Source organism: Solanum verrucosum, unplaced genomic scaffold (assembly GCF_900185275.1).
Source record: "Solanum verrucosum unplaced genomic scaffold, falcon-dt-bn FXZP01000264.1, whole genome shotgun sequence".
Taxonomy (NCBI): Eukaryota; Viridiplantae; Streptophyta; class Magnoliopsida; order Solanales; family Solanaceae; genus Solanum; species Solanum verrucosum.
Window position 1 is genome coordinate 179,491 of NW_026020180.1, and position 72,089 is coordinate 251,579.

Sequence of the window (72,089 nt, forward strand, 5' to 3'; positions counted from 1 at the left end):
GACTTTGTAGATAAAAAATACCAATTTGAGTGATTTTATTGATACAAAATAAATATAAGTGACTTTCATAGAGCATTTGGTCCATTTGGGGTGATGCTCCCAACAAGTTTTTCTCCATACCCAAGGTTCGAAGCTGAGACTTCTGGTTAAGGTTGAAGCAGTCACATCACTGCACCACAATCCATGTTGATATATTAAAATATACTAGTTAGATGTTACTGTTGTCGATTTATTGTACCAATGGTTATTTCTATAAAAAAAAAATATGTGTACTTGGAAGTTTGTAATAACATGTAATCTCAATCATTTATTTATAAAATGAACATAAAGATCATGACTTATTAATATTGTGTCTTATGATAATATGATACCTAATTTATGAACTTTGATTTGCTCATTTAATATGATGGTGAGAATCTGAGGAAATTAGTCTATCAAACTAGTATTCCGTTTGTTTCATGACTAACTCGAATTGTATAAAGTAAACTAGAAACCGCACATGAAAAAAAATTTAAAAATAAAAATAAGATTTACATATTTAAAAATTATACTAAAAATATAATAAATTATAATAATTAACAATTCAAAATATTTAATACCTATTTATAATAATGATATCAAAGAAAATATTTTTTGACTTCCAATAATAATCGTCACATGAAATAAAAGAGAGAAAATACTTTGTATAATATTATCATCCAGAGAACATGCACACTGACACTCGCATTAAGCATATGAATTTTGGGAATGGACCCCTCATTACGCTTTGGATAAAAAATTATCTCTGAAATTATCTCATTTTAAATAGTTCAACGGCAAAATATATTCATTTTTTTCTTGTTTGGAAAAACTTTCAGAAGGAAAAAGCTTTTTCAGTTCATTTGGATAGTTAGAGCCTATAGGGTATTTTTGAGCCAAAAATATAATGACGAGAACCTTTTAACTAAAAAAATATAATGGAGGCAGAATTTGACCGATTTTAATTAGTTCTTAGTTATTTTGGCCCTTTTCCCTTTTTCATTTTCCCAAAAGGTACACAACACAATATATATAGTGTTTGTTTAATCTCACGTTGACTAGCTATAAACACACCTACACAATACACAATACACAATACACACACTATTATCAACAACAATAGAAAAACCACACACACAAACTATGATCTTTGGTGGAGTTGAGGTTGACTATTTTAAACTAACAAAAATGCACATAAATCACAATATAATCTTTGCTTCAACTCATGCTGACTAAGTTGAAGCACACACAAATACACAAAAACACATATTTAAGCACACACAACCACATAGACACACACACAAGAAATTACTATCAAAATTTGTGTAGGAGAATTGGTTTCTTAGGCCTATAAGAATCCTCTTTACCTTGTTGACTAGAGACACACAATTCACTTAACAAACAAAGCAACAACAACAAGAAGAGAGCAAGAGAAAGATGGCTGATAATGAAAGCAAAGGGAAGGGAAAAACAGAGAAAATCGGAGAAAGCAAAAATGGCGTATTTCCATTCACTCCTAAGAAAGGAAGTGTAATTCCTAAAGAGAAAAAACATGTTTCCACCATGATGGGAGAGAAAATTGGTCACTCTATTGTCTCCTTTGTCAAGAATAGCAAAAACAAGATCAACCATCATGAATAATACTTAACAATACAAACCAGAAATCGTTCCAACAAAATATTTTATGGATAATATTTTCCGTCATACCAAACACAACAATAATCTTATTCTTTCCAAACCTCACACTTGTAATATGTGTCTCATTTTTATTCTGTACTGCCATTTGTTGTACCAAAGTGTCTAGGAGGTCCGCGGGTATACCACAATGTTCAGTATTGCATTTGCATATGCTTTTGTGTGAAATTCACCCTATAACTGAATAAGTTGTTCTGTTCTCACAGAATTTCAATAAGATTGGCTTTACACTTTAGATCTTCATCGGGAATTCGGGATAGATAAAACATATAAGCAAGGAGAATATATAAGAGGAGAAATGATGTTGACAACGAATTTAATAAAACTAGTTGCATATTGACATCAAATGCAGTTTGTATATAAAAGAAGTTTTGAAAGAAAACCAACATTTATCGTCATCAACATCATAAACTAGAGCAATTTGATATCATGATGGTTTAGTTTTATTTGTAAAAATTGCTTAGGAGTATTATGTTTATAACCATGCTGGATTCTTCAATGGTGTCACAACTGCCTTCACTTGCAAGTAATTCCTGAGACCATATTCTCCCTTTTCTCTTCCCTGACCACTCATCTTATAGCCACCAAAAGGAATTGTAGCATCAAACGTATCAAAGCAATTAATCCATACCGTCCCAACTCTCAAGGCTCGTGCCAAGGTGTTTGCAGTGTCAATATTCTGCGAAAATACTCCAGCAGCTAGACCATACCGAGAACTATTAGCTCTCCGTACCACTTCATCAAGATCCCTGTAATGAACAAATGCATACCATAAATAGAAGTCGATAATAAAGTTCCACGTACTGTTGACATATATATTTGATCGTTCTCACATACTTAAATTTTAAGATGGACTGTACTGGACCAAAAATCTCATCCTGTGCAATCAGCATATCATCCTGCAATTATACAATTTGTTAGTTATGACAATTTATGGACGTTGATGCTATAAATCATGTCTATTAAAGTGAAAATGTATATACCTTAACATTAGAGAAGACGGTGGGTTTAATATAGTAGCCCTTTTTACCAAATTGCTCACCGCCAGTTTCAAGAGTAGCTCCACTATCAACACCAGATCTAATGTACTTCATGATCTTATCGAACTGTTTTGAATCAATCTGTTGTGGCAGGAAAACTCTTAGGTATAGTATAATTACATTAAGAAAAGACTTAAAAGGAAGGAAATATGAATTTGTTTTTCGTCGTAGAGGTTTAATACATTGGTTTCCAGCATTTTAGATAAGAAAGTGGATTTGTTAGGAGATTATGAATACCTGAGGACCCTGCTCAGTGCCTGATTTAAACGGATCCCCAACTACTCGTTTCAAGGCGCGTGCCTTTGCCTTCTCCAGAAACTCATCATAGACTTTCTCGTGAACATAGGTCCGAGAGCCAGCACAACAACATTGGCCCTTTAAAATTTATGTCATAGGTGTTAGTATCTAACATGAACCTCACCAACACCCAATGAAGAAGTATAGATAGGAAATAGTACCTGATTAAAGAAGAGAGCAAAGTGAGCTTGTTCAACGGCTGTATCAATATCAGCATCCTCACAAACGATAAAAGGGGATTTCCCTCCAAGTTCCAATGTCACAGGCTTAAGATTGCTCTCAGCAGCCAATTCAAGTATGGTTTTCCCGGTCTCTGTTGATCCAGTAAAAGCAAGCTGTTGGCGGAACATAAGTGAATCAGTGTCCAATCCAGTGCAGTACACTGGTATCAACTTACATATGTACAACTATACATAGATATAAATAGATAGTCAAGTCAGCTGTTGCCTTAACTATTCCTTGGACTTGAATAAGCTACATATGTGCAGACAGGTCTTCCATCCTAATACTTTGAGTTTGGATAAATTGCATACAATAGCACGGCTGGCTAAAGATTCAAGTGCTTCCAACTCTATAATCCCATAATACAGTCCAGAATTGGCTAAGAATGAGAGTAACGCTAACATCAACTACTACCAGAGTTTTCATACTGAACGGGATCAACTATTGAAGATGCACTAGATTTCCTGCATAATATGTGTGAAACTTGCCTTCTTTATTGATGTATGAAAACTCATCTTTTCAAGTGACAAGATTTCTCCACTGTTGTTTTTGAAATAACACTAATAATATCAATTTGAGGGATATTAGCTCATTCGGCACAACTAGTATTTGGCAAGAAATGGCTGCAAATGTCAATACTTGAATTAAATGCATGAATATGAAATAGGTCGAGGAGTAGTTGTGGTGTTTCTAGCAATCCTTCAAACCAAAGAAATTGACACAATATGGAGAAGTAAAAGCTAAAGAGACACAAACTTCAGATCTTCACACAGAACAGACTAAAAAACTGAATAAAAGTAGATAGAGTTACCTTATCCACATCCATATGACTACACAGAGAAGCACCAGCAGTGGCACCAAAACCAGAAATGATATTCAGAACACCTTCAGGCAGGCCAGCCTGTTAGTAATAACCGAGTATTAGAGATATACCGTATCACTGGAAACATGTAGCAAGTGGCAACAACAATGTATTAAAAAGAAAATAAGTTGTGGCATATTAACAAGTAGATGCTTCAGTTTGTGATTATTATTAACACCATAAACTCGTGACACTTTAGTGACTTAGTATAAGAAGTAATGGATTATTTTCATAAAATTTGAGAAGTAGAAACTGATGATTTCACTTAAGACATGATGCCTATAAGATGAGACTTTGTGTACTTGCAGTGTGGAACTACTCTTGTGGGAAATAAAAGAGGAAACCTGGATGGTACCTCCTGCAATAGATTAGCTACATACAATGCAGATAATGGGGTCTGCTCAGCCGTCTTTAGCACGATTGTGTTACCACAAGCTAAAGCAGGGCCAATCTTCCAAGAAAACATGAGGAGAGGAAAATTCCATGGGATAATCTGACCAGCAACCCCAATCGGTTCATGCAACGTTTGAACATGATATGGTCCATCGGCAGGAATGGTCATACCATGAATTTTATCTGCCCAGCCTGCAGAATCAAAAGGAGAACATCAGGTGCATAAAATATTTTCAGTAGCCAACCGACATGAAAGAAATGGTGAAATACAATTATGCTCTCCATATGGTTTTCTAACATACCAGCATAATAACGGAGTAGACGTACAACCATTGGTACTTCAATCTTAGCAGCTTGTGCATAAGGCTTCCCAGTGTCCCAAGTCTCGAGCGTTGCAATTTGATCATTATGTTTTTCAATCAGATCAGCAAGGCGCAGCAATATCTTTGACCTTTCCTGCAGTTATGAACCATTAACGATTAGATGTAATCTCGCATGCACAATCATTAACATAGCAAAAGAATATACTAAGAGATACAAAGTAGATACATAAGCAGTCATCCTAGGCCACGGTCCTTCATCAAAAGCCTTACGAGCAGCAGCTACTGCCCGATTAATATCTTCTGCATCACCTTCAGCAATATGTGCAATTACCTCCCCTGTCCTGGGGTCGAGAGTTGGGAAAGTTTTTCCTAAAAGCTTAAGGAATTAGCTCCATTGTACAACAAAAGGGCCAAATAAAAATATGAAAAAAGAGAACTGAGCTCCATTATGGTGATTAACAAATTTACCTGATGCAGAATCAACAAATTGCCCGTTGATAAAAAGTTTAGTATGATCCACATTGACAGTAGGCTTGATGGGCTCCTCGAGAGCAGCCGCTGTACTGTATTTATAAGCAGCTATTCTGCCAAGATGGGATCTTTTTCCTACACAAAATAGTTTTTCTCATTATAGTTCTCTACATGTCATCTCAGAATCTGTAGGGACCAGAAAAGAGCGGTAAAAATCTCCCAAGTCAAGGAGAAGGAATGATAATGACACATCGCAAAATTTCGTGAGAATTAAAGAAAATTGAAAAAGGACTATTAATCCTCTTCCCCTATAGAACTTTGTTACTGGTTCAACCAGAGATTAGGAAATGTACAAATTACATACTACATTTTCTGCAGTTATTACAATTCACAGAAACAACCAATTCAACAAGTAATGCTTCACAAAAAAAGGAAAAAAAAAACATTGATCCATATTCAGCCTTTGAATAGTTAACAAGTACAAGGTTGTTGATAAAGACTTCAACTCTATACAATATATTCAACCATTTCAATATGATTTCTACCTTAAAAGATTCAGAATGGTCAAAGTGAAACAGGACTAAAACTCTTGAACATTCATCCATATTCAACTTTTGAATAGTTCATAAGCACAAGGTTGTTGAAAAGACTTTAAACTCTATACAATATATTCAACCATTTCAATAAGTTTTCTGCATTAAAGATTCAGAATGGTCAAACTGCAAAAAAGACCATAACTCCTCAACAACCAACATTAAAGAAAAATCATGATAATTTAGCATTATGGAGCTGTACAACAAGACTCATGCCACTAAAACACATGTGTTTTTTTTATGATTGTGGTGTTTGGACCAGCTTTCGCGCAACTTAACTAATTCCACAGAATTCCTGACACCTCCCACCAGCAACAAGTACTAGAAAGAAAAACACAAGTGAAGCTTGGTCAAGTTGTTGAACACCTCCACCAAGGTTCGAATCACGCTAGAGTGAAGGGTAAGTGTGAACTTAACTAATTCCACATAATTCCTGACACCTCCCACCAGCAACAAGTACTAGAAAGAAAAACACAAGTGAAGCTTGGTCAAGTTGTTGAACACCTCCACCAAGGTTCGAATCACGCTAGAGTGAAGGGTAAGTGTGAACACTATTAATACTCCATCCTCCTAGGGATAGGGTGGGGAAAAAAAGTTTAATTTTACTAAACATGTTTGAGTTTCTTGTATCTGATTGTCCAAAGATTAGATCTTTAAGCATCCTAAATTCAAAACCACTAAAAACATATAAAGGGTCTCCAACATTATTACTAAAACACACAAAGATTGTAACTTTTCATCTAAATCTTGAAATTCTATTAACAAGATCATGAAATTCATTAATTTAACCCCATAATTATTTCAACAAAATAATCAAATCCACTTAACAGAAAGACATAAAAGTAAAAGAATAAAAAAAATAAACATTATTACCCTTAGAAAGCAGATGAACAGAACGAGAGAGAAATACACGAGCCGCCATTATTGGAGATGAAAATTACAGCACTGTTTCCAAGAAAGAATAAAAATAGCAACTTTATATAAACAATGAAAAGTTTATGAAACAAATAGTTTGGTGTATCACGTATACTGTGGCAAGTCTTATCACTTGTAACAAATTATTCAATAATAGTACTGCCATTTAATATTATAAATTATTATGTATAGTGAATTATTGTTAAAAAAAATTATGTAATTTCTAAATACTATATTTTATTACTAAAAAAAATAAAAATTTATAATAAACATTAATTAATTTGATCCTTGTTATAAAATTGGAAAAGAAGGGATGCATGCAATTAGAAGTAGGGACAAATCGGTCAAAGAATGCTTTTAATTTGCAGGCGCAGCGCAATCTTTTCCCCACACAATCATTGCCCTGATATCATCAATGATTGCTTCGATATTAATCAGAGTTCTCGAATTCAAATTTTAGATATGAAGAAAGTTTGTTGGGAGCATCATCTTTGAATGAATCCTGGTTTCAAAAAAGGAGATAATTTCAAAAACTATACATACTTTCCGTCAAATATTAATTGTACCGCCTAATTATAAATAATTCTACTAAATTACTTATCAATTTACTAAAATAAGATAAAATTAATTAAATATTTTTCATTTTATCCCTATAGTTATTATTTTCTTGGAAGCCAAAACAAATTTATAGATTTCAAAAAGTTTAAAGTGGATAAAGGATGAATTAGTAAAATAATTTATCTTTAATTTATGATTACTTAAAGGCGTGTAAAGAGTAAAATGAACAACAAATATAGAACGGAAAGATTATATTATAGCAGATCCCTTATTTATTACTCCTAAAAATTTTGGATTTTGGGTCTCGTAATATTTGTCTAAGCACATTCAATTTTGTATTAATAAAATTTATTTATTTATTCTTTTGTATATTTAAATTGTTTCTAGAATTATATAATTATATTATCATCAAAATACATAGTAATAGTAATCTTACACAATAATTAAATAGTTTAGTACTTGATAATCCGTTAAAGTTATAAAAAAAAAATCATCAATTAGAGGGATCCAGGGGCGGCTGGCAAGGCTTGTAAAAAAGTCCTTAGCCTTAGGCCCCCAATTTTAGGGGGCCCCATTTTTTAGTTAATTAGGTAGGATTAAATTAAAAAGAAAAATTAGAACTAAGACAATAAATGCAAAGGCCCCATTTTTTAGTTAATTAGGAAAGATTAAATTTTTTTAAAAAAAAATTGTTAGAGTTAATAAGTCAATAGTGTAAACGGCTAAATGAGGTGATAGTCATAGATATGACCATGACTTTTTAACTTTCTCATAAAAAGTTGAAAAGTTGTGTACTTTTTTTTAACTTACAAGTTATCTTCTTTTTTTTACCTTATTTTGTTTTCTAATTTTATTTTTATATATTCTATCCTCCTCCCTTCTATTTCTTCTCACTTTCTCTTTTCTAATCTTACATCTCTCTCTTATTCAAAACTAAAAAAATTTACTTGTTCTATTGATAATTTATATTTTAAATTTGGAGAAAACTATATTGCAGCAGCCCGATTCATTTTCGGAAATCAAGTCTTCATAGCTTTTGAATTTGGTAATATCATTCTAATTTCTAATATTATTTTTGTTTTGTGTCTTATGTTTATTATATTTTTTATTTGATATTGTAAATAGTGTTTAAAATATTTGTTAGATTTTAATATGTCAACTAGAAAATATGAATCCGGTCATTCAAAACTTAAAAGAAAAAGAAAAGTCGACAACTTGATAAAATCTCAAAAAGGTGCTCTTGATAAATTTTTGGAAAACAATGATAAAATTAAATCAAAAAAGGTAGGGGAATGCTCTTTAGAAGAACAAGTTACAAACTTAGTTGAAGTTGAGTTAGATAATGATATAAACCAAAAAGAAGAAGAAGGAGAGGAAATTATTAGTGAAAAGTCGGATGTAGATTCCCAAGAAAATCAAGAACTTATAAATGAATTAAATAATTATACTCCTAAAAATATCTATGATCCTAGTCAATGGAATATTGTTGATACAAAGTTAAGAGACTTATTAGTAGAAAATGGACCAATTAGAATTACCGACACATGTTTTCCAAAGGATAAATTTTTAAGGCACTTTTCTACTACATATTATTTTCAAAAGTTGGCAAATGGAGAAAGACATGAAAGAAGATGGTTAGTTTATTCCAAAGATTTGAATAAGGTATTTTGTTTTTGTTGTAAGTTATTTAATACGACCTTTAATGCAAAGAATAATAAGTTAGCTAATGAAGGTAGTAGAGATTGGAAAAATCTTACTACTAAGCTTAGAACCCATGAAACAACTAGCCAACATATTATTAATATGAGTTCATGGATTGATTTAGAATTTAGATTGCGTAATAATAAAACAATCGATAAAAACATTCAAGACCAAATTAATAGAGATAGAGAACATTGGAAAAATGTATTGTCAAGAATTATTTCCGTCATAAAAACTCTTGGAAGAAATAATTTGGCATTTAGGGGGAAAATGAAAAAATCTATCAAGAAAATAACGAAAATTTCTTGAGTCTTATTGAAATGATTGCAGAATTTGATCCAATTATGCAAGAACATATTCGACGAATCAAACATGATGAAATTCATAATCATTATCTTGGACATAATATACAAAATGAATTAATAAATTTATTGGCAAGTGAAATTAAGAACAAGATTATTGAAAAAGTTATAAAAACAAAGTATTTCTCTATCATACTTGATTGCACGCCAGATACAAGTCATCAAGACCAAATGTCTTTTATAATACGGAGTGTAGATATTTCGACAACTCCAATAAATGTAACCGAATATTTCTTAGAATTCTTAAAAGTGGATGATACAAGTGGAAAAGGTCTTTTTGAAGTTATTTTAGATGAAATAAAATGTATTGGACTTGATATTGATAATTTAAGAGGACAAGGATATGATAATGGGTCTAATATGAAGGGAAAACACCAAGGAGTGCAAAAAAGACTTCTTGATATAAATCCTAGATCATTTTATACACCATGTGGTTGTCATAATCTAAATTTGGTACTTTGTGATATGGTTAATTCTTGTACGAAAGCTATATCATTCTTTGGAGTGGTACAACGTATATATTCACTATTTTCTTCGTCTACTAAGCGGTGGAAAATTTTAAAAGATAGTGTACCTAGTTTAACTCTTAAATCATTGTCACAAACATGGTGGGAAAGTCGTATTGAAAGTGTTAAAGCAATAAGATTTCAAACTCCACAAATAAGAGATGCTTTATTTAAATTAGAAGAAGTTAGTGATGATCCAAAAATTAAAAGTGAAGCTAATTGTTTAGCAATTTTTGAGCTTGAAAATTTTGAATTTTTATTGGGTATGACTATTTGGTATGATGTACTATTTGCTGTAAATTCAATTAGCAAAAGTTTACAATCAAAAGATATGCATATTGATGTCGCTATAGATCAATTAAGAGGTTTAGTTTCTTTTTTTAAAACATATAGAGAAGAAGGATTTACAAGTGCTATGATTTCGGCTAAGGAAATTGCATTAGAGATGAATATTGAACCTGTATTTCGTAAAAAACGTGTAATTTATAGAAAAAAAAACAATTTGATGAGAATGTTGATAATGAAATCACAAGATCTCTTGAAGAATCATTTAGAGTTGATTACTTCTTATACATAGTAGACCAAGCCATCTTTTCACTTCAAAATAGATTTGAACAATTTGAAGTATATGAAAATATTTTTGGTTTTCTATTTAGTGGGAAAAAATTGAGATCATTAGATGATGAGAATTTAAAAAAATATTGTCTTAATCTTGAATGTTCCTTAAAACATAATACTCACTCCGATATTGACGGTTTAGACTTATTTTTTGAATTAAAAGTGTTAAGGGAAATCATAAAAGTAGAAGACAATACTCTAATTGAGATACTCAATCAAATAAAAAGACTTGATTCTTTTCCAAATGCTTACATTGCTTATAGAATAATGTTAACAATTCCCGTAACAGTCGCCTCAGCCGAAAGAAGTTTTTCAAAATTAAAAATAATAAAATCTTATTTAAGATCGACAATGTCTCAAGAAAGGTTAAGTGGTTTGGTTATATTATCGATTGAAAAGGAATTATTAGAAGAGATTGACTACACAAAAATTATTAACAACTTTGCATCTCAAAAAGCTAGAAAAATAGATTTAAAATAAAAACATTTATAATTTTTTTTAAGGCCTCTAGTTTGATTTTGGCCTTAGGCCACCAATGTGTTTGAGCCGCCCCTGGAGGGATCCAAAGTGCATATATCAATTAATTGAAGATTAAATAGATTTAATAAAAAATTTACAATGATCAAAAACAAAATTTATCAATTATTAAAGGACAAAATGCAAATTGCCTAAGGTAAATATTCTTTCAAATAAAGAAAAAAATAAGCAACTCATATTAAGATTATTAGTTTATTACTAAAATAAATATCCTAAAAGGGACTTAAAAATTAAACTTTAAATAAACATATAGATATGTCGCACTATGATCCTTAATTAAACGAGATTACAGTTTTAAGAACGTGATCTTTATGGACTAGTTAAGGTAACAAACAATATAATTATCATATCTTTATGGATAAGGTTGAAGTTAAATACTGTTTTAGTTGGAATATTAAAACATACGTGACATAATTTGAATATCTTACAATATACAAATAATTAATAGTCTGAAACGGATTCAAAATTTTGAATCTAATGTTTTAAAAGTTACAACAGTTTTAGGTTAATATATAATATTAATTAAATACATAAATAAATATTCAAATATATTTAGTAAATATTTTGATAAATACATATAATTTAAGTAAAAGTTATTGATTCTCGTAATCCAACAATTAGAATTACCCTAAATAGCAAGTATTATTACATTTTGTATTTATTATTAAGTAGATGAACCAAATTCTAACAAATATTAATTTTTTCAACAATAAGAGATTATGTATACTATTGTACAAGATACAAATAATTAATAATCAAAAATGGATTTAAAATTTAATGTTTTAACAACAGTTTTAAGTTAATATACAATAATAATTGTATGCACAAATAAATATTTAAATATATTTAGTGAATATTTTGATAAATACATATAATTTAAGTAAAAGTTGTTGATTCTCGTGAACTTGCCCCGACAAGCTAAATTACCCCTAAATAGCAAGGTACAATTACATTTTGTATTTATGATTATAAGTAGATGAACCAAATTCTAACGAATATGATTATTTTTTTTAACAATAAGAGATTCTATAATTGCAGTATCTTTTGATGTTTTTGACAACAATTTTTTTAATATTAGTTCATAAATATATCATTTTGTATATGTTCCATTGTCTATCGAGTTTTTGGAATGTGATTTACCTTGGTGCATCAGTTTGACTACATGCCTAATTTTAAGATTTTCCATTTTATTAAGGAAAAAATAAAATAACGAAAAAGGAAAATATTGAGTAACAAATTATAAATTTTGCATAATTGAGACTCTACAAACTCAATAAAGTCTTTATCACTGTCATTAGTCATTCTATAAAACTATAAAGAGTATTTGTTAATGCCATTAGCATTCATTTATAACAGTGGATTAATATTATTTAGATTAAATGAGTCAAAGTTCATTTTAGCCAAAATAAATTAGGACGAATTATGATCCGACCTAGTTAGCAGTTCAATCCACTTTAACTTCTTCAATTTCAATCCTACCTATTTATTTAACGTTTCTACTTAAAAGTAACATGGATCGAAAAGTTGTACCTACTATACTTTTATCTTTTTTCTTATTTATGGTTTCTTTTCTATTTTGGTAATTTAAGTTGAAAACTTTATTGGGTTATCCAAAATGGGAATAGAAAACTTCACAATTTGGACAAATATTCCATTGAGAAAATGAGTTTCAAACGGCATTCCATGGTCAGTTTTTGTTGCCCCTTTAGGCTTTAGCTTGTGTGGATTGTGATGTTTAACCAATGATTTAGGTAAAACTGTTCATAAGCACTTTTATAAAATAGCTTTTCAGAAAATTATTTTTGAGAAAAAACAATTTGTGTTTGACTAATTCATTTGAAAAATGTTTTTTTCATAAGCAAATTGTGTTTGACTAATCTTTATTAAAAACTGCTTTTGAGAGTCAAATTACGAAAAAGAACAAGTATCAATGTACTTTTAATATTAAAATTATTTTATAGAGAGGAATTATTTTAAATATCTATTAAAAAATAATTGAATTTAACTTTTATTAAATTAAAATGTTGATAGTCAAATTTTCAATCAATATTATACCTTTTTTGGAGGAATGAAATCTTTAATTGCTAGTTTTTTCTTTTTTCTAATTTTGCAAAATTATTGTTTTTACCTTTTTTCTAATTCTACAAATAATACGTATAATATTAAATAAAATAATAATACTTAAAACATAAACATAAAATAAAATATAAATTTATCATAAAAAAATAAAATTCTTAAATGAAACCTAACAGACTTATGAGATATGCTAATTAATTAATAAGAGATATATTGATAAATATGTATATATGAAAGAGATATTTTAGTCTTGAAAAATATTATTTTCTGCTTCTGCTTCTGCTTTTTTTAAGAAGTAGAAATTTTTAGCTTCTTCCCATAATAAAAAAAACTACTTCTATTTTCATTTAAAAACAGTTTTACTGGTTTGCCAAACACCTAATTTTTCAGTAAAAATAATGTTTTTTTTCTCTCAAAATAAATACTTTTGGACTCCCAACAGTATTCCCAAACAGACTCTTAATCTTAATTATTTAGATCTTTAGTCATATTAAGTTCGTGCATTTTCAAAATAAAAAATATATCAACCACTTAATAAGTTTGAATAGATGTGAATGATTAAAATTTGTAACAAGATATTAATATCATTAAGATTTCTATTTAATTATATATTTATTAAATCTATACTAAATATTCATTATACACTTCATATATATAGTATATACAAATTGTGTTTGCACTATAATTTATTTAATTACCAAATAGAATTAATAAAATATTTTTTTATTATGCTTTTATATAACATATCAAGATAAAATGTTTTTTTAAATATTACTTATGGGTAGATTTGGTTAATATATCGTGAAAATAAACTCGTCAATACAATTAAAATTAAGTTGTTAGCCGTAATTAATTTAAACTATAGCTATGTTAGCTAATTAACTAATATATGTTTGTTTATCCGCGTAATTATCCTTGGATGGATTAAATAACTCAATAGTTATATTGATGGGTTAAATTTTGCGGATCAATATAGGTTGAATTAGCAAATAAGCAGTTTAATAACCTATTCAAATTTAAATAACTATATTTTTATACACTAAATTCTATCATGTATATTTCTCATCAATATAACTATTGAGTTATTTAATCCATCCATGGATAATTACGCGGATAAATAAACATATACTAGTTAATTAGCTAACATAGCTATAGTTTGAATTAATTACGGCTAACAACTTAATTTTAGTTGTAATGACGTCATTTATACATATACAATTACAAATTTATATATATATATATATATGACAGATATAGAAATACAATTAGCTTTTCTCTCCACTATTTGCCCTCTCTCCTCCCTCTCTCAATCTCGCTCGCCAGATATACAAATACATATGTATACCAATTACATATATACAATTATCTGACAGATATACATATACAGTTCACCTCTCTCCACTCTCACTCGCCTCTCTCCTCCCTCTCCCAAGCTCGCTCGCCAAATATACAAATACATATGTATACCAGTTACATAAATACAATTATTTGATAGATATACATATATAATTCGTCTCTCTCCACTCTCTGCCTTCTCTCGCTCGCCTCTCTCCTCCCTCTCCCAAGCTCGCTCGCCAAATATACAAATACATATGTATACCAGTTACATATATACAATTATTTGATAGATATACATATACAATTCTATAGATATACATATATAATTCGTCTCTCTCCACTCTCTGCCTTCTCTCGTTCACCTCTCTCCTCTCTCTCCCAATCTTGCTCGCTTCTCTCCTCTCTCTAACATGTAGCTACAAATCGTAATTAACAAACTATAGCTATGAAGAATAATTAAGTTATTTTTTAGTGGTTATATGCGGAAAAACCCCCTTTTGTCTAATGGGAACTCTTGGATAGTTCACATCAAATTGTTATTGGGCCGTTGATAAACATTTCAATTGTGGATCTTAAATCAAGTTTCAAGTCATTTGTACCTTTGTTTCGTGTTTGTCTTTTAAGTTATGTTCATACGTGACTTTAAAGTTAGAACATAATATAACTTTACATATTGAAGTTCAAATTGTAAGTCGAAAACAACTTAACAAAAATAATATGACTTTACAGTTTGAAGTTCAGACTATAAAGAACTTCGACTAGACATAAGTTCGATTGTAAATAGGGAAAAAAAATCAAAGATCAAGTCATTTGAAGGATAAAAAAAAAAACGTGCAATTTTTTGTGTGGAAATTGCATTTGTAGTTGCTTCTACAAACTTCTAGTTAAAATAAATTTAATTTAAAAATATTTTTTAAGTTTAGTTATTTTAATTGAATATAATATTTAAAATCTTTAGATCTTAAGTTAGGGTTAAATAAGTTTATTATAACATACTCAAATATATAAAGTTGGAAAAGCTAAATATTCAAATCAAATCTCTGATTTAAAGCTACTCTGCCAAAAATTAATGCATTCAAACTTATGTTATCCTCACATAATGAAACATAAAACAAATATTATCAATTAATAAATCATAATAAAAATGATCATAATCTAAGTTAATAATATTTATTATATGTGATTATGATATCTTTTTTATTGAATTTTTTAGTAATAATTAATACATAACTTACTTTCAACACTAAACCAAATCACTAGTCAACTTTTTGTCTTAATTTAAGTTGACTCAGATTAGTAATTTGATGTTATTTATTGATTTTGTTTGTACACCCCTATTTTCAGGAATAAACAACTACTAGATGATATTAATATAGAAAAATCTTTCCTTTTATTAAACCTATTTATAAATCCAACCATTCAATATAAAAATATATTGAAAAATAGTGGCTTTAGGTCTATATTATAATAGTGTATTCGACACACATTTTCTCCTCAATAAAAAATGAGAACTTCACCAACCACTTGAGTCTTGTAGCCAAAAACAAATAATTGAATGTTCATTTCACTCATTGACACCAACCTTAAAGGTGTGTTTGGTATGAAGTTTCCAATTTTCTCATGTTTTGTTGGGTAAAATGTTCTCCAAATCAATTCATTTTTCTCAAATTTAAGGAAAATGACCTCCCTTCAAAAATTAAGGAAAACATTTTCCAAAACTCCCCTCCAACTTCAAATTACAATTAATTTATTTGAGAAAATCAAATTTGTTTGTTAAAAAAAAAAATTAAACCTTTTTAAAAAAATATATATTTTCAACTTTAATTTTTAATTTATTTACCCCACCACCCTCACCCCTACCCCCTACCCCCCACCCCCACAAAAAAAATTAAGTTTTTTTTTAAAGATATTTCCAATTTAAAATCTTTATTTTCATCCCACCCCCACCCCTATCCTCGACCGTCTCCCCCCGCTAGCCCCCCTACTCCCCGAAAAAAAAAAATCAAAAAATTAAAGTTTGTTTCTAAAATATATTTTCTAATTTAAATTCTTATTTTTCATCCCACTCCACCCCCGGCCTGCCCCCTACCAGCCCACCCCCCCCCCCCCTCCAAAAAAAAATAAAATTAAAATTTGTTTTGAAAAATATTTTCAATTTCAATTTTTTTATTATTTCAACCCCTACCCGCGACCCCCCCTCCCCCCTCCAAAAATAATTTAAGTTTGTTTTTAAAAAATTATTTTCAATTTCAAATTTTTATTTTATCACCCCACCACATCCCTTACCCACGACCCCCCCCCCCCCCATCAGCCCCTCACCCCCTCCAAAAAAAAATTTAAGATTGTTTTTAAAAAAATATTTTCAATTTCAAATTTTTATTTTTTCACCCCACCCCCTATCCGCGACCCCTCACCCCCTCCAAAAAAAAATTAAGTTTGTTTTTTAAAATATTTCCAATTTCAAATTTTTATTTTTTTACCCCATCTCACCCCTACCCCTCCTCCCGGCCAGCCCCACCACCCTCCCCCCAAAAAGATTTAAGTTTATTTTTAAAAAATATTTTCAGATTCAATTCAAAATTTATTTTCTACTCTCTAATAAAAATAAAAGATATTTTCTCAAAAATATTTTTCATTCATAAATCAAACACACAAAAATCTTTTCCGGAAAATATTTTCTACTCACCAACCAAACATGAGAAAATAAATCCAAAGTCTTACTTGTTTTCCAGGAAAACATTTTCCTTCATACCAAACACACCCTAAATGTGTACTCATTCATTTCAATTTATTTTTGGTACTTTTTTTTTAGTCTGTTTCAAAAGAATGCTTTGTTTCTTTAGATAATTGTTTAATTTACCTTTTTAAATGACATATTTAAAAAATAATATTGATATATTCTACATATAAAATTAAAAAAATTCCAAAATACTTTTTTTACTTTTAAATTCTTTTCACTTTTTTTCTTTAGTGAATATTCTAACAAGAATGGACCAATTGCATAGTTGTATGTAAATGGGGTTACTTTTTATTATTCAACTTTTAGCTTATAGAATCGAAACTATTCCATATACACAAATCTCTTTTTGTTAAATATTTGATTCGAAAATTGAAGTTTTAAAAGTTTGAAAATATTCTAATCATCCACTCATAACTTTTGCATTTAAAAAAATCATAATGCGGAAGGTTAATTCTTTTATTTTTCCTCTTAAGTTGTTTGTAGAATATGCTTTTTTGCTCAAAAGTATATCATTATTTAGTACTCAATTTTCAATTTACTATAGAATTTAGGTCACTTAGAAAACAACGACCATGATAAAGTAAAACATATTCTTTACTATTTTGGGATCCAAAAAATACTTGATAAAGCTTAAAGGTGGTCTAAAGCTTATTTGAAATTATTGGCTAATGCATTGATATTAGCAAAAGTTAAAAGGGGTTAATAATTAGTGCAAGCATGGTTAATCCACCATAACTTACTCACTATAGGAAATAAACAAGCAGGAGTTAGCTACCAACTTTGTGCTGGGTGTGGCCCGGTTATCCTATGTGATTGGTGCTTCAAAAGACGAAACTCTCGATCGTAGCTTGGTGACATACATTCAATGTGATTAAACTGTGAATCGAGTAGACAAGATCACCTTCTTCTTTTTCTTAAAGAATAGGAGTGAGACTTTCATAGTGAAGGGAGAAGCCTAGTAATACAACATCATGATTTAGCTTAGCCCTTACAAGCAGCTTGCCGCTTTCACGTACTGATTTTTGTTTAATTATTTGAGGTAAATAATTTTTTTGATAATTTTTCACTAATTCATCGCTAAATAAAATTAGTAATGTAAATTTTTGGGTCGCGGGGGTAGATGCACAAATTTTATTGGATTTAATTCATATAAAATTTGGATTAAATTCATGTTTATTTGGGTTGAATGATTAATTTGGGTTTCACAAATAAATAAGTCCATTTTTATTAAATTCAAATTCAAGGTCCATTTCACCTTGAAGCCCAAACCCATGCCACGTGTCACAATGACTAGGCATCCAAGACCAACAAGGTGACGCCACATGTCCAAATGTGGTAGTCCCAGTCAAATGCAAGAACCAATCACAACATGCCAAGTGTCAAAATGACATCCTTTGGCCAATCATATGCAACCTTGTCCACCCTCTACAACTATAAATAGGGGATGTACATGGCATTCTAGAGAGAAAAAAAAACTCTTCAACAAGCATTCTGCAATTGGAGAAAGCTATATCAACTACATAGCTCTTCGAAGGAGTGATCAACGGAGTTCTTCCCGGAGATCGACTTGCAACGACGAAGTGCTTCCCGACGTTCCCGGAGATCAAATACATTTCAAGGAGGTCTACATAAGCTACAACATCAACTACATAGCTCTTCGAAGGAGTGATCAACGGAGTTCTTCCCGGAGATCAACTTGCAACGACGAAGTGCTTTCCGACGTTCCCGGAGATCAAATAAATCTCAAGGAGATCTACATCATCCTACATTTGAGAAATATGCTACTGAAGTTCCTCGAATCACGGAGAAACTTAGGAGAGAAGAATCAAGAGAACAACAGAATTGTACTCACAAAGATTTATCAATAAAAATCACATTTTCTTTTATTTATTTTGCTTGCAGTTAATTTCCAGCGCTTACGAAAATTTGTTGCGAACAAATTTGGCACGCCCAATGGGACCAATACTGCTCTTCATCTATTTTTCCTACAAATCAAAAAACAGCAAGTCCAACTTTGCAATGGCCTTCAAGAAGATCAATGATGTTTCATGCAAGGACTCTACTATTGCCACATGTGCTGATTTTAGTGATGTTTATCCAATCACTCGACGCGAGTTCAAGACAAATGCCTTGAATGAATTTGAATATTTCACCTCCTTAGAGATGGCAAGAAAGAGCAAGTCTCAGAGGACACTCAAAACTGCAATCCCAGAGGGCAACATCGCATCTAAGTTGTTTGATGAACTTTCTCATTCTAGCTTCAACTTTAGTGAATCTAAAAATTCAATATTCTTCAATTTCAACAAAGGTTAACTCCTTGATGGTTGACACAACTGACATGGACGAGAAATTCGCAATGATGGAGCAAACCATTAAAGCCTTGAAAAAGTCTATTGATGACAAAAATCTCCAAATCGCCGAACTTATAAGCAAGTTGGATCTCTACAACTCCGGAGAGTCACATCACATTCTAACAGAGCAAGAAAAAGTTGATATTGATTCTCCCACCAAGCCAGTTGACTCTCAAAGCGCAAAACGATCTACTTCGGTGGCCACTTTAACAGTTTAACAACTACAAGACATGATCACAAACACCATTAAAGCTCAATATGGTGGCCCACCACAAAGTTCCTTAAGATATTCAAAGCTATATTCTAAGCAAATCGAGGGTCTACTGATGCCAATTGAATATCAACCACCAAAATTGCAACAATTTTATGGAAGGGGAAATCCAAGGCAACATATTGCCCATTTCGTCGAGACTTGTAGCAGTGCCGGTACACATAGTGATCTTCTTGTCAAGTAGTTTGTTCGTTCTTTAAAAGAAAACGCCTTTTATTAGTATACAGACTTAGAGCCTAAATCAATTGATTGTTGGGAGCAATTGGAAAATCAATTTCTCAATCGTTTCTACAGAACCCGTCTTACAGTGAGCCTGATGTAATTGACAAACACAAAACAAAGTAATGATGAACTCGTAGTGGACTACATTAATCGTTGGTGAATGTTGAGCTTAGATTGCAAGGATCAACTTTCTGAAATCTCTGCAGTTGAAATTTGCATACAAGAAATGCATTGGGGCCTTGTATATATCCTTCAATGAATTAAGCCTCGAACTTTTGAAGAACTAGCTATATGTGCTCATTACATGGAGTTAAGCATTGCAAGCCATGGAAAGACATCGCATGTCTTTGATCCAAGAAAAGAAGATACACAATTCAAAGAGTCGCTAGACTACACAACTAATAAGTCCATGGCGGTAACCACGACTTCTATGAAGACCTCCACTAGACAAAGGTACTCGAAGCCGAAGAGTGGAGCGAGGCAGAATTTGAGCTAACTTTGAAAATAAATATGTAATAATCTGGAATTCTTTTGGCCGTGATTTTTACATATGTTGTATGTCTATGAGTTATGCTTCCAATTAAATAAGAATCACATCATTTCGAGGCTCCTACGCAGATTTATTGATTTTCTCCCAAAGTTGCTCAAAGCCGAAGAGTTGAGTGAGGCAGAATCGTGAGTTGACTTTGAAGCGATATCAGTACCAATCCACAAAGTCTTTGTCCGTGATTTTTACACATTGTGTAGTTCTTTGAGTTGTCTTTCCAACGGAAAAAGAAAATCGTGAAATCAATACTCCTACTTTGGGTTATGAATTTTATACTACAGACGCGCGAAGCTGAAAAGCCGAGAAAAACAAAATTGTGACCTGACTTTGAAGCGATATTGGTATTAATTCATATAGTCATTGGCCGTGATTTTTACATATACTGTAGTTATTTGAGTTTTTTTTCCAATGGAACAAGAAGCACATGATTTCACTATTCATACTCCAAGTTATGAATTTTCTACCATAATCGTGCAAAGTTGGACTCACAAAGTGTAAGGAATTCAAGCTCCATGTACTTCCAAGAAGTCATAAGATTGGTCCAAGGTCTTCTCCAAATTGAAAGGAAGATGTCAGTCCACACTACAGCCTGAACAATGAGTCTCTCGCCATCCTCACACCGGGTGCTTTCTCGTCGGAAATGAAATGAAATTACTCCAAATATTTCTCTCGTGGAGCTGCAAAAAGGGGATGAAATGGAGGGGGCAAGTTCTCTTTACCAAGGCTGCAAGGAAGGTGAATGCCTCGAGTGAGTTTTCTGCCAACATTGCTAGGATGAGATGAGTGGTTCCACACGCCAATCATATGAACAACTCGTGCAACTTCTAAGTGATTTAAGCATTTTCACAAACCTGAAATGAAAAAAAATATATTGGAGTCATCGGTGCCAATTGCACGAAGTTTTCAATTTTTTCTTAGTTGATCTACTTCTGATAACACATGTAGTAAGTGCATGACCCTTCAATATGGCATGACAAACGTGAACAGCAGCACAACAATCTTGTTCGACATACCCGTGCCAGTAGCACGAAGCTTTGAATTACGGCCAAATTGGATCTTGAACATCAATCTCCCGTGTCTAAGAAACATGTCAATGCATAAATAAAGATGAAACCACAACCATTACCTGCAAGAAAGAGAAACAAGAAAAATCTAAAGACACAAATCTGTGAGGAAAACGGCAAAATTTGAAGACCAACTTCAAAAATCATTTCTGTCAATTCAGGAAGAGTTTGACATTGATTTTTGGACATTTCACAGTACTACGAGTCTAGTTTCTTGAGAACCAACCCGCTTGTCATTTGAAAGCTCCTACACCAAGAAAAAGATGGTTTTGCGAGATTGCACGTAGCTGTGAGAAGAACTGATTTGGGGTCCAACTTTAAAATTTCATTCCTGTCAATTCGGAAGGTGTTTAACATTGATTTTTGGATATATCGTAGTACCAAAAGTCTAATTTCTCTAGAATCAAGCCGCTTGTCGTTTGAATGCTCCTACACCAAGAAAAGGACGTTTTGGTGAGATTGTGCATAACTGTGAGGAGAACTTCCAGATTGAATGACCAACTTCAAAATTCGATTCCCGTCAATCCGGAAGGTGTTTAACGTTGATTTTTGGATATGTCGTAGTACCAAAAGTCTAGTTTCCAGAATCAAGTGGCTTGTCGTTTGAATACTGCTACACTGAGAAAAGGACGTTTAGGCGAGATTGCGCATAATTATGAGGAGAACTTCCAGATTTGATGACCAACTTCAAAAATCAATTTCCGTCATTACAAAAGGTTTTTGACATTGATTTTTGGATATGTCATAGTATTATAAGTCTAGTTTCTCCAAATTCAAGTTGCTCGTCGTTTGAATTCTTTTATACCAAGAAAAGAGCATTTTGGCGGGACTGCATGAAATTAAGAAAAGAACAAACCAAATTTGGAGTTCCACATTGATTTGGTTAGGAGAATTTATTTTTTTTCAATGATTCGTTGATCAATCCTTTGTACAAGGAAAGTTGTGGTAAGATTGGAAGAAGGAAATTATATCAGTTCTTATCCATCTAAATGGAAGTTGTCAGCACTCAAAAGGAAATCAATAAGTCTTGAGATGTCAAGAATGATTCTTACAAAATCAACCAAAGGAAAGTTGATATTCTTTTTATTTGATTCAAAATCCAATCAATCTTCTTGTTCTTTCTCACACCTTGCAAGGAAGATCACACAATGTTACTACTCACTAGACCCATCTATTTGAAATCAATATAAAGGGTCCACATGGTTGTCAAGCAAGAATGTTTTTTTTTTAAAATAAAATTGAGATCACTACAAACAAATCATTTGTAGTGACCTAGTTAGAATGCGACGACAAGAAACAAATATTCTTGAAGTTTCAACAATACATTCATAAAGACTTCAACTTTCATCGTCAAATTCGACAAGCCTGCACGTTGACAAGTCTAAAAAAAAAAAGGAAACCACATTCATGAAGACTTCAACTCTCGTCGTCAAATTCGGCAAGCCTACACGTTGACAAGTCTCAAAAAATAAAAACACATTCATGAATACTTCAAGTCTTGTCACCAAGATCCGGCAAACCTACACTTCAACAAGGCTTGAAGTAGGGGCATCTGTAGACACACAAATTTTATTGGATTTAATTCATATAAAATTTGGATTAAATTCATGTTTATTTGGGTTGAATGATTAATTTGGGATTCACAAATAAATAAGTCCATTTTTATTAAATTCAAATTCAAGGTCCATTTCACCTTTAAGCCCAAACCCATGCCACGTGTCACAATGACTAGGCATCCAAGACCAACAAGGTGACGTCACATGTCCAAATGAAGTGGTAGTCCCAGTCAAATGCAAGAACCAATCACAATATGCCAAGTGTCAAAATGACATCCTTTGGCTAATCATATGCAACCTTGTCCACCCTCTACAACTATAAATAGGGATGTACATGACATTCTAGAGAGAAAAAAAACACTTCAACAAGCATTCTGCAATTGGAGAAAGTTACATCAACTACATAGCTCTTCGAAGGAGTGATCAACGGTGTTCTTCCCGGAGATCGACTTGCAACGACGAAGTGCTTCCCGTCGTTCCCGGAGATCAAATACATCTCAAGGAGGTCTACATAAGCTACAACATCAACTACATAGCTCTTCGAAGGAGTGATCAACGGAGTTCTTCCCGGGGATCAACTTGCAACAACAAAGTGCTTTCCGACGTTCCTGGAGATCAAATACATCTCAAGGAGGTCTACATCATCCTACATTCGAGAAATACGCTACTGAAGGCCCTCGAATCACAGAGAAACTTAGGAGAGAAGAATCAAGAAAACAACAGAATTGTACTCACAAAGATTCATCAATAAAAATCACATTTTCTTTTATTTATTTTGCTTGCAATTAATTTTCAGCGCTTACGAAAATTTGTTGCGAACAACGGGTCATCCATGAGGACCGAACCGATTCGATTTGACCAAGAACATCCGTTGTAAGTATAAGGTACACTACTCATCGATTTTGCTCTATATATCTAACAAGTAATAAATTTTATTATTGATTATTAAATTTGTCGGTCAATAATTCTTCTTCTTTTTAGTAGCATGCAAAAAGTAAAAAATTCTTCTAAAAGTATTGCAAAAAGCAATGAAAAACCCATGAAATTCCTTCAAACGTGCAAATATGCAATGCTATTTCCCTTTATTAGAGAAAGAAGAAAAGTGCATCATTGACTATTGTTTTCTTTTTAATTTGGAGTAATCATTGTTTAATGTTTAGTGCTGATAATTACTTATGGGGGTTTGATTGGAATTTAATGGTAAAGTCTATTTAAAAATTTGTTTAACTTTTAGAGGTTCTTCTAATAGAAATCTAATTTCAATCAATTCTTCTTATTCTTTGTTTTAATAGTAATAAAAAGAAAGAAACAAGATTTCATCCCCCCCCCCCCCCCCCCCCCCCGCAAATTTTGAATAATAGACATTCTTCTCCTTTTTATCTTAATTGAATTTTTAAAATACCAACTTTATCTTTGCACTATCAACATTTATCTTTTTCCTACTTTCTTAAAATCATAATTTGTTTTTTAATTTACATAACAATTTTAAAAATAAATATTATGTTTTCATTTTTTATTTTTTTTTGAGAAATACTAATTGAATATATAATTTAGTGACATTATATAATGAAATAAATTAATAGAACAAAAAAAATTCATTGATAATAATAAAAATCATAATATCTATTTATACGAATGAAAATGATAGATAATAATATTTTATAACCTTTTGAATATAGGTAATACAAAATTAATCATAAGTAAAATAAAATAGTGGTATATTTTATAACAAATTTCAAAAAAAAAAAATGTTTATATCATAAATAAGTTTTAAATTATAATTTAAACAATAATTTCACAAATTTTTAAAAGATAATTTAAAAATAAAATCAAGCCCAAACAAAATTCATCTACTTAATAAATTTGATCAATTTTTATCTAAACCATGAACATGCATAATTTAGCCCAAAAAAAAAAAGGAGAAGCAAAATGACTACTCCTTCCGTCCCTTTTTAGTTGTCCACTTTAGAAATGGCACACAGATTAAGGCAACAATGATTAGCACAGTGAAGTTACAATTTTACCCTTATGACAACTTTTCACTTCAAAATTACAATCACTTATTTGAATTCAAGTGAAATAAATTGGAGGGAAACAACATACACTTTTACAATTTTCAAGAAGTGTAAATAAGGGTATAATAGGAAAAAATTTGTTGTCCTTTCTTGATTTGTCAAAATAGACAACTAAATAGGGACAACTAAAAAATAAAATATGGACAAGTAAATAGGGACGGAGAGAGTACTTTATAATTTGGCAGCCTTATAATTTTAACACTGCCCATGTGTGATGTGTCACGTGTAAAGCATAATACAATTTTTTTTTTAAATGCCATGTTAATCACGTACCTAATCATTGTCAATTTTGGTCGGTCCAAACCCCAAATAGTACTAACCTCCGATCATAAATTTTAAAAATTTATCTTCAAATAATTTTGAAAAATTTATCAAAAATATTTCAAGTTCAAACAATTGATCCAAACAAGTTTTTTTTTTTTTTTTTTTTGGGGGGGGGGGGGGAGGGAATCACCTTTACTCACAAAATTTAAATTTTTTCAAAATAAAATACAAACATAACTTCAAATTTTAAAATACACTATCTAAAAAAGTTAAAAATTAAAAATTTTAACTTCAAAATGTACTGTCAAAAGTATTTTAAGAAAACAACATTATTCTAGAGTAGATTTTTGAAGGAAAAAAAAAAGACTGAGATCCAAACAAAAAAGAGTGGTCAACATGCATGGAAAAAAAACAATACGTATTGTCTTGGCATTTATTATAGGTTGTCACTTGTCAATGAATGCTAGCTTTTAAGTAGAATAACTATATTATATTTTTAAATAACAGGATTATACAAATATTTTGACATTATTTATGCATAAAATTTAAACTTATAAATTTTATACTAAGAACTAGCTAGACCATGTTAATATATATATTAGATTTATCATATAAAGTTAACTTAAACTAGATAATATAAAACTACAATACACACCCAAACGAATTCATCCACGACTAAAGTACTAAAGTTTGGGATTGTGAAAAACGTGAAGGGGTAGGTAGAAAGTAGATGCAATCTTTTTATTTTTGTTTTCTTATAAGATATTTCCTCTGTGCCACCATACAGTGATTGGGATTGCTCTTTCATAAAGGTGTTGAATTTGAGCTTTAGATATAAAAAGAATTATTAAAAAAGAGTGTTTTTTTTCGAATGGGGCCCAACAAACATGAATTTGAAATAGTCGGACTTCAATGTAGATATCCAACACCGCATGAGAAACTAAAATAAAATAATAAGATATTTCCTCTGTGCCACCATACAGTGATTGGGATTGCTCTTTCATAAAGGTGTTGAATTTGAGCTTTAGATATAAAAAGAATTATTAAAAAAGAGTGTTTTTTTTTTAATGGGGCCCAACAAACATGAATTTGAAATAGTCGGACTTCAATGTAGATATCCAACACCGCATGAGAAACTAAAATAAAATAATAAGATATTTCCCTCCCTCCATTTTAATTTATACAATTCACTTTTATTATTAGTATGTCCTTTTTAAAGGATATATTTTTTATATTTAGTAAGAATTTAACTTTAAAATATCTATTTTATTCTTAATGCAATGATTTTCAACCATGTCTATCTATGATTTTTTTGAGGAAAAACTACATTAATAGGCCATGAAATTTAAAATAATTACATAGTCATACCTCAATCTAAAGTAATTCAAGAAATATTTATTTTCTCAAAATATTACAGCCCATATACTTAAGACTAATAATTTTCACTTAACTAATACTAAATTAATATTATATAATTAATTAGTATTAGTATCATTAAAGTTAATAATTTCGATTTAACTGATCAATGTATATATATACACTATATATTGGTTTAGGTGAATTTAGTGGGCCCAATCTCTTTGACCAAAAGCTGATACCTAGTAAAAACACAGAAACCCTAGTTGAATAGAGCGCCCCATCATTTTACAATAATCACTAAAGTATTTCCATCATTTTACCAAAAAATAAAATAATAATAATAATAAAGTAATTCTACTTTTAAGAATGTTTTGCAATTTTATTGTTTCATTTCAATTTGTTATCTTATTTTATCGTATAAAAATATATTTTTACTTTTAAATATTTTTTAGTTTTAGCTTTTTATATGAAATATTCAAACTTATAAATTAAAAAATATTTTTAATATATTTTAATTTTAGATTATATCATTCCGTCCTTTTTTACTCTCTAAAAATTTATTTTAAACTACAATAAAATAACATAAATTAGAACAGAGAAACTAATAAATTTTAGTACTTTATAATAAGTAATGGTACGGTGCAGCTTTTAGCTATTCTTTTTAACTTTAATTAAAAAAATGATGTATCCATACTTTATGAAAATAAATAAAAATATTAATATAGAAATAATTTTGAGTTATTAGGCAGCTTTAAAAATACTTACATATAAATGTTCTTAAAATAATGAAATTCATAATCTTATAAATAAATAAATTACCTACTCCAATAAGTAAAAGTAACTTAATAATATATATTTTTTATTTATATTTTGATCTATATAATAAAATTTTAACCTCATAAAATTTCACCACCTATCATTTGAAAATCATGTTCCAAAAAATGGGTTACTCTTTAATAAAAGATTTTCTTCCTTTTTTTTAATGTAATGGATTTTGTGCCACTATTATTATCTTATTTTATTTTATCTATATACAGAGAAAGAGGGTGAAGAAGACTGAACAGTCCTCAGATTTGCGGTAACAATTGTAGGGATCCCACCTGAGTTAAAGGGTTAAATTCAAGAACCTTGTTTTGTTTTGGGGCCTATAAATAGACAAGGTTTGGTTATGGCAGATGAGTGTGCTGCTTTTGTGAAGGGAACTGAATTGCCAGTGAAGAGGCCAAGAGAGGAAGAAGCAGAAACAGAGATGGAGGCAGCCAATAACAGCAACAACAACAATGGTTGCAGCACCAATGAGAAAGAGGAGTCATCTCCTTATATCTCTTCTGTTTTACCTGGATGGTTCTCTGAGATTAGCCCCCTTTGGCCTGGTTTGTTCTAATCTCATGTATAGCTTTGTGTTTTAAGTTTTCTTTGGTTTTATGCATCTGGGTATTCAAGATTCTGATTTTGGTGAATTGGGTTGTTATTGATTTCTGGTTTTGGGGCTTATTACTTTAATGATGTTTGTGGGCATCAAAGTTTTGATTTTTTCTTATTTGGGTATCTAAGATTCTGGTTTTGGGGTTTATTACTCTAATGATGTTTGTGGGCATCAAAGTTCGGATTTTTTCTTATTTGGGTATCTGAGATTCTGGTTTTGAGTTATTGGGTTGCTCTTGTTTTCTGGTTTTGGTGGATTTTGGGGGATTATTGCTCTAATGATGTTTGTGGGTATCAAAGTTTGGATTTTTTGTTATTTGGGTATCTAAGATTCTGGTTTTGAGGAAATGGGTTGCTCTTGCTTTCTGATTTTGTTGGGGTTTATTACTCTAATGATGTTTGTGGGCATCAAAGTTTGGATTTTTTCTTATTTGGTTATCCATAATTCTGCTTTTGAGGAATTGGGTTGCTCTTGCTTTCTGGTTTTGGTGGTGTTTTGGGGTTTATTACTCTAATGATGTTTGTGGGCATCAAAGTTTGGATTTTTTCTTATTTGGGTATCCAAAACTCTGCTTTTGAGGAATTGGGTAGCTCTTGCTTTCTGGTTTTGGTGGGGTTTTGGGGTTTATTATACTAATGATGTTTGTGGGCATCAAAGTTTGGATTTTTCTTATTTGGGTATCCAAAATTCTTCTTTTGAGGAATCGGGTTGCTCTTGCTTTCTGGTTTTAGCGGGGTTTATTACTCTAATGATGTTTGTGGGTATCAAAGTTTGGGTTTTTCCTTATTTGGGCGTCCAAGTTTGTGTCTTTTTGGGAGATTCTTGGTGGGTTGAATACGTGAATGCTTGTGGGTATCAAAGTTTTGATGGTTGGCGATTGGTTTCAGCTTTGTTCTGTATGTTGGGTTTTTGGTTTTGTAAATGTTCTATTTTTGTGGGGGTAAGTGTGTGAGTGGGTGGTTACTGTATAATTCTCAAAGTGAGACTTGGCACTTGAAAATTTGCCTCCTATCTAGTTCAGGATTGAGGTCTAGTTTTATTTTCTGGAAATCTAGTACTATTTGTGAACAAAAAGGGAGAGGTTACTGACAGGAAAGGAATTATGCAGGGGAAGCACACTCTTTGAAGGTTGAGAAGATATTGTTTCAGGGGAAGTCTGATTACCAGAATGTCTTGGTTTTTCAGGTATTTGGTTGATCTACTAAGGTTTTAGTTTCTTGTCTTTTTTTAAGATGCTGATGTGCTGCGTGCTCATTTTTGTGTGATTTTGTTTGTTGGTGCAGTCATCAACTTATGGAAAGGTGCTTGTTTTGGATGGTGTGATCCAACTTACCGAGAGGGATGAGTGTGCTTATCAAGAGATGATCACTCATCTTCCTCTTTGTTCAATTCCCAACCCCAAAAAGGTCTGTTACACTCCGTCATGACTTGAAAGTATAAAATCTTGAGATCTTGTTTGCTTTTTGGCTGTATTCAATGTTATAGCTTGAGGTCTTATGACATATTGCCTATCAGGCCCATAGATTATAAATTTTATCCACTTCTGTTTTTCAGTTTGTATAATTCGTCCTTACTAGCTTCATTCGTTTGTTTGTTTGCCTTTTGTATCGCATTCTGCAGAAATTGTTTGATTGTTTACCCCTTGTAATCGCATTCTGCAGAAATTGTTTGTTTGTTTGCTCCTTGTAATCTTATTCTGCAGAAATTGTGTATGAAGAGAGTTATATTTGCAGGCGTATAATGGCCAAAAGCTTTTGGAGCTGTTTGTTTCTTTTATTTGTGTGCCAACTTTAAGCTGATTCTTCTTTCCTCAGGTGCTGGTTATTGGAGGAGGAGATGGTGGTGTCCTGCGTGAGGTATCCCGTCACTCTTCTGTCGAACAGATCGACATATGTGAGATTGACAAAATGGTAGTTGAGGTAAGCAGACTTGTTGATGCTAATTCATAAAAATGGTACCTTTTTTACACTTTTGGTCATCATTGACATTTTTCATTCCCACTAGGGGTAGAGGAACATAGTTGATTCTTCTAATTACATGTATTAGCAGTGTCTAATGGCATATTCGATCTTAGTCCAGAAGTGCTACTAGATTTGATCCTTTCTCCGTATTACTTGTTATTAAAAGGTTTTGATGTGCTAATTCATGTAATTCGTGTTAAGGACATCTCAGTTGTAACTTACTAGCTTTAAGCTCTTGGAGAACAGCATGCAATGTTGAAATTACGTCTTCCTTTTCTTCCGACAGGTTGCTAAACAATTTTTCCCAGATGTAGCTGTAGGATATGAGGATCCACGTGTGAATCTCCACATTGGTGATGGTAAGATCAATCAATGATTCTTGTTATCTTCTCAATCTTTCTGTTTGGTTCTCATTTTTGTTTCACTTACTAACATAAGTTCTTGCTGTTTCCTTTTTCCTCCTGTTTTGCAGGAGTTGCATTTTTGAAAAATGTTCCTGCCGGAACTTATGATGCTGTCATAGTGGATTCATCTGACCCTATTGGTAATCTATCATGTCATTGCTTGAGTACTACCTTTTCAATGAATATTTTCAGCTCCCTAACAGTTTCACTCTTTCAACTTCAGGTCCAGCACAGGAGTTGTTCGAAATGCCTTTCTTTGAATCTATAGCAAAGGCTCTTCGTCCTGGAGGGGTTGTAGCTACACAGGCTGAGAGCATATGGCTTCACATGCACATAATTGAAGAAATTGTTGCTAATTGTCGCCAGATCTTCAAAGGCTCAGTCAACTATGCATGGACTACTGTTCCTACTTATCCAAGGTGGACTTATATTCTTGTCATTTGTTCCAATAAGGTTCCATTGATATGAACAAATTTGATAAATACCAATTACTCAAAGATACCTCCTTTTCAAACCTGCTTTGAAATACTTTACTTGAGCCAAGGGTCTACTTGAAACAGCCTCTCTACCTTCCACAAGGTAGGGGTAAGGTCTGTGTCCCAGACCATACTTGCGGGATTACATTGGGTATGTTGTTGTGGTACTAATAACTCAAAAGTTAAGAGTATTAGGACTGAAGATCCATTAGGCAATTAATCAACAATTTAAAGTGTTTTTCTCGTGTATTCTTGATAACCAGCGTTGCCAGATATATTTGTGCGTATGTATGACTTATTTGGTGTCCATACATTGTTGCTTCTCTCTCATTTTATTATTTTGCTGCTGTTGACATACCGGTTTGACTGTATCACTCTTCCAGTGGCATGATTGGTTTCATGCTCTGCTCTACTGAGGGACCTGCAGTTGATTTCAAGAACCCTATTAACCCCATCGACGATGAAAGCCCTGTCAAGACCATTGAACCTTTGAAGTTCTACAACTCTGAGGTATGTTGTCATTCTGTTTCTTGGATTGAATCTTTGTTACTCACATCTATAGCACTTCAACTTTTGATTTGTTATATTCTTTTTCCCTTGTCTCCAGATTCACCAAGCATCATTCTGTTTGCCATCATTCGCCAAGAGGGTGATCGAAACCAAAGGAAAATGATGGGGCACATTTTGAAGGAGTACTTAATTAGTGTACAACGCCCTATAATTATTATTGCAATCTTTTTAAAATTAAAGACAATGTTTTTAGGTTATTTAAGCCAAATGGAGTTGAATGATGGAATATAATTTCCTTTGTGCTGGATAAAGTTTTCATCTTGATTTAATATTTTAGTTTGTTTATCTTGATGATTTTCATTAGTTTCCGTCACTTTACATTAGAGAGAGTTCTTAATGCATATAAGAGCTCAAAATCCTGACATTAAATCCACACCAAAAACTAGATAGCAAGTGTATTTTTGATACCAGATGTAGATGGAGAGTAGAACGAAGCTATTTCCAATAGTTTGAGAGCAATTTTGGTTCTTTTTGGCCATGTTGGACTATTATGTTAGTGATCTAAATGACTCATGTGGACATAGGTATTTTGTGGTCCAAAAAATAGTCAAACGAAAGGTAAATGTTAGAATGAATGTAACTCAACTCTTTAGCAACATCCAATGCAAGTTGTATAATTGTATCCAAAGGCAATTTCTTCTTCATTGTATGTTTGGAAAGATAGGATTGAAGAGTACCTCCACCAACATATTCCACAACTATGCAACATCCATTTATTGGTAGTCTTGCACATTTTTGACATTTTATTTTAATCTTTGACATATTGTTCTTCTTTATAGCTCCAATGACCTGCACAAAATTAATATATTTCAGCTAATTTGCAAATAAACAAATAACATCAAAAGAGAAATTAATTACGTAGGTATAGTACCTTAGCAATATTGGAGTGTTGAAGATTGCACCAAATAGAAACTTCATGCATGAATACCTTTTCCATCAATTGCCTTTTTTCCATTGAAATCTTCTTTTCATCTCCCAAATTAAATTCTTTAACTGAAATTCATCAAAAAAAAATGTGTATTAATTAAAAGTTTCCAAAATTTTAATAAATACATATTACTTTTTGAACGCAATATTCAAGAAACATAATCACTAATATAACAAACTATAGTCATTCTAACAGCAATATTCAAGAAACGTAACCCTAATATAGTTTTCAAGAAACATAACCCTAATATATATAGTTTTACTATATTCATTCTAATAAATAATACTATTCAAGATTTACTATAATCACTCTAACAATAATATTCTAAAAAACTTAAGTGAAAATTTCATATATGACATTTATTAAACTAATATTTTCAAGTTATAGCAGTAGAATAAAACTTTCAAGCAATAAAAAATTTCATCTTGTAACATTTTATTAAATAAAAAAAGATTTTTTAATTAATTGTAAAAATCTGTTTTGAAAAAAATAAAAAGGATTAAAAATCAATTTTGAAAAATTTAAAAAGATAAAAAAGGAAAATAAATCAATTTTGTAGAAAAAAAAACGGAAATAGGTGTATTAATAAAATTTGAATTGATTGATGATAATTATTAATTAGCATAAATTTAGGAGATTCAAACTAATTAGAAATATTTAGTTTCCTTAATTCACTCTAATCTGTTAAAATTAATTAAAAAGTCTAATTTTATCCATTTTCTTCTACGTTATCCTCTCTTCGCTTTATTTTTTCAGAATTGTTGTCATTGACGAGTAAATCAAGTTTTTTTTTTTGTTTGAAAAATCTTGATTTTGTTGTGATGAACGATTGCTTATCTATATTTAAACATGGTGGTAGATGGGATCCTTCAGGTTGAATAAATGTTGGTATGAATAATTGGATGTCAACTATATACAGTTTGGATACCAATTATATGGTGTTCATTTTGATCACCAATTAAATATTAAAACTAAACTGTTTATGTATCCAATTGTTATGTAGTTTGTATATAATTGATATCCAAAAATTTGTATCCAATTGATATGCAGTCTGCATATAACTAGTATCTTGAAATTATGAGAATCAATCTGTAATTCATATGTAGTTGATAACTGACTTGAAGAAAACAGTGCATATTCTATATCATTCCATACTTAAAACTATATAAAAAAACAAATATATATCGTTCAAAAGTTAAAAAGACATGAAATACTAAAGAGTCTAAGCTGCAATCAACTATCTCAAATTTGATCTCCATAGTCTTGGTGTAGGATAATTGTTGGTATCTGGAACATGTTCTTTTGCTATGTGGGATCCATCAAATTTGCTAGCAACAATCCCAGTTACTTCACTCTCACTGATCGCGCCATCATCGTTCTTTATTTTTCCGCATTGCCATCAAACCTAGTTGGAGAAATTGAAAAAGAAACCTTCTTATTATAAAATAAAATAAAATAAAAAAGAAGGTATTATAAGAAAATACCAATTTCATACCAACATTAGTCATAATTTATACAAAAAAAAAAATGGGCGATTTAACAAACTACAATCAATTCACATAATTGGACCACTGATATCATACCATTTTTTGATAAAAATTATACACAACTTAAGTCAGCTTTCATACCAACAATAAATCAATTTCATACCAATGTTAAAACACATTTCATACCACATTCATAAATCGTATATTAAGTCAGCTTTCATACCAATATTATTCATATTTCATGCCAGATTAGTAGACATAATAAGAATAATTTGGAAAAAAAAATAGATTTCCTCTAAACTGTGTACCAACTTCATACTAGATTTAAACAAGTTTCACACCATATATAAGTAATACATCATACCATTTTTATACCAAATTTTACACCAATATAATTCATGCCAACATTAGACAAAATTCATACCATATTCATAAATCGTATATTAAGTCAGCTTTCATACCAATAATATGCATAATATAACAATTTTAACAAAAAAATCTACTAAATTGATTTAACCATATCCCATGTAGTAAAAAACCCAATTAACTTTTGGAGGACACAACACACACTCACCAGTACTTTTCAAGGGTCCAAACAACATAAGGTTTCAAGAACATCTTTACCTCCTATAATAAACACCAATCTACACTAGACATGGCCATAAATCTCCCAAAAACATTAGCAAAATCAATAAAGATTCAATTTTTGACCGTTCCCCACGTAGTAAGAACTCAAATCAGCAAAACCCAGAAAGGATCAACCTCAAAACACCTCCATGAAAATGGTAAAATAAACTTTCTTGCAATACAATTATCAAACGAGGTTTCTCCAAAATGCTAAAATTATTGAAAATTACAACTTAGAGATCTGCCCTTTTGTTTTGATTGTATGGAATATATTTCTCCTAATCAGTTTTTAGATGTTGAAAAACCGGGTTCAATGGAGTACGGATGAAAAAGATGAAAGATGAATTTCTATTTTTTTTTTAACGTGGAATTGACGTGGGGTGAGGGATTTAGGTAGGGTGTGTGGGTGTGACTTGTAACTGTAAAAAAGGAACCGTAATCAATGTAAATTCCTATAATTGTGTAAGAGATAATTATGGGGTATTCTTTATTTAAATAATTTAATAATAATATAAAAATTATAAAAAATTACTTATTTAATAAAGTAAAATTTAATTAATTTATAAATAATTAATGATATGTTATAACTCGTAATTAAACTGTTATAAGCAAGAATTTTTTAAAAGTAGATTTAAAACCTGTAATATTGACTCTTAAATGTGTATATGGGGTGATTTTTCCAAAACTTAACTATAGTATAATGTAGAAAACTATATTCAGTTTAACAATGAAATTCAAGAAACATAACCCTAATATAGTAAATTACTATAGTCATTCTAACAACAATATTCAAGAAACGTGTAAAAAAACAAATTAGGAAGTATATGTATAAACATTAATGAAAAACTAGTAATTAATTATACTGCGACTTGTTTTTCATCGTAAAGGCCTTTATAAACTACCCCAAAACCTCCATAGCCAATTAATTTTTCGACAGTAAGTTTTGAGGCATCAAGTTTCCATTCTTGTTTTTTCATGTTAGCATTGATTACTCTCTTCATATTACTACAATTAAGTTTATTCATTGTAGTGTTGATTACTTTTTCAAACAAATTTTAGTATTGATTACTCTCACAAAAAAATTGTTCATCGGCGGAAACGCTTTGGTTTGAATTCAAATTATGATAGGATTAGTTAGCTATAATAAGTTATCATGAGATTAGTTATGATGAGATATGTTATGTTAAGATTATTTTTTATTGAGTGTTTGATTTGTTATATTTAAAATAATAGATTTTAAGAACAATTTATTTGTTTACAAAAATACCCTTCATCATACTTCTGATATAATGTACAACTTATGCCTTATGATTGTAATGGTGCCAGACCTATCACTAACTCAATAGGCGAACCCTAGACTGAACCAAATTAATAATTATAATACAAGCAAAGTATATATTAAGCAAAAATTGAATAATATAATTAAAGTCAGTCGATTAATATGATTGAAGTGCAAAAATACAATTGAAAATCCCAAAAATGTTAAAGTCATACTAGAAAAGTATAATATATTGTTCGAAAGATAAAATGTAATATTCCACAAATTCACGCTAAAATCTGAATCATTCTTTATATGCATATATGTCTGAACCGAATAATTTCCTAATTGTACATGAATGTTAAGATCAATTCCTTAGTGTGGAAAGAACTTAAGAAACCTCTAACTTTCGAAATGTTCCTTCGAAAGACTTGAATCAAAGTGACTAGATAAACTTCATCATTGGTGGGGTTGTCCAAGAGAGGGTTGAAATTGATGTTGATTTGATCAATGTTACTAGTTCCAACCATTTAGTTAATTGATATTTTAAAACAAAAACAAGAACACAATTGTCCTTTAAAAAGGTACAGTTAAATTTATAACGTGATTTAAAAGATACGGCGATTTGAATCGATGATAATAATGATAAAATTAGTAACAAGTAAGAATATATTGAAACTTCAAACTAATGAAGGTAAAGCTCCCTTTATAGGAGTGAATCCTAGAAATTCATGCCCAAGAATCATTCCCTTTTAATTTATGTGGAATGAGTAATTAAATGATATTTCATGGCAAAGGAGTAACCTCTTGCGTTAAATAATAAATTTGTAACGATTAATGTTAGTTCTTCTTCCTTCGAGTGTTTAAACTTTAATTTTGTCCGATTTAACCCTCCATGTTTCTTCATTTAACTTGATCATATATTTTAGGAATGTTTACGGTTTGATTAAAAATCGACTCAAATAGAAAAATCAAACCAAATTGATTCAACAAGTAAGAATATATTGATCTAATCTTCCAGGTGTCTTCATTTAACTTGATCATGTATCTTAGGGATGTTAACACTTTGGTTAAAAACTGATTCAAATTGAAAAATCAAATCAAATTGATTTACATTGAAAAATCAAATCAAGCCAATTTTGATTTGGTTTGGTTTACATTTTTCAAAATAGATAATAATTTATTTGGTTTTGTTCAAAACACAAAGAACTAACCGAATCCAAATAAGAATTGTTCATAAAAATAATATATATATATATATATATGAATAATTCTTATGCGAAATATGCAGCACTCTAAAGAAAAAGAATAAGGTATGATGCTTCTTTTATTTGTGCAACAATATTAGCAATTTATGCATTATTCAATAAGTTTATATTGTTTAGTACATTATATTGGATTAGCTAATAATATAAACACAAAATTTAAACATAATTGGATTTCTGGTATAAGAATTATAAGATTAATTATAAATGACACGAAAAGATCCAATTCTTGAATGAAATGTTGTCCCCACCCCCCCCCCCCCCCCCCGAATGAATTATTTTTTATATTTTTGTGTATGGTTAATAATCGAACAATCAAATCAAATCAAATCAAACCGAAATCGATAACATTCATATCATAATTGTTTTTAATAATTTAAAAACATATTTAATTTTGATCAATAACGACCTGTGAAACCCCCCTAAATTGTATCTTATCTTATTTCGCCTTATACAATAGCAAAAATATTTTTGTATTTTATTCTAAAAAAAATAAAAAGAAAGAAGGGGTTTACGGGTAAAGTTGATTTTTTACTCAAAATAGAAAAGAACCAAAAATGAATTTAATAATTTTGATGTTGATGGAAAGTGTCAAACATTATTCGTTGTTCTGTTATTATTACATGACACGTTTTAGGTTACAAACAAAACTTCCCGTATTACACGAACTAGATTTTAGGATACAAAAACAAAAATAATAATAATAATGTCATAATACTTTAGTACACTAAATAAAATAATTTTTTTTTTTGTTCAACTATGAGTAGTAAAGAAGAAATTGAAGAAAATAGTATTAGTGAAGGATTGTTATTAAGAAGAAATGGTAGTAATGGAGGGGGAAGTAGTGGATCATTAAGATGGGTTGATGGTAGTGAAGTAAATGATAATCAAGAAGAAGTTTATGATAAAAATGAAGAGATTATTAGAAAAAGTAATTATGGATCTGTTAGAAGAAGGCTTAAAAAGCCTAGAAGAGTGGATTCTTTGGATGTTGAATCTATGCAAATTAAAGGAGTGAATGGTGGTAGCCAACATAAAAAGGTAAAACTTATATGCATTTGACAACGTAAAGAATTTTGTTGTTTGATATAAGTTTAATCATGTTATAAAGTCATGTTTGTTGTTAATCTGATTGTGTAAATATTTTATGTACCAGCAAGGGTGGATTTAGTGTGATTTTTGGAGGAGTGCTCAAATAGTTGTTTTTAAGGCTTTTTCTGAAAAAGTAATGGACTTTTACGAAGTTTTCAAATCGTCAATTCTGAAATTAGAAACTTCACATTCGACGTAGAGGAGTAGTAGTAGTAACATCATGAGTGGAATTTTTATGTAAGTTATGAGTTCATTCAAATTCGATAGACCTAGATCTTATAAAATTTGTGTTAAGAATCCACTAAATAAGTACTCCCTCTGTCCTAAAATCAAGTGAGTTATGGTAGAATTCCATGATCTCGAATCCATAAAGTTAAAATCCACTAAATAAATACACCAATGCATCTTAAACTCAAAATAAAAAGGAAATTTTAACTAATATGTACTGACAAAAGAAAAAAAAATTAAAAATTGCATAATCAATGTATTTAAACTTGTTATAGAAGATAATCCTTATTATTCAAGTTGTTAATCCACTTTTCATGAATAATAATTATCTTTTTGATAACATAATAGTGGAATTTAACTTTTTTTTCTCTAGAATATAAGTTATATGGATTGACAGTGTAAGAAATATTTATACCATCAGGTCGCTTAAAAGGTAATTGTAAGTAACTCATTGTACCTGTTTTTTGGAACTATCAACATTTTCTAGTTACATTCTTACTTTTTTACGCTCTGTTTGTATGGTTATTATGTATTGTTTTATAATGTATCGTATTGTATTTTCTAATTACATTCTTGGACTAATTTGTGTTACTTGTACAAAAACAGGATGTGCCTCTTTTAGCAACTCTTTCTCTAGCATTTCAAACACTTGGTGTTGTATATGGTGATATGGGAACAAGCCCTTTATATGTTTTCTCAGATGTATTCAGTAAGGTTCACATCACTTCAGAAGTTGATGTCTTAGGTGCATTGTCGATTGTGTTATACACAATCGCGCTCATTCCTCTAATGAAGTATGTGTTTATCGTGCTTAAGGCCAATGACAATGGAGAAGGTATGTATATAAGTAGTTTCCGAAAGTTTTATCTTTTATTCTCTCTTAACTTGTGATGTAATGTTCTGTTTTATTAAACGTGGTAGGAGGAACGTTTGCGTTGTATTCATTGATCTGTAGGTATGCAAATGTCAATCTTCTTCCTAATCGTACGCCTGCTGATGAATGTATCTCGAGTTTTAAGCTCAGATTGCCTACTCCAGAGCTAGAAAGGGCTGTGTATATAAAGGAGATATTGGAACGTAAATCGTTGCTGAAAACGATTCTATTGCTATTGGTTCTGATGGGAACATCAATGATTATAGGGGATGGTATCTTGACACCAGCAATATCAGGTACTCTCTTTGTTTCAATTTGTCTGTCTTACCTCCCTTTTTAGTCCGTTTCAAAAAGATTCTCTGTTTATTTTTTGGCAACTCGTTAATTTTAACTTTCCACATGACATGTTTAAGACCACAGATCAAAAGACATTTTTTCATTTTTTGGCAGTTATGTCTGCTGTTAGCGGACTGGAGGGTAGGATACCGGGATTTAACACAGGTTGAGTTTGCTTTTTCATCTTTAAAGTTACTCCCAAAATGACTTACTACTGAGAAGCTAAGATTTATTTGTGTTCTATCAAAATGTTTTGATTATTACTATTGGGAATTTTTGCATAGGAAAACCGTTAATGTGATTGATCGTTGCATACAGATGCTCTTGTTATAATTTCAATTATCATCCTTGGCGCGTTGTTCAGCATACAGAGATTTGGTTCAAGTAAAGTTGGTTTCACTTTTGCTCCTGCTCTAGCATTGTGGTTCTTCTGTTTGGGGTCGATAGGAATCTACAATCTGCTGAAGTTTGATGTTACTGTTATAAGGGCTGTAAATCCAGCTTATATCTATCTGTTCTTCAAGAAAAACTCGACCAACGGATGGTCAGCTCTTGGTGGCTGCGTATTATGCATCACAGGTACGTAACCTATTGTACGTTCATCTGTAAAACCTGTGGAGAGATGTAGAGTACTAATATGATGCTCGATTATTCAACACGTGCAGGAGCAGAAGCAATGTTTGCGGATTTAGGTCATTTTTCTGTGAAGTCTATACAGGTGTTTTTACCATTGTCCCTTCACATTTATCTACTTGCCTTAACATAATATCTAACAACACACGCTTCATTTCTGATGCAAGTTGTCTCGTGCAGATTGCCTTCACGAGCGTGGTGTTCCCCTGCCTTCTGTTGGCTTACTTGGGCCAAGCTGCATTTCTTATGAAATACCCTCAATCAGCTGGCAGAATATTTTATGATTCAGTCCCAAGTAATAATCGTGCTAATGAGCTCTAAATATTCACTTTCCGTGTTCTATAACAAGTGCTCTATTGACATCGATTTTTATCTGAACAAGCAGATACTCTATTCTGGCCAGTTTTTGTGATAGCAACTATAGCTGCTATAATTGCCAGTCAGGCTATGATATCTGCTTCATTTTCATGTGTTAAGCAAGCCATGGCTCTCGGATGCTTCCCGAGGGTGAAGGTTATTCACACCTCAAAAGAGCATATGGGCCAAATCTACATTCCAGTTATTAATTGGTTCTTGATGATAATGTGCATGCTTGTGGTTGCTGCATTTAGAAGCACAACAAGTATAGCCAACGCATACGGTTAGTGTCTCACTTTACACAACGATAATCAGATCCTTGTTTATCCTGATGATACCGAGTTTATGAACTTTCTATTGCAGGTATAGCTGAGGTCGGTGTCATGATGGTTACGACCACTTTGGTTACAATTGTTATGGTACTGATATGGCAGACAAATTTGATATTGGCTTTGTGTTTCCCCTTAGTATTTGGCACAATGGAGCTTGTATACATGTCTGCTGTTTTATCAAAGATCTTGGAAGGTGGTTGGCTTCCACTCGTTTTCGCCTCTCTATTCCTTTGTGTGATGTATATATGGAACTATGGAAGTGTATTGAAATATCAAAGTGAGGTTAAGCAAAAAATCTCATTGAATTTCATGGATGAACTTGGATGTACTTTAGGTACAGTAAGAGTACCAGGGATAGGCTTACTATATAATGAACTAGTTCAAGGCATTCCATCGATTTTTACGCAGTTTCTATTGGACCTTCCAGCAATTCACTCTGTAATAGTCTTTGTGTGCATCAAGCATATCCCAGTACCTGTTGTTCCTCAAGAAGAACGGTTCTTGTTCCGAAGGATATGTCCTAAGGACTATCATATGTTTCGTTGTGTAGCTCGATATGGCTATAAAGATGTCAGGAAAGAAGACCATCACTTATTTGAACAACTTTTGGTTGACAGCTTAGAGAAGTTTTTAAGGAATGAAGCACTTGATCTTGCTTTAGAAACCAATAAACAGTCTCAACCTCAGTTTGATAACAATGTTGTGAGTCCAAGGGACAACTCTGATGAGCTTAAAGTACCACTAATGCGCGATCAAAGATTAGAGATTGGAACATCAATCTCAGAACCATCAATAACAGCAGCATCAGGAGATGAAGATCCTAGTTTGGAATACGAGCTCTCAGCACTTCGCGAAGCTAGTGAATCAGGATTTACATACTTGCTTGGACATGGAGACGTAAGGGCGAAGAAAAATTCATGGTTCATCAAGAAACTAACTATAAATTACTTCTATGCATTCCTTAGGAGGAATTGTAGAGGAGGAAATGCAACAATGAGAGTACCTCACATGAACATAATGCAAGTTGGAATGACATACATGGTTTGATCAACCATCTTGTGTTTGTTTTACAAAGAGAAAAATGTATATGTGGTATGAAGCATGATGATTCAAGAATTAACACAAGTGTCAAAGGCCAAGGTGACTATTTATCATTTCCTAAATATATATGTATGTTATTCTCCTTGTAGCATATCATTTGCAGCCTTGAATATGGGGCAAGACTTTTGTATGTGTGAAATGGGTTTGGGTTTTGAGTATTGGTCCGTTTGACCATGCGATATGGAATCATGATATGAAATTGAAGTTTTGTTTGGACATGCGATTTTGAGTTTTTGTGTTGTATATTTTCTCATAAACATAAGAATCTCATAAGTTATAAAACTATTAAAATAGTCTTAGTTATTTATGATGTATCGGGACATACGCATTGTATCGGGACATTACTTTGTGTGATGTATTTGTTAGATACATCACTTTACATGATGTATCAATCGGATACATCACTTTACGTGATATATGTATCGGGGCGTACGTGATGTATCTGGATATTGAGTGGTGTATACGAAACCATGACGCAATGTGTCAGCGTTGAGGGATGTATTCGAAATTAGAACGCGATAAATCGAGATGTTTTTGAATGTATCTGGATTCCACCAAATTTAAGGAATTTTTGCAATTTGGAAAAGAGCAAGGATAAAATATAATTAGCTCTTATCACTATGAGATTTGTGTAAAACCTACTTTTTAATTATTGTTAAATTACTCTTTAGGATGACTAAACATTGATTATGATAACTAATGTCTACTCACAATACTTCAAAGCAATTAGAGTTTCTTGAATCACATAGGAAATCCAAATGAATGGTAAAAATGGGAGAATATTTTAAAATTATTCTTGAAGATTGAATAATTAAGTTAATTTGAACTGTGAAAAATGTCTCAACAATTCATTTATTTTGAAATAGAGTGAGTAATTAATTTTATCCTAATTTAGTAAGTGATCAAGTAATATGTGACACATATTTTTAGTAAAATACTCATCTAATATGAGACAGAGAGAATATATAATTTGATTTACGACAAAAAGTAATCTCTAATTCATTTACTTTTCATACGAAAAGCCTCACCATTATTTAACAATCCTATTTGGGGGTAGTATTTAATTTTTGTCCTTACTTCTCATTTAATAAAAAAATTATTGGCTAGTATTTTTAACTATGATCAAAATTCGCAGAACATAACTGATTTCGCAGACAAAACTTTTGATATTGAACTTATGCATAGGGGCATAACTTTTGTCACTAAGTTTATGGCATGAGGCATAATTTTTGGCATTGAACTTATGCGACATAACTTGGACCACTAAATTTCCTTGTCCCGCGATATTATATGTGCCTTAAGCTTGATTTCGTTTATCTTCAGACATAACTTGTGTTGCTACACTTGTGCCTTGAGCATAACTTGTGTCTTACACATAATTTTTCTTGCCTTGGGGCATAACATATGTTACTGAACTTTTGTTCTGAGGTATAATTTGTGTCATTGAACTTATGCCTTGTAAATTATTTTATATTTGTTGGAGGCATTTTTGTCGATTTTTTCTTTTTACTTAAAGTTTTGATAGAAAAAAAAAGTAAGACCTTGAAAGACAAAAATTAAGAATCACCTCAAAATATGGACATTTGTGGGAATGACTCTTCTTTAGAAGGGTTAATTACCCAAAATGGCTGTTCGTCATCTTCTTCTCTTTTTATTTTCTTGAAAAATTAACATTCCACAATTATAAATTGTTCGAGTGAATTAAAAATAAAAAAAAATTAAAACATGAGGGCATGTTTGAAAAGTCACTTTGATAATTAAATTTGGTATAATTAGGTGTAATTACATTGTACGTTCTGTTTGGTTGGTCAGATAATTACTTGGTCAGCAGGTAATTGAGTGTGATATACATTGGGTTATTGCACTCTTCAATTCATAGGAAGAGGCTATAATTGCTGATAATTACATAGTGTAGTGTGATTACTAGCTGGTTATTTGTATTTCAAAAAACAACATATATCTTAAATATTTAATTTAATATCATCTATAAAGTTTCTTATTTTTCTAGAATAAATTTTTAAATAATTAAATTTTATTTTTAAAATTTAATATAATTTTATGATTGCAATTGTGCATCCAAAACAAAACATGTGTAATTACAAGGTGGCATCCAAATAGGACATGTATAATTAACTGAGGCAAACAAGCATTCCAGTGTAACTACTAGTAATTACTACCGTAGTAATCAAACCAATTACAATTTCATATCTAAAATTTGGGATTGTTTAGAGGTGACTTTTTGAGTAGATAAAAATTGAAAAGTTAGGGTATATTTCATGTATAATGAAGTTATATTTAGTGAGTGTATTATAATAAGAAAATTACGCGGTGAAGCAAATATATACTATTTAATTAGTCATCATAGCTATAGATTGTTATAATTACCACTCGCGACTGACATTAACCATTAATTATGTGGGTTGACTTCGAGTTTGTATAATTAGTCATGTTTGTATAATTCGCAACTAACAATTCTTTGTCTGATTTGTATTTGTCTATGACGATGATTTCCTTTGGTTTTTCAGTTTTATCACCATATACATTCAATCTTTTTTTGTACAACTTTTTAAAGTTTGTAAAAATGTGTAGTTTTTGGATTTTATATAATATAATTTATATAATGTAATTCATATAGTATAATTTGTATAACTGTTTAAAGTTCATATGTTTATGTTTGTATCAATTCATTATTTCGAGTTTTATCATATTTGTATAATTCCAGATTTTGTATTACTCAATTATACAAAAACACGTGAATTATACAATTGTACCCCCGAATTATATAAACGAGATACGGATTATACAAATTATTGCCCTCTCTCGCTCTCCTCTCTCCTCCCTTTCCAATCTCGCTCACATCTCTCCTTCCTCTCAAATACATATGTATACTAGTTGCATATATACAGTTATTTTGACAAATATACATATACAAATCGCATCTCTCCACTCTCTGCCCTCTCTCCTCCCTCTACCAATCTCGCTCGCCACTTTCCTCCCCTATAACATGTAGTTACGAATCGTAATTAGCAAACTATAACTATGGAGCGTAATTAAGCTATTTTTGAGTGGTTATATGTCCATTATAATATTATAATCAGTGTATAATTTATATATATGTAAGTTATATTGTATAAATGGTAATGGGTCGTTTGGTAGAGTGTATTAGAAAATATAATGGATGCATTCGGTGTGTGTATTAATAGTACCTTGTTTGGTACACTTTTTCATTCCATGTATAACTAATGCAAGCATTATTTATACACTCTATTGTGTATTACTAATACCAAGGAATTCTAGGTATTAGTAATACATAGCATTTTAACACTTGCATTAAATTAAATAATTATAAACCTACCCTTAAAGCCTTTTCATTTTCTTTGTTGTCATAAGTTTTTGTTTTTATTTTGATTTGCTTTTTGGTGTCTTTTAATTTTTTGGTGTCTTAATAGGCTTTATGACCTCTTAAGTATCTTTTTTTTTAAAAAAAATAAATCAATTTCAATATAGTTTAATCAAAAAATTTACTATTGTGACAATAAATTTGATAAAAAAAAAATATTTGCCAACTTTCCACAAAAATATTTTGATGCAATAGTACAACTATTTAATATTATTTTTTTAAGAAGAAGAAGAAGAGTTAATGATGTTTTAGCAAAGATTTTTTTTTTGATGTTTTAGCAAAGAACTTTGTTGCAAAGGAAGTGTACAAATAAATAAAGTGTGAAGGGTATATTTGTAAACATATATTTTTTAATAGAAATTATGTAAGATTTATTATTTCTAATACATCAAACCAAACAATGTATAAGAAATAATGCTTGCATAACTAATGCAAGTATTACTAATGCACCTTATTTTGCATTATTCTTATACACTCTACCAAACGACCCTAAGTGTATACTTGCTATGACTTTTGACTATTTTTTATGTAATTTATTTGAAATTAATCATTTGAATCTCTAATGTGTAGGACTAGAGGCCCAATATATTACACCCATTCAGCCCACTTTACTCTTTCGCCTTCTTTAGGTCCAAAACCCTCAACCCGCCGAGACTGAGAACTGCCGTCTACTGCTCTGAGTCTCTACCGTCGGTTGCCGCCTGCTGCTGCTCGTCGTCAGGTAAGTTCCATCGTTATTAACTTTTTTTTTTTTTGAAAAGAAACAATTGTAGATTAACTATAATTGAATCGAGAGTAGTTCGAAGGATGATTTCTGCTTGTTGAAGCCCGTGAATTCAGTTTCTGCTTGTTGATGTTGTGTGTTCTATGCTTGATAAGTTTCACATATTTGAGTTGAGATTCTGTTAAGTTATCCAATATTATTCTGCGTTTTGCGTATTCGGTATTTATCTGTTTTTGCTCGTGTGTATTGATTATGCATTTAGATTCTGCAAAACGAGAACGGAGAGATATATAAGTGCAAATAAAGTTTGATTATTTCAAAGCCTGAATAGTATAACGCACTATCCCGTATCCGTCTGAACCTTGAACCCTTAATTCTGTAGATGCAAAACTTTTAAACCTTATTCTTATTATTGGTAATTTATGCTTATGCCTATCTAGGTTGTAGTTGTGTTTGTGTGCTGTGTTTCCTTTTTCTTGTAAGAATTCCTTGGTTAATTAAGATTTCAAGTTGCAGAACCAGCAGACAAAACTGACCCTAACTTCTAATGCTGCAGCTTAAGCTGTGTAAACACACGATTGAACATTATGGCTGAAGAATTGCAGTCAGTTTCAGAAGCTACAAATTATTTTAGGAAAAGAAAGATGGAGCTCAGGAAGAAAGGGGGTAAGGGAAAGAAGAAGCAAAAGGGTGCGCCATTTAGTGAAAAAAGAGTAAAAATAGACAACAAAATGAAGAAGCTTTTTGAGAAGAGAGCAAGAGACTATAACTCTGATAATGAGGATGATAATGATGCGGAGCCTGCCCCTGTAACTAGAGCTAAACGTACATCATATGGTAAAGACAAGCCCAAATCATATGGTAAAGACAAGCCCAAATCATATGGTAAAGATAAACCCACATCATATAGTAGAAATAAATCCACGTCATACCGTAAAGAGGAGGAGAATTTTGATGAGGAATGGGCAGATGATGGAGAAGAGGATCTCAATGAGGAAATTGAGATATCTGAAGATGAAGATGGACAAGTTCAGCCTGGAATTACAAAGTTCATAGATGGTTGTAACGCATTCAGATTGGCGTTCAAAAAGTTACTAAAGAAGTCTGCTTCTGATGATATACTGGTAAGCGACCTGCTTTCTCCATCATTTTTTAGTCATCTGCTTTAATTATATATTGGCATCCAAGAAGATACATAATTGGTTGGCTTCGTGTTACCCTCATTTTTTTCCCGAAGGTTTAGGACTTCAAAATAATTTTATTTTGTTTTGTTCCTTAATATGCATCTGGACTTGGTGTTGAGATATCTATCTTCTATGAGTGTTTGGTTTTGGGACAAAACAAAGCATGTTTGGAGGAAAAAACAAGACAGCTATGCAGGAAAATAAAACATTTTAAAACAGACCCTTTCTACACCTTTTAATGCATATATTCAATTACTAGTATGTAAGCTGGATTCTAATGAACTTATAGGTTAAAAGCTCATACTAACTGTGTAGAGGAAGTGTTTAGGAGAAACTAATGGTAAATATGTGGGTTTGATGAACCTAACCTGCAGGGCCCTGTCTTATCAGCACACAAGAATCTCGTTGCGGAGAAGCTTGCTGAAGAAGATGTAGAACGAAAGGTTAAAGGGGATGCAAAAAAGGAGAAACACTTGGTAATCCTGTCTGGTTTCATTTAATTGCTAAGTTTCCTTTTTTTCTTAGTGTATTGTTGGGTCTTGTTCTAAACTTTGACATCTGTGTAAAAAAGATAAGAGAGAAGGGACATGTGAAACCTGCTAATTTCTTGGACGCCTATGAAAAGTCTCTGATAGCAGTTGCAACAAAGGGAGGTAATCAACTTCTTCTTCTTGTTTCGGAATTTAAATTAGTATTACAAATGCATTAATAACTTTTCTATTAGACCCAACTAACTTGGTCCTTACTTTTTTTATGGGCATTATGGGACTATCAGTTGTCAAGTTATTCAATGCTGTAAGTTGCAGTACACATTCCAATTTAATGCTTCTGTTTTATAAAAAGTTTTTTGCTACTTTCAGCTAGCTCAATTTTGTCTGCGTATGTAATACAGGTTAACAAAGCACAACATGCTCAAAAAGGCTTAAATCCCTCAAGGGCAAAAGACGAGAAAGGTATGGGCAGAATACTGATGCATGGATTATATGATCGGGTCTCAATTTTCTTTATAAAAAATGATTGTTTCTTAAAAAAACTGAGAACTCTGCACATGCCGTTTCACTGTTCACATAATAGAAGTAAGAATGGGATCAACTGCAAGTTTTCATCCTTAAAAGCTGCAATTGATAATAAATTCTTGATAATTCAATTGGGAATAGTTTGGTTAAAACTAACCTTAAGAGCTGTTATTCTGTATGCAATACAATAACTTCTTCTATTTTCTGATGTATAGCAATTAAGAAGCGACGAAGAGAAGTCTTTTTCTCTGAATTAGGCAAGACACCATCACAAACAACTGTATCAAAGGTCAGCTCTTTTCTCTCTTTTAGAATTATGATCATTTGGGGAAACTGCTCTCATTATTTTGTAACATTTTTTCGCAAGTAATCTTGTCTTGGGCCATCATTTTCTTTTGTTTTTTGAGTTGGGTGGAGGGGGACGAGAAGAGCAAAAATGGGTCGTATCAGAAAATAAGTATTTTCAGGCTGTCTCTAATTGGTTTTTATCTATTTTTCATATTATTTTTCCGTTGTTACATTTGCTTCACATTTGGATGAGTTGCTCATAAATGGAAGGCACATCAAATACTGTGATATATTGTGGTGCTTTATTACAATTACCAATCATTTTGTGGGTAGAAGGAAGAAACAACATGAACATGGGGAACTTAATATTTTTCAAGCGCCTGTCCAAAAAAAGAGCATTTTCAAGTTTCACCTATGCAGGCCAATCATTTTCATACAGTTTATTGCCTTTTTCCCTTATTCTGTAGTTTAATTTCATGTAGGCTGGTGCATCCAATTCTTTGGAAGATGATGGTCCCTCGTGGGCTCCTCTACGTGATAATTATATGCTGACTAATCCCAAGTTAAAGGACTGGGATAAGAATCTGGTAAGTGTAACTTACTCCTAAGATTCTGCGAATTTGACACAGCATAGGAGAAGCTCCTCTTTATATATAGTGAAGTGGTTCCCCTAGATTCAAAACTTCTTTTCAATACTCACCATCCTTATTAGTTAATAATCCTAGTGATTGGATCTCTATGCTTATTAGGGGTGGTGGTAGAATAATCTCCCTCTTTGCAAATGATCGATGTTATCTGATGTTCATGCAGGACACAACTGTTGAAGACGACGTGAGGATGCCAGCTGATTCAGATTCATCTGATGATGAATAAGTTACTGAAATTTTGATAATTCAATCTATCTGCTTCAAGCATGTTGGGATGCCGAACACATATATCCAATGCAGAGAAGTATCGCCTAGGCATAGTCAAATTAATGCTGGAGCTACTTTTTGACCGTATAGAGATCCTCCTGTTGTTAGCTGATGTGTTTTTTTTGTAATCCTCTTTAGGATATGAGATACTATTATTTTTGAGTTCTCTTCATTTTTTATCCATTATTCGTGCTAATGGGAATAGTTAATGGTGTTCGATATATCCCAGGATTACACTAGTTTGATTTACCCCTATGATATCACGTCGCATAGCCAGTGTTGGCAAGATAGTTTTACCAGAGATAATTAAGATTTACTAAGTTGGTTCAATCTTGTTGAAACTTGATTATTCAACTTATATTTTTCTCCAGAGCAAAATATGTACATGTGCTCTTGTATGTGCAGCCTTGAATATGAACTTAGACTTTTGTATGTTCCCAAATGGGCTTGTCTAAAGCCCAAATAGAATAATAAGTTACATATGGATAACATAAAAATAGAATATGCTTTTTTACTATCTTTTTTGCATCTTTTTTTCTCATATTTTAAGGTACTTGAAGTAGAAGCTTTCCCAATTTCTCACTTTTATGAAAGATGTTAGTCCAATGAATCACTAATACTTAAATTAAATACAATTATTGATTTTTTTAATTATTATTTTTTTTACTATTTCACACTTGTTAATAACTTCATTCAAAAAAAGCAACAAAAAAAATATAGGTTGGTGTACGATGGCAGGTGAAATAACTAAAGAATTTTTACACAAATAGCTGATCAAATTAACAATTTACTTTTTCTAATCGCAATACATAGACTCTACAAAGGAAGTACTATATCTCATATTCTAAAAGATTGACCTTTAAGTGGCTATCAACACTTCCCAAAGAAGAAAAAAAAAACAGAAAAAGTGAAAGGTGTTATCTTATGGTGATAATTTGGAGTGGTCCAAAAATAAAGATGCCAAATGTAAAAGCAACATAATTATTGACCTTCAATTTTTATTTTCTTTCACTAGTGTTCCTATATATATGAGCATTAAGGTTTCCAAATACTCAAGTAGAAATGCCATGGAGGAAACATTTTCTATCCTTTTCATTGACACTTAGTTGGTCCCCCTTCACTAAATTGATATTAATGGCTAAGAAATCATTGATAAGTAGAAAATTCTTGAACCAACACCATTTTTCACATCTTGTTTTTTGACTCTTAACTTCTTCTAGAATGGAAGTACTAATAAAATTGAATATATAAAAAAATTATGGTGAGGGGTCTCCACCTCAAACAATCGGTCAGATTCACTATTTACTTTTTCTAGCTGATATACACAGACTAAAAATAATTATACACATACTTTGCATGGATTATACATGTGTTATACCTTGGTTGGTTATTTTTAGTTTAAGCGATTGGTAGTGTTGGTATTTAGACTAAATCTTCTTTATATATATTTTGATAAGATAACAAGGAATGGCAATCATAATTCTCATTAAAGGTGGTATAATTTAAGGCAGCAGCCATTTATTCATGTAGAAAATTTCAACAGAAGTGTCCTACACTTTTATGAACAGAAGATTACAAAAATAAATAAAGACAAGACTCAAAATAAGGGAAAAAATGGATTTTTTTCAGAGTTGATTTTTTTTTTCTTCAATTTGTTCAACATTGTACCAAAAAATGAGGAAATAAATTAATTCGAATTTGGATCTTGACAAATTGATTTTTTAATTGGTGAAACGATTTCTTCTAGCGGATTGTAGCACATGTCCCATTCAGGATTTAAAGGTCATTCTCACTTTCTTCCGACTTAATTTTCACTACGTAAAATGGTTTGTGACATATCATGATGCCAACATTATGAATGTGTCCATGCACTATATATATATTTCCTTTCTAGAAAGAAAGGAGAGGCATTGGGTAAAAGTAAACCACCAAAAGTGATAATGCAATGGATAACACTCGTTGCACCTTTAACTAGATGTTTGGGGGTTCAAGTCCTATAAGTAAAAAATATCCTATTAAGAAGTTTCTTTTTAAAAAAATTCATATTCAAATTAGTCGAAATATCAAAATTAATATCGAATATCTAATGGAAAAGAAAAACACTATAAAAGAGTAGAGTCGTTTGGTAGCTAGTAAAGATGTGACTTGTGTATGCATTAATTTATTTATAAGTTATACAACATTTAATATCTAGTTAAGAAGTAAGTTATTCATGTAACAAATTAATGCAATCTCTGGTTTGCAATTTTGAAAAATCGCATAACTTAGACATGTATATGTTATGAAGGAATTAGTGTATTATTGAAAAACTCATTGATACTCGCATAATTTTAACCAGCGACTAGACGACTCCTACCATTACATCAAGTTTTACTTGTTCAAGTTGGGTGTTCCAAGAAAACATCAAATATGGTTGAAACTAACTACTCCAATACTTATCCTTGATGTATATGTGTAATATATATGCAGCCTTTGTCCATGTCCAAAAAACAAATTGAATTTTCTTGAAAGTGGGTCCAAGTCTCTAATCCAATCAATAAAAAAAGACAAATTGAGAGGTCCAAATCATGAATAATTGGACCATTTAGTGAAAGGGCCCAATTTGAGACAATCTTCCACGTGTGGGAGGTATTGATGAGGATGTCTTGAGTTTACGTAATTAGCCACTTTGATTATTGACTTTAATGATGTCAACTTCTTTTGCATAAAATAAAATCCCATTTTCATTTTTAGTCACAAACTCAATCATAAAAAGAGAAAGAGAAAGAGAAAGAGAGATAATTAGGTAAAAGCTTTATGTCAAATATCAAAATTTAGGTACATTACTTAAAAGTCTTTATCATGGTGTATGCATGACTAGAGTGGCCTTAGTTGGGTTGAAGTGACTACATGGGTCCAATCTCCAAATAGAAACACTTTGATATTCCGTAAGGAAGATCAGTGATCGATTTCTTCGGTTAATGTTTCTCAGTCGACCTCGTTGATAATTTATCTAGTACAGTTTACGTTTTCTATATAATTTGTGAGTTATTGCATATATACAAATTTATTCAATGTGCACCTGAAGAACAACAATTATAAATTTTTCCGAGTCCAAAAAGAAAAACTTGTCATATCTCATTCAATTTAGTAGCATGTGAAATTTATTTGTTGAAATGGTCATAATCCAACCACTCAACTCAAAACACTTTTTTGTTTATTTGTTTTTTTTTTTTTTTAGTTTTTTTATTACAACTCTAGTTAAACAATTAAGTTGATATAATTATTTATTTAACAGTAGCTTCAAATTTTATCCTACATTCAAAAACATGTGTTTATGAAGAAAAATTATAAACTATTGAAAACACAGATCAGTTATATTGGTTACAATTAAAATTATTCTTTTACGGTTCACTCTCTTCGTCATAAATGATTCATTTGTCCTAAAATGACTTGGACCAATATGAAAATTCTTATGGATTGGGATCTCTTGATACAATCAAATAGAAAACTTCAACAATGCTTTTCAAACAACTTGTATGACAAAAATCTTTCGAAAAATTTAATTTGTTGAGCTATTTTTCCTTTTGTTTTGTTTTACTCATTTCAAATCGATTAGAATTTTTCAGTTTGATCCAGTTATTAAGACAATTAAAAAGATGTTTCCTTATTTAGAAATACTTTAATATCATAAAATATCTCAACCTTTCCTTAAAAAAATCTCATTTTCCAATCATGATTTTGTGGATCAGATTATCCATATAATATGGTACACACATGAATATCTTTTGTGTGATGAGGAAATTCACTTAGCAGCTCTTTTTATGTGAATTGATGCTTTGGAGTTATATAATAATGATAAATTATTTATTGAAAAAAAAAACAAGTAGTATGTTATGTGTTCATTTTTTTTATTCAATATTTGATATTTATTTAGAGCTTGGCTTTTTCAAATTCATATTGAAAAGTTCATTATAAAGATTTATCGTTCCTTATTAAAGATAATTTTTCATTTCTCAAACTCGAAAGCAAAACCCTCAATATTTATATTTAGTATTCACCTAATCCTCTTTTTATTAATAGGACATAGAATTCCAAACAAGAAAACAATGATAAAATAAATCTCTTAAAATATGGAGGAAAAAAAGATAGAAAAGGTGGGTGATCAATAATATAATGTTTTTAGACACCCTAATTAAGGACAACCTTATTATATATTCACTTATTTTGGCTTATTTACTTGGATATGATATAATATAATTACTTTAGGTGTTTGATGGATAAATTTGACGTTTTACCTAACTATATATTATATAGCTTAGTATGCCAATGTAATACGTTCCTAATTGTTAACCTACTTAGGCGGCAACTAAAACACTTTATGACAACTACTTATTCGGGTGTGTTTGATATGAAGGAAAATATTATTTTGGAACATGTTTCTAGGAAATTAAGTGCTAGGGCTTTTTTTGTTTTTTTATATTTGATATGTCAACAAAAAATAATAATTATAAGAATATTTATATATAATTTAGATAAATATCACGGAAGTATTACTAGAAACAAAGGTTTTTCTCACCGTAAATCAATAAGAAATTTATATTATAAAACATGATTTTCCTCTTATTTTTTACCGAACCAGATCACTAAAAAATGCATGGTAAAAAAAAATAAACATTCACTGAACTATTGAAAGGCTTCCTAATTTTTTTCGTGGGAAAATGATATTTTTTTCTTTTCTTACTGATTCAATCAAAATATCTATAGAAATAGTCACTAAACATCTTTTAGTAGAAAATTTCAATTAAAAAGATAGTGTTTTTTTAGTAGTGAGGTGAGGTAGGGAGTGCAGGGTGGTGGGGATGGGGTCACTGGGGATGGTGATGAAGATGAGGTGTGTTAAAGTTAGAGGAACACATTAATCGGTCTGAAATGTCTCAAACTTTTTTACTAATCATCATAAATAAGAAAATCGAATAATATTTCTTCGTACCAAACACACTCATACATTTAGATATTTAGTCAAACTACTTACCAAAATACCTAATGAAAACGTGTTATTGTGCTGTGTGTTGTGTGTTGTGTTAAGCATGTAAGTTTGTATGTGTTGATTTTGATTTGTGTGATCCATGTTCTTCTATTTTGAACCGTTCCCTTTCAATATTTAATAGTTTGTCTAATTGTAGACGTTTTCCATCCTTTTTGTTAATCAACAAAGATTATATATCTCTAATTCTCTATTATATCAATTGTAGATCGTAGATTTCGATATGGTTTCATGTATCAAATATTTCAATATCGTGGCATTCGATATTTTGTTTTGTTAGATAAGAAATATATAGTAATTTTGAGATAAAATATGAGATTATTATTTCTTATTTCATTAAATTTTTATTAATCTAAAACTAGCAGTTTCGAAATAAGTTATATCATAATTATAAAAAAATAAAATTACATCACCTTCAATGCAGAATAACAATCTCATAATTACTAATTCTGAGATAAATACATCAAAATGTACAAAATGAACTTTTATTGCTAGATGTTTGGTTCATTGGATAACAATAAAATATTTAGGTATAATATCAAATATGTGTTTAATTTAATATAAACCAGATAAAATAGTTCGATTGGTTGGTTATTCAAACTTTCACCTTGTTAGATTATAAAAATAATTAACTATTATTATATTATATAGACAACATTAAGCATCAAGTAAACATCCCAAATACAATGTAGGTCAACTGAAGTGAAGAAATTTTATAAACAATTAATTAGTAAATTGTTTGGTATGAACCAACAATTTGTGTGGAAATTTTCAGAAGAAAAAGTAGGTATACAATACCAACTTTGGAAAAAAGAAAAAAAAAAGTTTTCTTCTACAATTGTTAGTAGTAAAATTAAGTTTAAAAAAAGATTAAATAAACATAATAACATTTTTTTCTTTTGTCTAGATATTTTTAGAAAATGTCCAAATCAAGAAGAAATGTCGGCCATTAAAATTTTATTATTAATAGACCCACAAAAAGTACCATTTTGCAAAAAAGTTTTGAAACTACTTGTACATAAAATTAAATATGTACTATATTTTAATTTAATGGAGAAACTACTTGTTTTGTTTGGAACGTACATATTTCTTTTCAAGAAATTCAAATATTTGGAGATTGTTTCAAATAAGTTTATCAAATTTATCCATTATTTAAATTTCAAAAAGCAGGTTAATTATACTTTCAACATCTTATTTCAACTTAATTTCAAATATAACGTTTTCCTCCAAGGGGTTTTTTAAAAACTATTATCTCAAAAAAAATTGACCTCGCTACTATGTGTATTATAACCTGAATCGAAGATAATAAATATTAGAGAGAAATATTAAAAGCATTTGTTAACTGACATAAATTTTTAATTTCGTCCATGAACTATTGACAGTCTTTATAATACTCCTCTACTTCATGACTAACTAAACGTAGATACCCCCCCCCCCCAATTTGTCACATGACATATCAAGTGGTCTCAAACTCTTGTGGGCTTTTAATAAAAAATTGAGAGATGTACTGAGAACACTCCTAAATTTAGCGAGGATTTAGGAATGTCTTTCACTATGTTGGAAGATCGATCGGGTGTATTTAAGTTCAGTCACTCAAGTAAATGAGTATTTTTAAGGTTGTCAGTAGTTGGGGGATGAAACTAATAATTTTCGAATTGAATTTAGGGATGTTCTCAATACTTCTCTATTATTAGTACAATAATCTCTTTCACTTTAGATTAATTGTCCTAAGGTAAGGAGATTCATTGGTCATGAATGAATCATTCATATGATTTTTTCTGTTTGTTTTTAATTGTAAGAATTTAGTCATTTAATAAACAACACATATTCATGGTCATCACCAAACAATTCCAATTAATGTCGTTCATAATCATGATCAAATATTTTTCCATCTAATCCTCTGTGATCAACCACATAAATATAAGTTTACCTAATTATGTCTTGTCATTTTTGAACATAAAATTCTGGTTAATCTAGCTAAACTCAATCATTCAAACTTAATCTATGTGTTAGGATCCTAACCACAAACATAAATTATTATTTTCCTAAGAAATGACATTGAAAAAAAAAATTGTACATGTTTTGACTATATTATGATAATAACTCATTGAGATAAAAAGAAATTAATATGTGCATTTATTCAATTCTTTGAATATATCCGCCCACCATTACTTGATACTTCTAGTCTAGTCATAAATAGGCAAGAGTCCAAGTGGGATGAGTTGACTGAATTAAAGCTATAATTAATAGTAATTAATTTAGCAGATATAATTGCTATGATGTCAAATCCCAAATTCTATTAAAACAATAAAATTTCAATTTCAATTTGTGATTTCAAGTAATTCTTATTAGTGATCGTAGTTAAGTAATTTTGCAGGCTAATGCTAAATGGCCACAAAAATTTAAAAAGTCTATAATATCCTTTTTATTTTAAAATAAACTGATATTTTTTTTTTAATTAAAATGTATTAAAGTTAAAAGAATAAAAATATTCAAAAAGGTAAAATAACATAGTATAAAATATGTTATTTTATCATTCTGGTAAATTCTGACCAAATTTTCTAGCCAAACGAATTTTTCCTTTGCAAAAAACTATTTATAAGTTGGGCTGACAATGAGAAGTTTCTCAAAAATCAAAATAAAATGTAGAGAATAATCGTCCTATTTTTTTTAATAGCTACGCGGAAGTAAAAACTTAATCACACGGCCATCGCCAAATACAATTATCATGATTACGTGATTTAATGAAGTAAAACACATATTAGCTAATTAAGGTTAAGTAAAATAAATTATAAATGCAAACACATGACATGCATGTATTTGGTGCATATATTAGGTGCGGCCGTGCGGGTAAGTTCTACCTCTAACCAATTAATAAGGATTTTGGATGAAGTGGTAAGTATTTTTGTCATTTTTAGTCAAATATTTTGAATTTGAGTTATGAATATGATATTGCTTTTATTTGGGAGCACTTACCTCTTAATATGAGATTATTTTTTTATAGAAAACCTGATTTAGTTGAACTTCAATTCTAGTTTAGGGTATCGAGTAAAAAATAAAAAAAATGAGGGACAATTTTTTCCTTTTGCATTTTTAAAATCAAGGTTTGTTAGTGTTAACGAGTAACGACACTACTAGAAAAATAAGGAATTAGCGACAAACATTGACATAGTTAAACAAAAAATAGTTTATGTTAATATCATTTAGCTACGAATTATTTAAAAAATCAATTAGCTAAGAGTTTTCTTTTGCAATAGATTAGTTAATAATTATCGATAAGTTTTGAAATTAATTTCATATTTTGTAGTAGTGCGGCGTGGACTTCTTTTAAATCAAATCATATGGAGTAATAATTCTATTTTCTAATGTTGATGTCAATTTTTAACCACTATCGCTATTTGCTTTATTTATTTCCCCCATATTTAGAGAAAAAAAGATTGCATCATAATTGATTTTTTGACATAAAGTGAGAGCACAAATCACGTTTTGTCAAAATTGTATTGTCATAATTAAACACCCTTTTTGGAAGATTTAATGGAGTGATAAGCAATATATAATTTATACAACAACTCCATGAAAAGTAGTGTAACATCTCTAGAGTAGTCATTGCACGTATTATAAAGGCTATAGTGGAAATATAATTAGATATTTTATTTATACCCGACACTAGATAATAAGCATTAAGATTTTATTTTTAACTAGATAGTATAATTTCGAGTTTTAAATATGAAATTGTATTTATTAAAGAGCACTTACTTCTCATTATTGAACTTCTCAATACGAGCTCAAGTTTAATCGGATTCCAAATAAGTTATCGAATATCAAATGAAATTATTATATGAAAGTCATAATTCGACATTCGCTTATATAAAGCAGTTGGAACTTAGAATGCACGCTCCTTGTTGTATCTATGTTTGTTAAGGATTAATATAAGAGATATTAAATTATAATATTGCAATTTTAGTATTATGTTATTTGGTATGTGTTTTAAATTTTTGTAATATTCGATATTTATAAGTAAATATAGAAATATCAGAATATTAAATATCATACTGAAGTATATAGTTATTATATAACTCATGTTTGTATTACTATAATACTAATCAATGACGTTGGAAATTTGACTACTTTATCTTGATTGAAATATATATTTTTTGTGTAATTCATTAAAAACCAAATTGATTGTACTTTCTTTTGAATATTTCAATACATGTTATGTGTTAGCATGTATAAACATTTCTTTAAAATTCGAAGTCATAATTCTCTAGCCTTCTTTATTACGTATAAAAATATATGTATGTTGAAGTCGAAAAGATTATTATGATTACTGATTCATTGTACCACAAATATTTATACTGAACCTAAACATACCAAACGATATCGAATAAATCCAGTATACAATGATATATTATTTTCAAGAATTAAAATCAAAATTATCGAACCAAAATTTTAAATACCGTACCAACCGTGCAAACACAGCCGATGTGGCACGTTTGGGTTCAAGTAAGTCAACTTCACTCATCTTTTTCACTTTTTTTTTTATATCCCCAATTTCTTTTTCTTTGTTTTTCCAGAAAATTCCATTTTGGGAGTTCTTTTTAAAAAAAAAAAATATGTAAAAGAAATTGCCATAAAAAGGGAGATCAAAGGATAAATGATGGAAAATAACATATTACTATTAATTACTTTCATTAAAGGAAGATCTTAAATATTGTGACATATATATGATCATAATATTTTTTTATAATTACATAAATATTAAAGTAAATTTTACTTTACCCTCTTTAACCTTTCAATTAGGATTGTTTATGGTTATGGCTAAAAAATCAAACCGAATCGCAATCCGAACCAAACCGATATTTGGTTTGATTTGATTAGGTTTGGTTTTACATTTTGAAAAATCGATACTAAATGGTTTTGTTTTGGTTTTACTAAAAAATAACTGCAAAAATAACTAAATCGAACCGATAAATTAGATATATAAATTTTATAATTATTTATATATTATTCATAAATAAAATATTAATATTTTGTTCAATTTAAAGTATCATAAGTCTTTAACTTACCATTTTCTCAAGCCCAACACGTAAATTTTAGCTCATCTATTACAATCATAAGTCCAAGTCCATCAAAATTCATTACGTTAGTCTTTACCTACCATACCTTTCATAAGATAGTTAGACCTTCTCTTAATTGAATCACTTTGTTCGTGTAATGATAAATTTAGTATTGTTTAATTGCTTAATTGAACCAACAATAGATTTTCCATGGTTTATTCATGTACTAGGTGTTTGTGTCTATCAAGATACATATGTCCTTAAAAATTTATTACTTTCAAACTGAAAAAATCAGAAAAACTGAACCAAACCGACGATTATTTTTTTCGTTTGGTTTGGGAAATTTATAAAACCAACTAAATTGGTTTGGTTTTGATTTTAACCAATAACCGATCCAAACAGAACCACAAACACCCCTACTTTCAATATAGGGATTACCCCACCCACCCACCTTTTTAAGGGTAAAAGGACCTCCTTTGACCCAAAAGTATTTTTCTCAATATTTTGGGTGTAAAATACAAAATATCAAATTTTGACTTATTCAAGGAAACAATTAAAAGACAAGCAATCCCTTACCCTATTATTGTAGGACACTATAGTTTTATTTGGTCTTATTTTTTAGACGCATGTGAAATCTACCCTTTAATTTGGAGATAACTTTTGTGAATTAATATAAATTATCACTATTTTACTTAAATATTCGTACACAAGTTGTTTACCTTTCGAATAATTATTTCAAGTTAAAATTTAATTAATGAATAAACTTATTAACAAAATAAATATTAATTTACAAAGTTAAATGCCGACTTAAATATTTTTGTAGATTAATCATTGTTATCTTTTTTCGTTTGGGGAGGGCGGGAAGGGGGGTTAGGTGAAGAAGTTGTCTGCGTAAGCGTATGTGATTTGATTTTTGATATCTTTTACTAATTATTTAGATTTTTCATGTCAACTTCATTGACAGCTATCTAAGTTATTTTGCTTTAATGACATCGTGTCCTATTATTTATTTTCTTTCTTATAGTGTCTATTCATCAAAATTCATTTACAACAAAAGAGAAAAAGAAATTAATTAGAGGTATCGATCGAGATGGAATTAACCTTTCAAAGGAATGAGAGTTTTAAAGTAATAATAAAGTTATCTTTGTGTTATCTATAAGTTATGATTTCATGTTATAAAATCAGTCATTAATATTTTATCTTACGACTGACTATATCTGCATTCCACCTTAAAAAATAAAGAGAAATGGACTACTCTTAAATCTTGAACAAAAAATCATAGTTGAACCCTCATCTACCTCCGTCTCTACTCTTAAATAATGAAGAAAAATCATAGTTGAAAATTTGTTTTGCATGATGGAGACAAAAAAAATGTATAGTAGCTAGTTAGGTAAAACATACATATATAGCATATCTTATTATTATAAATGTATAGTCAAAGACTCGTGTGTGTGTTTATGATAGCCCTTTCTTGTTTGTTTGGTCAACTTCATGCCAATTCAACTTCTTATCTACCCAAACAACTTGTTTAGTTTTGATTTTGGTTTTGTTTCTTCAAATATTAGTCATTTTCCATATTTTGTTGAACAATGATTATAGGAAAAAGTTGTTTTGAATAATGTTAAGTTATCTCACAAGATTAGTTGTGGGGTGTTGAAATCATACAACTTTTGGAGATTTAGTTGGATATAAAATTTATTTTTTATATAGTGTGATTGAAGAAAAAAATTGGTAAAATTTGTTTAGTCTTGGAAGACAAAGAAATGGCAAAAAACCCAAAATTCCAAGAGAAAAAAATTGGATCAAAATATAGTTGTTGAGTTCATTTAAAATTTACTCAATATTTTATATTTTATATATATTAAAAAAAACATCTATTTATGACTCTATCTAATTTTGTCTACTCTTTTCACTCATAAAACACAATTTTGAAATTGATATCTACGTTCAGACAACTGTAATTATCTAGTTACAATTTGTTTTGAAAAAGCATAATTTAGCCAACAATTTTTTCACGGACAGTGCCTTATTCACTTAACCCCAACTTTTGCAAGATATTCATTTATATGACCAAAAAAATAAGTTCAATGACTTAACGACATATAAAAAGATTGAGCTAACAAATATTTTCATATGGTGATGTTGTACTCTAAAACATGAAACGCTAAAACTAATTACTTTAGTTGTACTTTGTTGTGGTTTGTGTGATGATTTTTGGATAATATATTGACTTTGTACTAAACTTATGATATAAATCATGTTTTATGATTTTTTTTTTAAAAAGGTAAAAATATACTTTTAAAAATATTAATCAAACATATATTAAAATTTATAATCAAATGCTAACTTAATTTATCTGACAATGAAAATTTCGAACAGGTCTGACCAATCGCCTCTGAATTGAGACTCAAGATTCATTCATTAACACTTGATTAAATTTAATTGTTTTTCTAGAAACATTCCTATTATTATATTTATTAATAAAAAAATAAATTAAATCAAGCGTGGGGAGAGCATAGTGAAGACCTTGAACAATAATGCAAGTTATTTATTATAGTATTATTATTTTCATTAGGCTCTTCCATCATGTTTTATGATCGAGACAGAAAATTAATACAACACTTAATCAAAAAAAGTTACAGATATATATCGTATGAATCAACATAGCAGAAACATATGCAACATATACACTATAAGTAAAATGTATGTATATTAATATAAAATATATATCATCTATATATTTTGTATATATATTTTATAAACTAGTTGAATGAATTAGTGTTTAGAGTAACTCGTAATTATCCTATCATATGTCTATTTTTAAATGTTGACGCATATTTCAAAGACCCAAAATACAATTGTAGACATAATATGTGGTCGGTAGATTGTCACTAATCACAAGATTATTTTAATTTAATCTCTAGTCTTACTTTTTTTTGTCAGAAGAAAAATAGAATATTTAATTAGCTTTAAAAAAAACTAAATATGAACTCCCCTAGTAAGTACCATAACTTTGAAAATAAATATTAAAAATAAAATAATGTAAAAACCACTATTAAAAGGTTGTCGTGCTTTGATTTCTTATGGCATAATATATATCATGGAGTCCACTTTCATAGATTAGTGATGTAATTTTATTCTCTAAAAAAAACTTCATGGAAATAATTAATGTTTTTATTGGAGTGTATAACCAATTCTTCATACTTTATTAATTTATTAGAAAGAAGATTGCGTACCATTGTTTATGAGCGATTTGAAGCGGATTCGAACCTAGGTCTCTCATGGGAGGTTCTTCTAGTTTGTATCAGTAGCACAATGGCACACCTATACTCTTCATGGGTGCACTGTTAATTATATCCTAATTTATGTCAGTTTCTCAAATAAACATACATATATATACATAATTTTTTCCGAAGTTAACGGGTGCACGTGCACCCCACCTATAGGTTGGGCCCCCCTCTGTAAATAGGTTACGGTGAAACCTGAAACTTAAAGCTCTATCTGATATAATCGAAATTAATATCATATTAAAGTGTGTAATCAAATCATCTAAAAATTTAAGCTAACGAATACACCATATATTTGTTTATGCTAACTACTTGAGTGAAGTTACAAACCACCCACTCTTTCTCAAAAGAACTTCAAGGTCCCAAATGATATTCTATTTTCTTTTGCACGTTTTTAAAATTATATTATTAAGCTTTAGTTTCCAATACTTCAAGTAAGATAAAGAGCAGAATTACACGTCTTTTGTGGTGAATTTTAAGTAGGTTTTCACGAATAAATTCAAACCAAATAATAAAAGTAGAAACTAAACATTTAATTCAAGAATGAAAAAGAAAGTTATATACTAATTAATAACTAACAAGTAACATCAATGAATAGAACTTAGAAAGCTATCTTGTATCGCTCCATATTTTTTTTGTATTTGTCAATTTCAATAAATCAAGAAAAATCATTAATTTTTTAAAATATTATTCTTATCATAACATAAATAAATATAAATTTTCAAATCATAATTAATATGCACGACATAGTAATTAAGTAGTTTTCTATTAAATGATTTCTTAAATGAAGTGTTTAATTAAAAAATAATATGTAAAAAGAAATGTAAAGAGTAATTGGATGATGTAATTACACATCTTAATATGTTTAACGAAAGATCGTGACCAATTACGCTTTTAGAATTTTTGAGAATAATAAAAAAAAAATGGTGGTATTATATAGTGTAAATACCAATCGATTTTCAATTTTAATGTTTCTTATATATCATGACATAGTTAATTCTTTTTCAGATGAACATATAGATGAGATTTAATGATTTAACGATGGTTGTTACTCTTTATATGGATAAGATTTAATATTTTAATAATGGTTGTTTATTATATACTCTTTATCTAACAAATATATTGTGTATATAAAAACTATATATATATATAAATAAGTACTATTCTATTTTTTTAGGCATATATATATTAAATTTTGAATACCTTCGAGTAACATTGTTGGCACCACTACTAAGCTTTATGTGCTATGAATATTGGAAATATGATAACTTTCTTTTATCTTAATTTATGCAATATTATTTTATTTATCGCTATTTTTTAAAAATGATATATTTTTATATTTAACACTCTCTCATGTCTAAAAGAATTGATGTCTTAGGTTTAGTCACATGGAGAATTCACTTGGGGCTTGTTTAGAGAGCCACATGAGAATTGGATTTGAGAAAAAATTTGAATGTAATTAGATATAATTTCACAATTTGACCTATTTGTTTGATCAAGTAATTATTTCATTCGATAGAAATTGAATATAATTTGGAAGGAATAATTACATTTTCCAATTCTGACAAGAGATTGAGAATTTATAGTTATATTATTAGATTATAATTTTCAAACAAACCCTCAATTACTCCTAAAAATTAAGAGGAGTTTTAACCATAATATCCTTAATTATGATTTTTTCCTTTTTAGATAGACATAACTATCATTAACTTTCTATATTGATTAGAAATATATCAATGGAAAAAATTAGAAAAAAAAAAATTAGGTTTTCTTTTCCTTTTTAGGTAGACAAATTATCATTAACTTTCTATATTTATTATTGATTCGAAATATGTCAATGAAAAATTTAGAAAAAAGAATTAACACCTTCCTAATTTGGTAAATTATCAATTATATATTTTGGATCAACTTTCAAAGATTAAAATTATTTTAAATTGAAAAAAGTAACAATTCAATATTAAACTTTTTCTTCTTGATAAACTAACTTACAAATACATGAACATCTACATTTTATTTCGAATGAAAATATTTTTAAAAATTATTTCATTCTTAAATTTTGAACTTAATCAAACACCCGTAAAATACGAAATGAGAGAGTATGCAAGCTATCATAAGCCCCACTCTCTCATAAACCTCCAACTTTCAACTCTCCCCCAGGGCCAATTGAAAATGATATATCTTACTTTCTTTTCTTCTTTTCATTTATCTCACAAAGCAAAATAAAAATAAAATAAAAACATCATATAAATAAATAATATGTTTTTTTTATTTAAAAAAATAACACTTCCTAAATTTGTCTAAAAGTGTTGATGTCCAAAATATTCTCTTACTCTTATGCTCAGATTCCAAATTTTTCTAACCTTTCCCTGTCATTTGCTTAGAGCAATATCTCTGTGGCAAAGAGCTGTTCAACTGCATTTTAGCATATTGTAATCCACCCCACCCCCCTCCCCCTATCTGGCTACCCACCCACCCTCAACTTTCTTCCTACTACAGCTACCACAGTCATTTTCTCCGTTATATGAATCTTGATTTCCCAATAATCTTTGTGGTTGTGTTGTTTTTTGTATTTTCTTGAAAGTTTTGTTCTTGTGTTGAGGTAAAGATTAATGGGTATTGGTTGAAATTCTTGAAATTTCAATAAAAATTGTATCTTTATGGTTCTAAAAAACACCTGCTATGGATCTGGAAACAGGGGTTAATCAGAATCGTGTGAAGGTAAAGTGTTAAAAGTTTAGTTTTTTAGTTAATTTTTTAGAAATTTAAGATCACCCTTTTGATAATTTTTTGTGGGGTTTGCAGAAAGAATCTTGGAAGACAATCTTGACATTGGCTTATCAGAGTTTAGGAGTTGTTTATGGGGATTTGAGTACATCACCTTTGTATGTGTATAAGAGTACTTTTGCTGAAGACATTACACATTCAGAGAGTAATGAAGAAATTTATGGGGTTTTATCATTTGTGTTTTGGACATTGACTTTGGTTCCTCTTTTGAAGTATGTGTTCATTGTGCTTAAAGCTGATGATAATGGTGAAGGTGGAACATTTGCTTTGTATTCACTACTTTGTAGACATGCTAAGGTTAATTCATTGCCCAGTTGTCAGTTAGCAGATGAAGACTTATCAAGTTATAAGAAAGATAATATCATTAGTCCTGCTCCAACTACTTTTGGGGCCACACTTAAATCAACTTTGGAGAGACATAGAGTTTTGCAGAGATTTCTGCTTATATTGGCTTTAATTGGAGCTTGTATGGTTATTGGAGATGGCATCCTCACACCTGCTCTTTCAGGTATGACAATAGTCAATTCTGCTCCGAAGCCTCGATTCGATCTTCAAAGATTAAATCCCAAGTGATTGCATTGATGACATAAATATTCCTGCATTTATTGCTGCTGTGCTTTCTTCGATTCTAGTATTACATGTTAATTCCCTTGCTTCAGCTATTGTATTTATTTGTTGTTGCTACTGTTCTTGTTTTCAGCATGGTTTTTTTTCCACTAAAGGAATTTGCTTTACACACTTGTTTTTTGATATTCTTTACTTGAGCCGTGGTTTGTCGGAAACAACCTATCTACCTTCACAAAGTAGGGGTAAGACTGCGTACATGCCAGCCTCCGCAGACCCCACTTGTGGATTACACTAGCTATGTTGTTGTTATTGCTAGTGCACTACTTTTTCTAGTTCTTACCGCTTTTCTGCATATAATTTTTGCCAGCTACCACTCAGAAATGAAAAGGAAACTTGATCCTCAACCTTCCCAATACTTGGTTCATGGTGGCAATTCACCCTTGCCATTGGCTCTTGTTTCGTCTTTACCTAGAGGCGTGAGACACCTCTCTCTAAGGAACTTGGATAAATAGCCTTTAACTACTTAGGATTAAACTAGTTTCCCTTGGAGGAATAAGTGTTGGATTTTGAGAATCATGTCCTGGTAGACATGTAAATATTGCCTTAGTGGACCTGAATAGAACGGAATAGATGATTCATATAACCGGCTTCAACTGACTTAGGATTGTAGCATGGTTGATTGGTTGACCAAGAATTTGTGGTGTTTGTTAGTTTCTGACATCATTCACTTTTTGTGGACTTTTGTGCAGTTTTCTCAGCAGTATCTGGTATTGAACTTGCTATTGGAAAAGAACATCACAAATGTAAGTATTATCTAATCTTTTTCTATGAGATCATTATGCTATATGTTTTTTCTGAAGCTGCTTAACCTCGAAGAAAAATTGTACGGTTAACAGTGATTGTGCCTTTTTAACCTACCAAATAAAGAAAAATGTGATTGTGCCTTTTGACCTTTAGGTCTCATGAAACATGTGCTATAGCTTTTCACCAAGGGGAAACTTGATGAACCATCAAGTTCAAATTTAAACTGTTTCAGATAATCTGGTAAATAAGAGAAATAAAAATGACTGTGTACTCTTTATTAAGTGGTTTGACCTTTTTCAAAACGACAGAATTTGAAGTTAAAGATTATAAAGCACTAGTACTATTTCCATAGTGCACATTTTGAAGTCATGAGAAATGGATTTCCAACTTCTTGAAACCCGTGGTGTTCTTATCATATGCTAATTAACATATCTATAGATTACCAATTCCATCTGACTGGAGCAAATACGATTCGAAGGCATGACTCCCCCTTATCCAATATTAACAATAAAAGTTGAATGCAAAGTTATCAGCCAACAAATATTTGGTTTTAGTTTATTACTTTTAGTGTCCTGTATATTCTCCAAACACAAGTCCACATAAATGATTTGTGATTCCAAATGACAGCCAATGAATTTAGGAGAAACCAGATTTTTTTCATAAGTTAGGTGCAATCGTAGATGCTGGCAAAGTATAGTGAGAAATATCCTCAGACCTTGAGAGATACAGGGAACATAATATCCCCTGGTAGTGCTCCAAAATCTTGCCAAAAGTGATTATTCACATTGTTTCAATGTCTTCATAGCTTAAAATGTCTATCTTAATAGGTTTTCAGCCTGCTTAATCATGAAAGAACATCTAGAATTCTCTTCCTACCATTTGGAGATTCTTTAATATAACGTGTACCAAACAAAGTTGGCAAAACATTTACACAAAGGAAAAGAGGCAACATAAGACGTTAGAATAAGAAGGGTCTAACATTTTATTGTGAGGACCTTTTGAACATGTCTGTTTGAGTGATATATTCTAGCTTTGAATTCTATATTTTATTCAAATTTGTGTAGGTCATTCAAAATACTATTTAATTCTTGATCCCTATGCTCAAAATGACATGCTATCTTTCTAAAATATGTCATTTGCAGATGTAGAAGTTCCACTTACTTGTGTCATACTGATAGCCTTGTTTGCCCTTCAGCATTATGGCACCCACAGGGTTGGATTTTTGTTTGCACCTGTTGTGATAATATGGCTTATGTGTATCAGTGCTCTTGGTGTATATAATATAATAAAGTGGGACCGTCATGTGTATCGAGCACTGTCTCCATATTACATGTACAAATTCCTGAAAAAAACTCAAAGAGAAGGCTGGATGTCCTTGGGAGGGATCCTCCTGTGCATAACAGGTAAAATATAGTTGTCCATTGCTTTCTGATTATTTTCCTCAAGCAAAAGAGTTATCTACTACTATTTCTTTTGGTACGATGATCATCAAATATACAAGTATATCTTTCAGGTTCAGAAGCAATGTTTGCTGATCTAGGACATTTCTCCCAGTTATCAATACAGGTATATATTCATTCTTCATGTTATTTCCTGTTCTGCATACTTGAATAGACTTAATGGTCACACATTCATCATGTAGAGGTTCTGATTTCGGAAGTCTCACCACTACTTCTCAAAAAGTATTTTCACGTGTCAGGCCTAAGAAAAAGTAATAGGCTCACGCGTACAAGGATGTACTGAAGACCTAAAATAGATATTAACAATGAACCCTCTCTAGTATCGAAGCTTTTAAATGAGACGGTTATACCATACAAAAATATATGCAATGCAACTGTTTACAGTAATCCTCTTTCCAGAGAGCTAATATTGAATTTCCCACTTGTTACTGATGTGAGAACAATATGATGAATTAATGGTCAGTTAGAATAGTTTCAAGGTACATCTCCTTGAAGGTTCTCTTTTTTTCTATAGAAAAAGAGAAAAACTGAATCCAGTTGATTGTTTACATATAGTCAACTTGTGTATTTCTAAGAGACTATTTTCCCTTTTGCAGATTGCTTTTACCTTTATGGTATATCCATCACTGATACTTGCATATATGGGACAAGCTGCTTATCTTTCACAGCATCATGTTATTGAAAGTGAAAGCTATGGTATTGGCTTTTATGTTTCAGTACCAGGTATGTATATTCCTAGTTGCTTTTACGGGGGAAACATAACGGTGGTAAGAAAATTCAGCTGATGAAGGTCATCTCAAATTTGTTGTTTCAGAGATACTAAGGTTGCCTGTTCTAGTGATTGCAATACTTGCAGCTGTGGTAGGGAGCCAAGCCATCATCACTGGAACCTTTTCAATTATTAAACAATGCTCCTCTCTGGGCTGCTTTCCTAGAGTCAAAATAGTGAATACGTCGTCAAAAATACATGGACAGATTTATATTCCAGAGATCAATTGGACCTTAATGCTACTATGCTTGGCTGTTACCATTGGCTTTAGAGACACCAAAAGGATGGGCAATGCTTCAGGTATGGTCGTATGAATAAGGGAAAGTAAAAATTTGATTTGTCGAAATCATTTACCTTCTTGGATGAAGTGTTAAACTTAAAGTGTCTTTATTCGAGTTCACCAAATAATCAATCTATAGATTGACTGTTAAAAGTTTACTGTCATAATGTTCTTTGTGCTTGGTTCTGTCCTAAAACAAAATTACTTATTGAATCTGTTCCCTCCTCCGTGGGAGACCAATTTTCATGTTCAATGCTGAATGATATTCGTTTCTAATCCACATCCCTATTTTTTGCTTTGTATCAGGTTTGGCAGTCATAACTGTCATGCTGGTTACGACTTGTTTGATGTCATTGGTGATTGTTTTGTGCTGGCGCAAGAGTGTCCTCCTTGCACTTGGCTTTGTGATATTCTTTGGGACGATTGAGGCCTTGTATTTCTCAGCTTCTCTGATTAAATTTTTGGAAGGAGCATGGGTGCCTATTGTGATGGCCTTTGCTTTCATGATAGTAATGTGCATTTGGCACTATGGCTCTTTAAAGAAGTATGAATTTGATGTCCAAAATAAGGTCTCTGTTGAGTGGCTACTCGGTCTTGGTCCCAGCCTAGGCATTGTAAGGGTTCGTGGCATTGGCCTCATACACACTGAGCTCGTATCCGGAATCCCAGCAATCTTCTCACACTTTGTTACCAATCTTCCAGCATTCCACCAGGTCCTAGTATTCCTTTGTGTCAAATCTGTCCCAGTTCCTCATGTTAAACACGAGGAGCGTTTCCTCGTTGGACACATTGGTCCAAGAGAGTACCGCATATACAGATGCATTGTCAGGTATGGTTATCGCGATGCTCATAAAGATGATTCAGAATTTGAGAATGATCTTGTGTGTAGCATAGCTGAGTTTATAAGAACAGGAAAGATGGGGTTGAATGTTAATGGTGAAGATCTTAGAAAGGATTTTGAAAACCTGACTGTTGTTGGAACCCCGTCAACTCATCTATCAGGTGTTCAACTTTGTGAGGACGAGGATGTAAGTGCTGAATTAGTTGGAACATCAGAACGGAAAGAAATACTTTCTCCACGCGTAACCAAGCTTAAGAAAAGGGTGAGGTTTGTTATACCAGAATCACCCAAGATTGATAGAAGTGCACAAGAGGAGTTGAGGGAACTGATGGAAGCAAGGGAAGCAGGCATAGCTTACATATTGGGACATTCCTATGTAAGAGCCAAACAAGGATCTAGCTTATTTAAGAAAATAGCTATAAATTTTGGTTATGACTTTTTGAGAAGGAACAGTAGACCACCTACATACACTTTAAGTGTACCCCATGCTTCTACTTTAGAGGTAGGAATGGTTTACAATGTATGATGATTTGTATACAGGAAAAAACAAATAATGAAATGTTGTACATGTGTTTGTAGTTTTTGTATGAATAGAAGAAAAGTTAGTAACAACCAGTTTGTGTACATCTCGACTAATTTCATGGAGTATATGTTACCTCCCATCAGCACATGTTTAACAACCAGCACATGTACAAGATAATTCTATCCAACAAAACTTTGACATATGAGAAAAGATCACCTATCAGCACAGGATAACTCTATCCAACAAAACATTGACACATGGTTTACAATTCACTTCAATCATGCACATTCTACAGGGGAACAACTGTCTCTCCTTCTTGACATCAAAAGTCAGTCGATACAAAACCAAAGAGCTTGGAATCAATATGGATGCATAAATGTATATGCTTTTGTACCTAGAAATAAGTTGTTATTCTATTCTTCAATATGAACTTATCTTCCTTTCTTTTCTTTTTTTTGGTTTTGCTTACAATAACATACCTACTGAAATTCCACAAGTTGGGGGTCTAGGAAGAGTAGAGTGTATGCAGATCATACCCCTACCTCATGGAGGTAAAGAGGTTGTTTCCGAAGGACCCTCCGCTCGAGTACAACATATCAAAGTAGCTATGAAAGCGAAAACAGCAGTGGAGAAAATAAAGCAACTAATAAGGAAACAGTAACAACCATCAAGTGATGGTGGAATCAAAAGCAAGATACTATTACAGCAAGTACAAACATTTGTTCATAACAATGATGGTAGTAGATAAACTGCATATTATACAAACAATTATAGTAGTAGTAGTAGTAAATTGCACAAAGGATCAGTTAGTTTGCTTCCCTGTACACATGCATGAT

At 30.8% G+C, this 72,089-nt stretch overlaps 5 protein-coding genes across 5 annotated transcripts; 4 read left to right on the forward strand and 1 right to left on the reverse strand.

Moving 5' to 3' along the window:
- Window positions 1–2,049: 2,049 nt before the first annotated feature.
- Window positions 2,050–6,893, reverse strand: LOC125829169 (benzaldehyde dehydrogenase, mitochondrial-like). The gene is made up of 11 exons (XM_049508418.1): window positions 6,788–6,893; window positions 5,319–5,456; window positions 5,077–5,219; window positions 4,830–4,983; window positions 4,490–4,719; window positions 4,084–4,173; window positions 3,212–3,385; window positions 2,991–3,128; window positions 2,697–2,834; window positions 2,551–2,612; window positions 2,050–2,462 (listed from the first exon to the last, which is right to left on the reverse strand). The coding sequence occupies exons 1-11, from the start codon at window positions 6,834–6,836 to the stop codon at window positions 2,189–2,191; spliced, it is 1,590 nt and encodes a 529-aa protein (XP_049364375.1). The 5' UTR covers window positions 6,837–6,893; the 3' UTR covers window positions 2,050–2,188.
- A 21,126-nt stretch (window positions 6,894–28,019) lies between these two features.
- On the forward strand, window positions 28,020–32,073 carry LOC125829178 (spermidine synthase). The gene is made up of 9 exons (XM_049508427.1): window positions 28,020–28,347; window positions 29,509–29,585; window positions 29,684–29,806; window positions 30,215–30,319; window positions 30,648–30,720; window positions 30,834–30,905; window positions 30,989–31,184; window positions 31,625–31,751; window positions 31,849–32,073. Exons 1-9 carry the CDS (start codon window positions 28,143–28,145, stop codon window positions 31,912–31,914), a joined length of 1,044 nt encoding a protein of 347 aa, XP_049364384.1. The 5' UTR covers window positions 28,020–28,142; the 3' UTR covers window positions 31,915–32,073.
- Window positions 32,074–38,084: 6,011 nt separating this feature from the next.
- On the forward strand, window positions 38,085–42,295 carry LOC125829164 (putative potassium transporter 12). The gene is made up of 9 exons (XM_049508415.1): window positions 38,085–38,417; window positions 39,303–39,531; window positions 39,618–39,866; window positions 40,021–40,071; window positions 40,225–40,485; window positions 40,572–40,624; window positions 40,720–40,834; window positions 40,925–41,179; window positions 41,260–42,295. The coding sequence occupies exons 1-9, from the start codon at window positions 38,136–38,138 to the stop codon at window positions 42,273–42,275; spliced, it is 2,511 nt and encodes an 836-aa protein (XP_049364372.1). The 5' UTR covers window positions 38,085–38,135; the 3' UTR covers window positions 42,276–42,295.
- A 4,056-nt stretch (window positions 42,296–46,351) lies between these two features.
- Window positions 46,352–50,183, forward strand: LOC125829179 (uncharacterized). Its single transcript, XM_049508428.1, has 9 exons — window positions 46,352–46,450; window positions 47,010–47,577; window positions 48,012–48,113; window positions 48,209–48,290; window positions 48,413–48,432; window positions 48,530–48,590; window positions 48,869–48,942; window positions 49,424–49,528; window positions 49,752–50,183. Exons 2-9 carry the CDS (start codon window positions 47,041–47,043, stop codon window positions 49,812–49,814), a joined length of 1,044 nt encoding a protein of 347 aa, XP_049364385.1. The 5' UTR covers window positions 46,352–46,450; window positions 47,010–47,040; the 3' UTR covers window positions 49,815–50,183.
- Window positions 50,184–65,533: 15,350 nt separating this feature from the next.
- On the forward strand, window positions 65,534–71,284 carry LOC125829167 (potassium transporter 6-like). Its single transcript, XM_049508416.1, has 8 exons — window positions 65,534–65,943; window positions 66,028–66,517; window positions 67,326–67,379; window positions 68,523–68,783; window positions 68,894–68,946; window positions 69,437–69,563; window positions 69,655–69,909; window positions 70,196–71,284. The coding sequence occupies exons 1-8, from the start codon at window positions 65,905–65,907 to the stop codon at window positions 71,254–71,256; spliced, it is 2,340 nt and encodes a 779-aa protein (XP_049364373.1). The 5' UTR covers window positions 65,534–65,904; the 3' UTR covers window positions 71,257–71,284.
- Window positions 71,285–72,089: the final 805 nt, after the last annotated feature.

What these genes read in the sequence shown, in the direction of transcription:
- LOC125829169 (XM_049508418.1), bottom strand. Translation starts at nt 6,836, where the DNA reads ATGGCGGCTCGTGTATTTCTCTCTCGTTCTGTTCATCTGCTTTCTAAG. An exon ending in TCTACTCCGTTATTATGCTG is followed by an intron (nt 4,720 to 4,829) that starts GTATGTTAGAAA and finishes TTGATTCTGCAG; the next exon opens with GCTGGGCAGATAAAATTCAT. An exon ending in TTGCTCTCTTCTTTAATCAG is followed by an intron (nt 3,129 to 3,211) that starts GTACTATTTCCT and finishes TAAATTTTAAAG; the next exon opens with GGCCAATGTTGTTGTGCTGG.
- LOC125829178 (XM_049508427.1), top strand. Translation starts at nt 28,143, where the DNA reads ATGGCAGATGAGTGTGCTGCTTTTGTGAAGGGAACTGAATTGCCAGTG. An exon ending in GATTAGCCCCCTTTGGCCTG is followed by an intron (nt 28,348 to 29,508) that starts GTTTGTTCTAAT and finishes GGAATTATGCAG; the next exon opens with GGGAAGCACACTCTTTGAAG. An exon ending in ACTGTTCCTACTTATCCAAG is followed by an intron (nt 31,185 to 31,624) that starts GTGGACTTATAT and finishes TCACTCTTCCAG; the next exon opens with TGGCATGATTGGTTTCATGC.
- LOC125829164 (XM_049508415.1), top strand. Translation starts at nt 38,136, where the DNA reads ATGAGTAGTAAAGAAGAAATTGAAGAAAATAGTATTAGTGAAGGATTG. An exon ending in GTGGTAGCCAACATAAAAAG is followed by an intron (nt 38,418 to 39,302) that starts GTAAAACTTATA and finishes GTACAAAAACAG; the next exon opens with GATGTGCCTCTTTTAGCAAC. An exon ending in CTGCGTATTATGCATCACAG is followed by an intron (nt 40,486 to 40,571) that starts GTACGTAACCTA and finishes CAACACGTGCAG; the next exon opens with GAGCAGAAGCAATGTTTGCG.
- LOC125829179 (XM_049508428.1), top strand. Translation starts at nt 47,041, where the DNA reads ATGGCTGAAGAATTGCAGTCAGTTTCAGAAGCTACAAATTATTTTAGG. An exon ending in CAAAAAAGGAGAAACACTTG is followed by an intron (nt 48,114 to 48,208) that starts GTAATCCTGTCT and finishes TGTGTAAAAAAG; the next exon opens with ATAAGAGAGAAGGGACATGT. An exon ending in AAGGGCAAAAGACGAGAAAG is followed by an intron (nt 48,591 to 48,868) that starts GTATGGGCAGAA and finishes TCTGATGTATAG; the next exon opens with CAATTAAGAAGCGACGAAGA.
- LOC125829167 (XM_049508416.1), top strand. Translation starts at nt 65,905, where the DNA reads ATGGATCTGGAAACAGGGGTTAATCAGAATCGTGTGAAG. An exon ending in TTAATCAGAATCGTGTGAAG is followed by an intron (nt 65,944 to 66,027) that starts GTAAAGTGTTAA and finishes TGGGGTTTGCAG; the next exon opens with AAAGAATCTTGGAAGACAAT. An exon ending in AAGGATGGGCAATGCTTCAG is followed by an intron (nt 69,910 to 70,195) that starts GTATGGTCGTAT and finishes GCTTTGTATCAG; the next exon opens with GTTTGGCAGTCATAACTGTC.